Genomic DNA, 72,089 nt, shown 5'->3' with positions numbered 1-72,089 from the left:
ACCGCAAAGCAACACAACTAACTAGTTCAACCAACAAGAGACACCCCACAATCTGCAGTAAGATGAACGCGTGAAGGGCAAGAAAATAATGTTGCCAATGTTACTGTACTGTTACCATTAATTGTTCCTGTAGTTGTAGTAATTTTCAGCACATTTTTCTTGCCACGCACAGATGAGTTTAAATTGGCAGATGTTTGAAAGGGAAAATGATTCTCACTTCTCACATTGCAACCTGGATGATTGTTTGTCTAACATTAAAATAAATAAATAATTAATCTTGTTGATACTAAATAATTTGCCAAGTATAAGTGAAAACACTTTGCGACGAGATGACTAAACAGTCAGCAGACAGTTGGTTAATGAGGAGAAAGTAAGTCTTTAATGAACTGACATAAACATAAACAAAGACAGCAGTGGACTCAGTGGAGCCCTAAGTAGTACTGCACTCAAAATTGGTTGTCAAATTAGTTGTTGTTTTTTTGCAAGTAGCAATTAACTTAAACTGTGTTATCCACATTTACGTCAATAAATAGATGCAAATCTCAGCAATCAACTGCGACACATCAACAAATCTTACTCCCATGCCAAAATACTATGCTTTAACCAGAGAGAAGTGTGAAAGGAAAGTAACCAGAGACGGCCATTCCCATGTCATAACAGATTAGTCCACACACAGCCCAACCTCCTCAAACACCCACACACACTCTGCTTCTCTCAGATCTCATTTTTATTCCCTGGTTTCTTATATCCAGTGGATTTGTGCTGTGGGACTTCTTAGCTTTTAAGCAAACATGAAGCCGTGGTAAAACCTGAACCTGACAAACATACCTTAAAATATTCTCTCTTTTTGAACACGAGTAATTTGACCAGGGTAGAGCTGTTTTGGCATGGCTTTTGTTTTCTCCACCAACAAAGAAGACTGTTACATTTTCACCTCTGTATTAAAAGGAAACACATTTGGCTGCAATTGGAGTGCGGCCAGGGCTATTACACTGCGCTCATAAGCTGATGGCAACGTCCCAAATTATATTATCTACACTCTAATGTAAACTCCATTTTAAACACACAAGGTGCTTAGATGAAGATAAGTAAAACACATTTCAGTGGAGAACATAATTAAGTGTGCTGATTGATCACAAGCAACAACTGCAGTTTGAGCCTCAGTAAGTGTTCAGAGGTGAGGAGTTATACCCGGCCTCCTTTCATCATTTTGTACGAGGTAAAAATGTCTTGATGTTCTCCTAAACTTGTTTTTCACAACTTTTAGATTTTTTTGTTGTTGTTGTTGTGGAAAACAAACATTTAAAGAGTGAATACTGAGCTAAGGTTTTTGAGTAAGCACATCCACTAATTCTGAGATGGAATTAAAGGGCCACAGGGCTTGACGCTAACTTTTTTCCCAAGGAGCACGTGTGCTCCTAAGTTGAAAAAGTAAGGAGCACACACAGAACTTTAGGGGCACAATGTAAATTGATCAAATAATGTGTTTTCCATAATAAACGTAATGCAAATAGACATTTACAAGCAAAATTATTTAATGAATTTGTATACAAAATGTACAGAAAGGTAAAATCATCAAGTTTTGAAAAAGTATTGCAATTTTAATTTTGTCTTTAATGTTATTATCTTATATATATTATCTTTGCAATATGACTATCTTATATAATGTTATTACTATCCTAAAACATTCTCCAGGTCCTCTGAAACTCTGCAGGACTTCCACCTTGCCCAGCAGCGGTACCGTGGTGAACGGTCCCTAACTGCGGGGAGAACGGAGCAGGCCTCCCCAGAGGTCCGCCGCTTTTCCCGGTCTGTCTCCTCCACACTTATTTCCATGGGGACTTAACGGCCGGGCTCCACCGGCTGCAAACGTAAGCGTCACGTCAGCGTATTCATTGGGGCTCCACTGACTGCGTATGGAAGCGACACGTAGAGAAGCCCGCGGGATTGTTTACTGCCGAGCCGAGAGGCTGCATGTAGGCTGAAAGAAATGTTAAAACATTTTCCACCTAAGTTATTACATACATTTGAGTTATCTACAAGTTTTCTGTACTGTTTGTTAGGGGTGCACAATAACTATCGGGCCGATAATTATCGGGCCGATAACAGGAATTATTACGTCATTCTGATAAGTCCAATATCATGATGAATAGCCCCGATAACATATATAATTTTTTCAGCACGGCAGTGGCCACGCTCCCACTATGAGACCTGAATGGCCTGCAGTGAATGCTGCGTTCAAGTGATGTCGACATAATCAGAAAAACTCTTTCTGACTGGGAAAATTCAAGAATACCCCCTCATGTCGGAAAACAACTTGTTAACTCAGTTATAATTTTACACAGACTCACACACTCTCTCTCTTTCACACACACACACACACACACACATACACACAGATGCGCACACTCTCTCTCACACTTTGCATGGTATACTGGTACCAACGGTAGACCGTGGCACTAAAACTCCACAGTACATATCAGTGTTTCCGCTAATTTTGTTATTGCCGCCGCCGCTGCTCCTTCAAAACATTTCTGCAAATGCACCACCACTCTGAGACATCTGTGCACTTGCACAGTGCAGCAGCCAGTATAGTGAGGATGCTACCCTCCTATGTAGGGATGCACCGAATATATTCGGCCGAATATTGCAAAAAAACACACATTTGGCATTCTTATTCGGTGGAATAAGTGAAAAGCAAGGCCGAATAATAGCGGCGTGTTTTGATAACGCAATCAAACAGCGTGTGATGACGGACAGAGTAAAATGTCGGCAGTGTGGCGATGAACAGTAACGGCGAATCCTGCCGGTTGTGGGTTGAACGGGGGTCACAGACACGGACAGGAATATGTATTCCTGTCAAATACGGTGGTGCATTATAACGGCTTACCGGCGAAGAAGTCCGGCTCCAGGTGAATAACTTGTTGTCATGACTGTCCAAAAGTACCTGAACGGCTGAGCCATGGCGGCACACAGTATGTGTCGTATCAGAGGAGAAACTTTAGGGACTGTTCGTTACTTATGAAGGGACTTGTCAGGGGAGGAGGGTGGCTGGTTGATTTTTATTTCATTTATTTATTTTATTTTGATCCCCCCTATGTTAATCACTGATTGATGCTGTTTTTGAAGTATGGATAAGTCAAAAAGTAATTTATTCCATTGAAATATGATGTATTGTAGAAAAGTGATTTATCTTTTTATAAATGACAAAAGGCACATCTGCCTCATTTTCGTTGTGGTATAGTGATACTACTCAGAACTGTGATACTTTCACTGGTATCGTACAGTGGGTCCCAATTTTGGTACCGTGACAGCACTATCTCAAACACACACAGACTCTGTGTCTCTGTCTCTGTCTCTCTCTCTCCTAATATGAGATAAAAGAACAACTGAACCCCATTTACCTTAGTGAAAAGGTATTCATTTGAAGGGAACCATAAGCCAAAATTCTTTAAACTTATTTTTTTGTTACTATGGAATGCGCTTTTTCAGTTTGTTTACATAGACAAGTCTAACTTGTTCAGTGCATCATTTTTTTATGTATATATTTATTTATTTTTTTGAACTTCTGGAATGAACTTTTTCAGTTTGTAATCCTGATGCATATATTTGCATCAGTTCAAGGGGCCTTTATTTTTATATCAGTAAATAATGCACCTTATTTAAATTGATGTTCATTTGAGATATCAAATAGTTTTTTTGTTTGATATCTTTTTATCTTTTCGAAAATGTTTGAGATGCTTGCCAATAGTTTTTCATTGGAAAAAATAAATATCTCCTCATTTAAAGAGTCAAAACTGTTTTGGTTTTGTTCATAGTATTGATGTCATGATCTTAGGTATGTATATATGTATATATATGTGTGTGTGTATGTATGTATGTACAGTACAGGCCAAAAGTTTGGACACACCTTCTCATTCAATGCGTTTTCTTTATTTTCATGACTATTTACAATGTAGATTCTCACTTTCCTGGGTCGGTCCTCATGTGTGCCAGTTTCGTTGTAGCGCTTGATGGTTTTTGCGACTCCACTTGGGGACACATTTAAAGTTTTTGCAATTTTCCAGACTGACTGACCTTCATTTCTTAAAGTAATGATGGCCACTCGTTTTTCTTTAGTTAGCTGATTGGTTCTTGCCATAATATGAATTTTAACAGTTGTCCAATAGGGCTGTTGGCTGTGTGTTAACCTGACTTCTGCACAACACAACTGATGGTCCCAACCCCATTGATAAAGCAAGAAATTCCACTAATTAACCCTGATAAGGCACACCTGTGAAGTGGAAACCATTTCAGGTGACTACCTCTTGAAGCTCATGGAGAGAATGCCAAGAGTGTGCAAAGCAGTAATCAGAGCAAAGGGTGGCTATTTTGAAGAAACTAGAATATAAAACATGTTTTCAGTTATTTCACCTTTTTTGTTAAGTACATAACTCCACATGTGTTCATTCATAGTTTTGATGCCTTCAGTGAGAATCTACAATGTAAATAGTCATGAAAATAAAGAAAACGCATTGAATGAGAAGGTGTGTCCAAACTTTTGGCCTGTACTGTATATATATACATATACATATATATACATATATACATATATATATATATACATATATATATATATATGATATAAGATATATATAAAGATTCTGATTTGACAATAAACCATGCCAAATATTACACACTGGCCCTTTAACAGGAAACAGCGGGGTATATGTTTGTTTTTCTTCTTTTGAGCATTGTCACAATAAACCAAGAAATTAATAAAACTGAACTGAATAACTTTTGCCCAGCTTGTTGAAATATGTAGTTGGCTTCATACAAGAGGGTCTGTCTGATGACGACCAACACCAACACCAACAACAAACTTTTTATATAGCATCTATATATCTATATATAGTTACTGAGTGCTTCACATGAAAATAGACACATTAGACATAAAACAGACAAACAAGGCAATTCAATATTAAAGGACATTTTAAACAGTTTAAAACATGGCTTAACTGATTCATAAAATCATAGTTGTAAAACTATAAATCATAAAATCAAGTAAAGTTTTAAATGAGTTGCAGCAGTGTGAAGCGCAAATAGAGAGAGTTTCAGGCCTGAATCAGGAAAGTCAGAGCTAGTCAAAGACTAAAGTGGACAGATATGTTTTTAGCTTTCTTTAAAAAGTTTTTAGTTAGTTAGCTTCCCTGATATCTACAGGTAGTGTGTTCCATAGTTTTGGGGTGTAATTGACAAAGGGTGCATCCACGATCTTCATGTGGCTGTTGTTGTTGGTTTATTGGAGGTTCTCAGCAACATCCACGATCTTCATGTGGCTGTTGCTGGGAACCTCCAATAAACCAACAGCAGACGATCACAGTGTTCTTGGAGGCAAACAGTTAGCAATGTAGCTCAGTCCCAGCCCATGTAAGGCTTTATATACAGGTTTTGTATAGAAGGAATAGGACCTAGATGTAACAGGACGTCAGTGTAGAGCAGCTCATAATGGCCTGATGTGCTCTCTCCTCTTGGTTCTGGTTGTTCTGGCTGCAGAGTTTTCAATGAGCTGAAGAGCATCGCAGCAATTCTGCAGTTGAGACTTAATGGGATGCACAAATTTAAGACATTCTGTGTAGGGCATCCAGAGTACCACCTCTCTTGAACGCAGAGTATGTCTGTTATGAAGAAATCTCAGGAGCGACAAACAGCTTTGAGCTGGTGGACGAGTGCTGTTATGAGTGCTGCCCATGGTGCTGAACAGGCTGCATGCTCTGGGACTCTGTAGCAGTGTAGCTGTATATTTAGACACCATATACAATGCTAACCAATGAGATATGTTTTGTACTATCTAGTCGGCATGTCACAATACCAGAAATTTAGTACCCTACAATAAAATCTGAGGCCATGGTTCTCTGCTGGAAGTTCCAAAATTCTCTATACCCAATTTGATACCACAATAAAAAAACAACAATTAATTCCTTGAATTTATTACAAACACTTACATTTTATTTTTAATCCGTGATGATCTGCCTCAAATGCAATGCACAAGTCTACATGGGTTCATGAGATTTATGTGGGCGAGAAAACTTTTTTATATATATGTGGCCTACAGTATATTTATGTATTTCTCCTCTATCGCTGTTGTTGTACAGCATTTATAAATGTAACAGCGAAAATACGTGGGGCATGGTCGCCGTGCGACACATCTGTTGCAGCATGCCCATAGCACTAGCGTGTCCATTATAATCAACTGAAGTTGCTACTCTGACCATGGAACTCTATATGCAGCACATCAGATTCAAGCCTTGTATTGAAACTATGTTAACTGCATTGTCCCTATAAATAAAGCTGTTCTTGCCAGCATGGTAGATTCCAACCCTTTGCTGACTGGTTCAATTCAGTAGCAGTCATTATCGCCTATAGGCCTCCAAACCCTCCCTAACAAACTGCATTATCACTTGGCGAAACTCAGCACACACACAGTGAAGCTGGCAGCAACCACACGCTACAGTGACAAAGTCAGTGTAGCAGGTAAAAATCCAACTTTGCCCCACCTACGTGCTGCGTTACTGCCCCATACAATTTGGCTGTTAGATGCAACAGTTGGTCTTCATCGTAAGCTCTCTGTCCCACCTCTTCTCTACTGTGGTTGAGGGGCTAGGTAAAAGGTGTCATTGATGAGTGCAGCGTTTTACTCACAGTTGAACATTTTTAAGCTCACAAAAGAAATTAAATGTTAAACATGCAGCACTCAATACAGAATAGATGTTTAGCGCCTCGTCACACTGCTGGCATTCACAGCATTGTGTAATTATGCAGCGCTCCTATCGTAAAGAATTACCAAGATACACTGGCCTCTTTTCAATGAGGTGAGGAGGAGCTGTTGCTGTAGTTGCGCCTGTTGCCGTCTTCCACGTGTTGTTCTTTTATGCTGGTAGGTGTTCCTCCTCTTCCTTTGATAACAGACTAGAACACTTGTAGGTGTATATCTTGCCTCGTCAGGTCTTAGGAATTGCATCCCTGATACCTACAGCACAGGAGAAAACTGAGCTCTGTCACGTTTTCAGAATCTTGGCAGCGACATGGCACCAAGGTATCAATTCTCATGACATCCCTTCTGTCAAGTTACCCTGTGTGATGCCTGTAAACTGTCCTCAGATTGTTTCGTACCAAGTTCCCATCTTAACTCAATTTCTGTTGGTCAGTAATTTAATGTACCTGTTTGTTTTGCCAGGACCTGCTTATATAAAATTAATTCAAGCACACTAATTCTCACATCATCAAAAGAGCAGGTAATAATTTATGCCCAGCACAATCAGTCTGTTGGACAAAATGATGAGATAAATTAATTTATTTCCCTGCCACGCACACGCCCGTATGGAGCTGGCTGCTCTGTGTAACTCCCACTAGTCCAGATGGCCAGTTAACCTTGGCCACACATGTTGGCACATGCACACACAAAGTTTGCACTGCCTACTTTTCACATTATCCATCTCATACGCTGAACAAAAATAACGTGTCCTGCCTTGAACATATTGACAAGCTGTAGGGAGCTGTTAACAGGAAACTCTGCTGCACAGTGAGGTCAGACTACACGTCCACTTACTCTGTCAGGTGAAATTGGTGTCTCCTTATGGATGCAGCAGAATCCTTGTCGAGTGTAATGAAGTGCCACTCCGCTCTGCCTTTTCAGAAACTGTACCAAGACAAAAAAAACAGTCTGACTCTGATGTGTCTCCCTTGTCGCAGGTTCATATTATCGATATTCCTTTCCTTATGGCGATGCTTTGCAAAAACCTCTCATGAATGGTCTCGTGTCTCAGAGGAACTTCCAATTACTGCCATCATTTTACTTTGTTGTATGACCTAATTCTGTCACAAGTATTCCACCGTAGACAGTTGTAGATAGTTATGACAGTAACTTTGAAAGTGGTTGAAAAAGTGTGTGCTTTATCTTGAAGATGACATATAGTGTTTATTTCTGAGAATGGGTGGAAAAAAGATGTTTCAGAAATGTAATTATATAAAATGGTATAATAAAAAAAGAGAAAGCGTATTTATTTAGTTCTCATTTACACTTCATACATTCTGGGAAGACCATAATTACTATCCAGTGCTGAGAACCCAGTACAGCTGTCAGCAGCTAAGAACAATTACAGATAGATTGCTGTCTGAGGTGGTTTGAGAGGCTTTCTAGTCTAATGTCTCTCCAGCCTTTACTTCCCACTGTTAACATCCATAAGTGGTGAATGGAAGAAGCCATGCTCAGGGCCGTGCCCTTGTAATAATGGTGAGTGATAATGACACTGAAATTATGTAAAGGCTAGATAAATAAATAATTTCAGTGTGGCAGGAGAGTGTTTCCAGTGGTTTCAGTGCTTATTGGTTACACAGACAGTAAGGTGCTGTTATATGTGGCTTTTATCTCACTTCCTGAGCAGTGAATGAGTGCCTTTGGGCTGAACAGATCTTTTGCCTCGCTTGAAGTCGATCCATGTGAGTCATCTAAGTGTTTGTTAGTAGATGGTTGGTTGTTAGCCAGCTAGCCAAACTTTTTATTGCACAAGTTATCCAGAAACATCAGGCAGCTAATGACTGCCGCCTCTTTTGACATCTTGGCAAACAGTTTTCGGTGCATTACCTCCACTGTGTTGACTGAAGTGTGTTTCGCCCCACTTAGATTTGCATCTAGCATGAATAGATGCAAATTTGATTTCTTATCTGGCTAATGGAGACACATGTGGCACGGTGTAGATGAATATGTATAAAGATTTTATCTGGATTTAAGACAAATTAAGCGACAGGAGATCTAATTGATCAAAAAGTGAGATTTTGAGTGTTTGGCCTGCAGTTTTTAAGGCCCTCTATGACTAAATTGATTTCAAATTGTTGACAGCTCATAATAACCCCCAGATGTAGCTCCCATCTCACCTGTCAAAGAGAAAATGTAAAGACCTTGGGCGTGTGTCTTTCTCCTGCTTCATTATTTACTGGTGAAGTGTCTTTTAGTTTTTACCCCTTTGGTTGTTTCTCGGCTTTGTTATTAATCTTGCTCTCCTACAAGCTATAGTGAAAATATTCCAAATTTTTCTTTTATGTAATTGTTGCCCCTCTTATTGCCAGAATACGTTGCAGACAGATTGGTTTCACATCCCCAAAACTGTACATCAAGTTGGTCCAAATTAATTGAAATAGTCCAATCTGCCAGAGTATATGTTGGCATTTCTGCAAACCGCAGATATGCTACATTTGTTCATTTTATATGTATTATATCAAGAATTCTAAAGTGACATTGTTCTGATTACATGTATATGAGCTGACTTGTCATCAGGAGGTAAAGGGAATGGTGGATAAACGCAGGCGAGATGGCTGCCAAACTGCAGACCACTGTTTGAAACCAACAGACAACAAAGCCGGGTGTTTTTTAGGGAGATATTGCGGCATTTCCAGCCATCACTGTGGCACCCAAACCGGGCATGATCTTTTCCAAACCATAACCAGGTGGTTTTATGCCTAAACAGAACCACACGTTAACAGTAGCATCGTTAAAACATAAAGAAACCTACAGTTTTTAGCATATCAGCTTCTCTAAACTGAGATAGTTCTGATTACATGTATATGAGCTGACTTTGTCGTCAGGAGGTGGAGATGATGGCCTGTAGTGTGAAACCGATGGAGAAACTGATGGTGAGACAGCTGTCACACTGCAGACCACTGTTCAAGACCATCAGACAACAATACTGGGTGTTTTTTTCGTGAGACATTGGGGCATTTCCAGCTGTGATTGTGGCACCCACACCGGGCATTGTAAGCCACAACATGGTCTCTTCCTAGACATAATCAAGTGGTTTTATGCTAAAATAGAACCACACGTTAACCACAGCATTGTTGAAACTTAAAGAAATGTATAGTTTCATCTTATCTACTGCAAATAATCAATGTTGTCACCATGCATATCTGCACACCACAGATATCTGTGGTGTGCAGATATGCCAGAATCGATGTCAACATTGATTCTGGCAATTGAGTTGATTCAAAATGTTATGACTCAAATTTTAAACCAGAGCATTTCTTAATCAAACTTGGAATATTAAACAGACAGAACTGACATTTCTTTTTCTTTTTCTTTTTTTTTTTAATAGAAGAATGTTTTGTTGGTTTTGTCTTTAACAACAGTTTGCTGTGTGTCCTCACCAAGCTGTGCCTCAGCGCCGGTTTGTGTATATTTCTGCTGCCAGTAAGTTGCTTATTATTGATAAAGAATGAACACGCCTCATTCATCCATATCAGCCTCTTTTTCTAGAGCTTCTCTACGCTGGTTTCATTACAGAATCGATTTTAAAGTTTCAGTGATTACTTGGCTCAGCAATGTTTGGCTGCTTACTGCTTGTCTCTTTACGAGCCCAGAGTGCAGCTGTAATTCTATAAAGTGTGGCCCCGCAAGTTTCTCTTGCTTGAAATTGAGGTATGAATAAAATTCTATCCTTTAAACACTCTCACAAACCATTTACTGTACTGGACAGTCTAGTAGCTGTCGTGTTTCCAGTGCACCTGCAACGGAGTGTGGTAGTGGAATAAAACCCTCATCAATCATAGTAGATGGCCAGTTATGCTGTCAGCCTATCAGAGGTAAAGAAAATGGGCTGCATTGTAAACATAGAGTTTTAAACTAGTGTACCACAGTCATACAGAGAAAACGCCATCATAGAGGACAAAGTGAGGGATTTTTCTCTTGTTTCAAGAAGGCAAAAAGCATCCTAACATAAAATAGTTTTGCTGCCGTATCTTGCTGTTGTCAATAATGTTCCCTCTGCTTTCATGCTTTCTTGCTTTTATGAGTGTTACAGTTATTGCTATCTTTATTGCTCTATCCATCTGAGCATAAAACCCAGATGCAACAGGTCCTGGCGAGCTCTCTGGAGCATGTCAGAAAGCTTATTTTCAGAAAGTTGTCTCGCTGATACGAGAAAAAAAAACCCTATTTGGTCACTTTTTCATCTTGAAACTGTTGGCAAGCACAGAAACCTGCAACATTCATGATATACTGTACGAAGGGAAAAGAGCATAAATGTTAAAGACAACAAAACTGCAGGATTGTTGGTTAGTGTTTGTCAACACGCTCGTCAGCGAAAGTGAATGTAAAAGCCAAGGCCAGATTCACTCGTTTGGCATTTCGCCTTGCTATGTTTGCATTTTTTTTCTTTGGCCCTGTGTCTCTTGGATTCCTGCTGCTTATGGTTTAGTCATTTCCTTTTTATAATGCCTCGACCTCACCTGAGCACTGTGGGGATACAAGCTCGTAAATATCTCAAAAACACAATATAAGAAGAGAAGAAGAAAATAGAGGCAGTGGGGAGAGTCTCTGTAGAAAAATACACTGCCACATACTTCTTTAGGGTCATAAGAGATGATTGAGAGGGATCACTACTGCATGAGTCTATATATTGGATTTTAGGAAAATCCAGGATAGTGTCGGCTATCTGTAAGGAATGCCTTGCTGTTATTTTAACCATATCTCCATATTGCAGAGATAAAGATAAATACACAGTGCTGTAAGCCAGCGCTCTTTTTCATGGTATAACTTGATCCAGAAAACCCCAGCTATGATGCAGTGTTATGCTGAAATGAATGCTTCATCCACAAAATAATAAATTTGTGTATCAGGTACTCATCCTGTGTGACACCCCTGTTCATGAAGAAAACTTTGCTTTTCTCACAGGCCTCCACTGTGAATGAAGAATTCAAAAACAGAGAAAACTCTTGATGAATCTGAGTAAAAGGGGGCCTGTATTTAAAAACAGCAAAACCATATCAAACGTCTCTTTACAAACTCTCACCGGACTTGTGCATTATAGTCTAATCCAAGTCTAACACAAATGGCGCACCTGAGCATAGACTGTGTAAAAATAATGGACCTAGCCACCGCAACATCACGCAATGATTTATGGACGGCATCATGGATTTTTGGAGCCAGAATGACCATGTCTGAACGAGAGATTGTAGCTGTGGAGGAGCGAAGGGTAGATCTGACTCATAGACTGTTGCGATGCCTCACAGTATCGCAGTCTTGTCACTCAAAACACACCTGGCTTTAATTATGTATAACTGTAAGCCTTTATGGCGGCACAGTTGTGCAGTGGTTAGCATTGTCCCCTCACAGCAAGAGGGTTCCTCTTATTGACTTATTGAGCTGTTTGAACACCAGGGTGGGGGAGCCCATCTTTGCAGAGTTTGCATGTTCTCCTTGTGTCAGTGTGGGCTTGCCCTTGGGACTTCGGCTTCCTCCCATGATTCAAAGACATATTGGCGAGGTTAATTTGTGACTCTAAACTGGCCATAGGTGTGAATGGTTGTCTGTCTCTATGTGTCAGCCCTGTGATAGTCTGGCGACCTGTCGAGGGTGTACTCCGCCTCTTGCCCAGTGTCAGCTGGGATAGGCTTTAGCCCCCCTGTGACCCCTAACAGTATTAGTGGGTGCAGAAAATGAATTCAAGCCTCAACAACATTTAAATGGGTGAGTTATATTAAAATTTACCCCCTGTACGGTTGTCAAGAAGCTATTGAGACCAAAACTGTTTTTGTGCCAGGCTGTAAACACTATGTTTCTGCCGTTTAGCTGGGTATTGTAACAAAGGTTTCTATGGGATTTGATTCACTTTTGGAGTCAGCCTCAAGTGGCCATTAGATGAACTGCAGGTTTTGGCGCTTCTGCATTGGCTTCTGGGTTACAGCTTGGTTCATATACATGTGCTTACCAAGGTGAGTTATTCGTATGTGGTCCCCTTTTACACCAATTCATCAAGATTTGTCTCACTTTTTGGATTTTTAGTTTACCATAAAGGGCATGCAAGACAAGCAAAGTTTTCTTTACCAATTTAGCTAACACAGAATAAGTATTGGCATACGAATGATAGGTAAAGTTTTCCTTAAAGCAGATTCATAACATTTAACGCTGCCACTAGGGGCAAGAGTCAGAGATGGGCTCTGTGTATCCAAAGCCTCATTTCATCCACATAGCTTTGTTAGCCTAATGAAAATACAGAGACATACAATATATAAAGCTATGACCTTTTTCGTTCAGAAAAGTGTGAGCTTGGTTAGCTAATGTTACACAGCCCTTCAGAAAGTATCGCTTCATGTTGCTCCTGTTTTAAATAGCAGTTGGCAGTCATTACAGACCCATGCTTAAATTCTTACACTCTTTTCTTGGAGTCAGTTTCACAGCAATCTTTACCATTTTACCAGTGCAATGAATGTATCAGTTTCATGTCTGGTGCTCTGAGTACTCAGAAGTCACCACAGGCCACTTCTCTTTGAAACATCACCGACATAAGCTCTGTAAATCTGTCATGCATTGTCACATTATGTCACGTTTATTTCATGTAATGAAAACCAGCTATTTTACAAACCTGTCCACAAGCAAACACACTCTTCTGTGAAGTCCTTGTGATGTTGATCGGGCTGACAGTTACTCCTTTAAAACAAAACCAGGCGTCTTTATGCCTCCAAGCTCTCAGTGTAATGTTGTGTCCCCAATGTCGAGCTGACAGTTGAATGATATGTTTCTGTTTGGAGCATCTGTTGTCACTACAGCCAAACATTTAATAGCACTCCGCTAACACAACTTAGGACCTGTCACAGCTAACACACTTACGTGCTTACTATTCAGAAATGTTGTGTATCCCAGATAACACTCCATAAAAATTTGTTCCCCTCCAGTACTTCTTGTGACCTATGGGTACACATTAGCCTCAGCTACACATGTAGACTTATTGTGCACCATAATCGTAAATCCTGCTAACATAGTAATATTAGCATTAAGCTCAAATGACAGCTGAGGCTCACAATATGAGTCAGGTGTGACAAGAGAATACCATGGTCTATGAACTCACTTTGGCATGTCATTTGGGTTTACAGTGCACAAATACATATCCCTGGCAATTTGGAGTGTATGCTTTAACATTACCACCAGGTGTAAATGCACTATATGACATTTTATGACCACAGGCAAGTACCAGTATTAAAAGACTGCAGTGAGATAAGTATTTAAGAGGTATTCAGTGAAGTGTGCTTCACTGTGAGCCTCCTAAGTAAAGCACCGAGCTCCGTGGACATTACTTTGCTTCCAGCACAGAGGATCACCTCTCTTAGAGATGAAAAATGTGTGTTCACATTCATTTTTATAGCAGATTAGCATAAAATAAGCACCCCGTGATATAAAATGTTATTTATTTTAATAGAATTTCCATCTGCCCATCCCTTTTTAAACAAGTATTTTAAGAGTTAATGAACACATTATCTTCAGAGCAGACCTTGACTGTGAAATTAATTAGACAACATAAAATCCTTATGAGGCATAAAACTCCATTTTACGCATAAATATTGGGTATTGCTCAGCTGAAAGCTGGAAAATGGGTTACTTAAGGCAACAAATTAATAATGTCAGCGTTTTCAAGATGCACCGGTGACAATATATGTCGGGACTTGGACAGAGTGCTCGCACTTATTGAGCTGCCAAATGGGTAAACAAATTAACTTTGTTTCACTTGATGATAAATTGTTTATCTGATGATTTTTCAAGGGTGCTCTTATTCACTCTGACAAGCTGTAACACTCGTGGTTTAGCCCAATCAAAAACTTGGATATTTTAATCTGCTCTTTAGATTGTAATATGTTCAAAACTCGCAGCCATTAAAAGCATTACTATTGTGCCATATAGCATAATGTACAAGGAAAGAATAAAATACAGAAAAAATATGTATAGCTGAACATGTTAATACATTTAATGACAAACCTCCTTTGTTGGCAGAAAGGAGCACATACTGTAGGACTGGCTTATTTTTCTTTTATTCAGTGTGTTAACATGCACACTTCTAATTTGACCAAGGGGATACTGCAGTTGTTTTATCTGACAGACGGTAAAAACATCCAATCGACAAAATTGCTTGTTTGTGACATGTAACAGCGATACAGGCTACTGATTTATTTTTTTGGACATGTTTTTTTCCAGGCAGCAGTGCCGAAGTGTGTGGAGAAAACATCAAACACAATTTAATGATGTTCGAGTCCTCTGCTCACTGACACGCAAAGGGTGGTGAGGTACACTGACTCATCTGTGTCTAATCCGCCAACTGACTCTTAATACTGAAATTTCAATTTCAGAGAATTGGGCTCCCAAAATGTTTTTTAAAACATGACATTTTCTTATAATGTTACAACTCTCTCTCTTAACATTATAACCTTGTTCTGAAAACTACTGCTGCAGCCTTGTAATACTGTTATTTTCCTTTTTCAAATCATCACGTTTAAAAGTTTATCTTCGTAATTCCATGACTTCTTTCTTGAAAGTACATCTTTATCCTCTCAAAATGCAACTATATTTTCTGTCTTTTTTCTTCTATTTATCTAAAAATACCACAAACACTCATGTCTTTCTTGTCAATTGCTTGTGATGGGGCAATATCAAACAAAGAAAATGCTTTCAAGTTAGCATTTCAAGCAACAGAACTTGGGTCCTAATAATGGGTTTTTGTGCTTTGTACATCCATCAAAGCAAACGACAGCAACAAGATCCTAACAAGATCTTTCTTTTATTTTGTGCTGATAGAAAGATTATACCTGTAGACTAATCTCCACATCCTTCTTAAATGTTAGCCATCTATCATGTAAACTTTTATTTATGGAAATCCATCCATGTGCTTCATTCAAACTGTTACCTCAATTTTGTTACACACAGTAATCGGGTGGTTGAGTGCATGTTAACATACTGATTTGAGTATTGCCAATACAAATTTACAGAAATTTGAATATTTTAAATTCAACATTTGCTTTTAAAGATTCAGTCCCTGAAGTAAAAAAAACAAACAAAAAAGTCGAGGGTATAGTGTCAAGATGCGTTTGCTGCTGTGCAATTTCTATCGCTCATAAACTGAGTACATATTTGAAGCAAAGATAGTATGCATCCCGACTGCAGTTTGTAAGCTTACATGGCCTCCATTCGAGGTTCACATGATTTTCATGTTGAATTGTATGGGTGCCTCGGTCGGACTGGCCTCCTCTTGTTCCTCTTTACGTGGCACATATTCAACCTCTATACTCGACTTAGTATTGTCTTTCCCTCGACTCCAGAGGAATAATATCACAAGACAGAAGAGGACAACTCCGAGGAAAGAGATAAATCCCATGGTGGTTGCAATGATAAGTGTCTTTACATCAAATGGAAATGGAACTGTGGCCCGAGTCACATTAGCACCTTCATCGCTGGGCTGGTTGGAAATGAAGGCAAATGTCTTGTTTGGTTGGTGGGGCCAATTGGGGGAGTAGCTATGCACAAAAAGGTGAGCAGCTTTGGTGTCATTGCCCGCTGCATTGCTTGCAATGCACAAGTAAGTGCCGTTGTCTTGGATTTGGGCGTAACGTACCTCCAGTGTGCCATCATGAGACACAGAAAGTCTTGACCCAGCGGTTTTGGTCGTGATGTATTCCTTCTTGGGGGATAGCCACATTATCACAGGGGCCGGATCACCCTCAGCATGGCAAGCGAAATGAACCGTAGTTCCTTCATCTACATGGCTTTCTTGAACCTTATAATCCGTGATCTTTGATTTCTGGCAGATGAAATAGTCAGAAGGAAGGATGTCTGGGAAGTCCTTGAACTCTTTTCCTTGGACTACCTCAGGCGAAGCACACATGGGCTGTTGTCTGTTAAAGTTGAGCCTCCACCTCCGACGGAAGACCCACAGCAAGCGGCAGTCGCAGGCCAATGGGTTGTCATATAAAGCCAGAGTCTCCAGGTTTCCCACTGAGTGAAAGACAGACTCCTCCAGGGTGTTCAAGCTATTGCTGGATACATTGAGGACACGGAGGTGGTTGAGTCCTCGGAAAGAGTAGGGCTCAATGGCAGTTAATCTCCCACCAGCCAAATGAAAAGCCTGGAGCTTCTGTAGATTGAACAGTTGGTTCCCTTCCACTGTATGAATAGGATTAAAAGACAGATTCAAAAACCGCAGATATCTTAGGTGACTGATGGCTTGGTAGGGGATGACAGTAAGATTACAGTTTGTGACGGACAATGATGTGAGGTTGAGTCCAAATAAGCATTTTGGCGTCATGGTATCCAGGGCAGGCATTTGAGAAATCTCCAGCACTCTGAGCCGATACAGCCTCTTAAAGGAGTAATCCCTTATGACAGTGACATTGAGATAGCGTAATCGAAGTGACAACAGGTTATGCAGATGGCTAAGGGCATCAGTGGGCACTGAGGCCAGATTGCATCCCTCAATGTTGAGGCTTTCAAGGTTGCTGAGGCCATGAAATGATCGGGGTGAGATGAATACTAGGTCATTGTCGCCAACCTCCAGAGCCCTCAGGTTGTACAGCTCCTGGAACATGTAGTCAAGCAGAATGACAATTTTGTTCTCACTAATATCCAGCTGGGTGAGGTTGGTCAGGCCTGTGAACACCCCCAGCTGAATGAGCTTCAGCTGGTTGTTGCGCAAACCTAGAGTTCGAAGATTCATAAGGTTGCCAAAGGCCCCAGGCTCGATGGATGAAATTGTGTTTTCGTTAAGTTGCAGCTCCTCCAGCTGAGGGTAATTAATGAACTCCTCAGGCCCAAGAGTTTTCAGACGGTTCTTGCTTAGGTCTAGCAGCCTTGTTTCAGTAGGTATGCCCTCGGGAAGAGCTGCAAGTCTCCGTCGATGGCACACAACTGAACGCTCCTGACCGTTGCAGTCGCATCGGGAGGGGCAACCGGTGGTGGAGCCAGAGAGGACGGTGCCCAGCATGAGGATCAGGATGGGCTGCCAGCATGCCACCAAGTAGCTGTGCCCTCCTGCCTCCCCAGACACCATCCTACTGCTTACCTGTGTAGACAAGGAAAAAGAGGAGTTGGTAAGGAGGAGTGGTGGTACACAAAGGGCTTTGACAATTTTGAACAATTTCATGTCACGCTCTCAACAGATAGAAAAAGAAAAGTTTTGAAAATTAAAGCTAAAGCCCTGTTTGCAGGGGACTAGTAAAACCAGGGGACCTCAGGTGATTTAGACATCACAACGCATCTTTAGACATCACATCTGTGTTTTATGGGCTGCATTCGCACAGGAAAAGTGAAATCTGTATTTTACCCATTCTTGAGAATTGAAAAGAAAACCCCAAAATTATAACTAACCAACACACTAATTTCATTTCTGGGGTGAAATGTTACTTTTAAAGGAACTGTATGCAAGAAAGGTTTTGACCAGTTTTCATTTTTTTAAGTTCTGAACTTGCTCTGTGCCAGAAATCACCCTTGCCCCAGTCAAGAATTCACAACTTCAATTGAAAAATCAGTTAAAGGCCTTTAAAATCTAAAACTAACAGTACACATTGACAACATTAGTGTAAAAAAATCTGCTATAGCCATCTTTGCTTTAAAGGAGCTATATGTAAGAAATCTAAAGCAAATAGTCGTAAAATCATCCTAATATGTCACAGAGACTAAGGAATAATGTTCATATAACATACTGATCTCACCGACAACAATAGTACAGCCAGAATATTTGCATCTAAGAAATTTTTTTGTGGTCCGCAAATCATGTTTATGTTTTGAATTTGTGTTTTGGCCTGTTGCGCCACCCACTGCCGTCTACCAGTCACGCAGTCAGTAGAGTCTCAGCATCAATTACAGTTACGACTGAGCTACAGCAGCACGGCAAGCAGCATTAGCAGTGTCCCAGCATGAGTAGCTGGCTTCTCCTCAGCTGTATCCCGGCAGCAGCGTTAGCAGCAGAGAAGCCGGACTTGCTCGAACAGTCCGCTGGAAAACCGAAGATCAACGACGCAGCGATGCAGCCCTGCCATGGCAGCCGCCCGTGGGCAAACAAATCAGTCTCCAGCGTGCCACTGTCCAGCAACCTCGAATCTGTAGGGGAGGGGGGGGCGGACACGACTCGGGGCAGTATTTTGAATTTGAGTGCAGTAACCCTTTTGGCCACATTCTTACATACAGTGCCTTTAAATTTATTTAAACGTTTTTGTGAAAATGTTGCCCCTTTAAGGATGTGTCCCAGTTTTTTTGTCAACTCCAATCAGATTTCTACGAAAAACATAATCTTATTGGGCATAAAACGTGGAAGCTATATCCCAAGGACTCCTGTCCCACTCCCTGGTTTCCAGAAAGGCAGGAATACTGCTCAGGTACTGGTAAGCTTTCTACTTTTTGATAAATCCATTGAATAGTAATTGCTCTCAGGTGTGTCTCAATCATAACATGTCAATGCCATAGCCCTCCTAAATTGAAACTAAATAAGAATATTAGAAGATAACTTTTTGTCAACTCCCTAAGACTGCAAATCAGTCAGATCTTACTACCTTAGATTAAAAATTGAAACCACAAGTAAGTAAGGTTATATCCCAGTTCTCAAGAATGAGTGATTTACTGACATTATCCCCTGGACATGATGCACACAGTCATTTACAACTCCATTTCACACAACACAAACACTACAGTGCACCTCCAGTGGTGATGTACAGTGTTAACTGCCTTTTTCTTTTACATGTTAGTGAAACAAACAGAGCCTATCCTGCCACACATTATCTTATGTCATTTATCACAGATTTTGCTTTTCTGGGTTTGAGCTTTCTCTTTCAGTGAACGGGTCTCCATTCCGTGCAGTGACATGAGCCTTCTACGCCCAAAATGCTGTCAAAACATTCATTCATATTTGCCAACACAGCCTCCACAATTCTCAACCTGGAAAGAGGCAGAAAAGAAGCGCAGAGAAATCAGACCACCTAAAAACGTCATAAAATCACAGAGATGCCAATTCGCAAAGGACTAATATTTACAAAGGCCTTTTTTTTTTTTGGCAAATTGTGGTAGTCAAATTGCAGTGAAATTTTTATGTGACAATTCACGGAAATGGCAGATTTGCACAGGATTACAAAAAGTTGCTAGAGGTCCTCAGGTATTACTAGTCCCGTGTGAATAGGCCTCATGTCATTAGTTTTTAAGAGAAAGAAAATGCACCAAATCAGGATTCCATTCAGCCAGATATCATGTTTTGAGATGAATGAATGCTTGAATAACTATCATGTGTCATAATTCCAACTGACGACATAAAATGAAACAGCTTTCAGGAAGCAAAAGCTCTGTCTTTTGACTAATAAGGTTTTCATTTTCAGACAGATCCAGCTGGATATGGCTGTCAAAATGTATAAGAATAACAATAACACATTTTATTTTCAGTGTTTAGTAATTGTTTCCTTAAAATACTTTCCTTAGATATCATAAAAAGATCTGAAATATCCTAGAAATGCTTTCATGTTTCATAACATACCAAAACAGTTTAATGAACTATTGTTTTGCAATTCACAATTTCCATGACAATACACCATTTTCTAAAACTAATGAGTCCTCCCAAGTCTCAAGCCCATTTTGGCTCCTTTCTTAACAGTATGAGCTGAATACATTTCTTACATCATGAAACCCTTTGAAAAACCTATTTTCAGAACTTTTGCAAAGTCAGTGGAAATCACAATTGCGCTTTTATCTGCACACCTTTACAAAGATATAAGCCCCCTTCCCTCTTTCCTTGCATAAAATTCCATTATTGTGACTTTCCTCACAAGTAATGAAATCAGCCAATCAATAGAGGGGCTTGGTCACACAGTATAACCACCCTGCTGCGCTTTTGACTTCTGAGCATGCTGAAAAACAATTACTGCCAATATCAGTGACACGTTGCCTCCGCTAGCACAAATGGTTTTTAATTAGCAGCCAAAAAATTCCATGGTATATCTTCAAATGGCTCCCTGAAATATTTGCAAACTTAACACATCCCATGCCACTGCTGAGCTGTTGACCTTGCAGTGATATAAAACAGAGATTGCTGCCAAGCGGTGATAAATGGAGAGAGGGAGATTGTCAGAGGACTTTAAACCCCTATTTGATTTTGACTCAGGGGAACTTTAACTTGCTAAAACCTTCAAGCTCTACTTCTCACATCAATCATGCGATTTAAGTTGCAGCTATGTCTGTGGGACACACTCTTAAAAGAGCCTCATGCAAAGTAAGAGAAATTACACTGTGATTTGTTTTTCTTTTGGCATTTTATCTGAGCCGAAAAGAATCTGAAAAGTTAAGCCAAAAATTAGAGTAATGTGATAGCCAAGTATTAAACATCGATCAGCCAAAACGTCAGACCACTGACGGGTGAAGTGAATAACATTGATCATCTCGTTACAGTGCAGTTTTCTGCTGGGAAACCTTGGATTTTAAGATTTATGTGGATGCCACCTAACACCCAACACCCACCCAAACACTGTTAAAGTCCAAGTAACCCCTATTGTGGCAACAGCAGTCCCCCATGGCAGTGCCCCCCACTAGCAAGACAATGCGCCATGCCACACTGCAAAAAACTGCTCAGGAATGGCCAGAGGAATGTGACAAAGAGCCCAAGATGTCAACCTAGCCTCCAATTTCCCTAGATCCAAATCTGATTGAGCATCTGTGGGAGGTGCCAGTACCCCATAGGACCATAAGTCCAGTCCACAGTGGGGCCTCTACCCTGTCAAGGCACGGACACAGGACCTCTAGTGGCGTCCTGTGGTGTCTGGCACCAGGGCGTTGGCAATGGATCTGTTGAGTCCTGTGGGTTGTGAGGTGGGGTTCTGCCACCTCCCATGGGTGCTCGACAGTATTGGGATCTGGGGAATTTGGAGCTCAGGTTGATACCTTGAGCTCTTTATCACATTCCTTGGGCCTTTACGGAGTAGTTTTTGCAGTGTGGCATGGCCCATTAGGGAGTGCTGTTGCCATGAGGAGGGGTGTTTGGGTGGGTGCTGCACGATAAGTGGCATCCACATGAATGCTAGGACCCGAGGTTTCCAAGCTGAGCATCGCATTGTAACAAGATTATCAATCTTCTTCACTCCATCTGTCAGTAGTTTTAATGTTGTGGCTGATTGGTATAGATTGCTTTACATTAGGGAAATTAAATGTTTGAATTTATTTAACATAAATCAGTGATGTGAAGAAATGTTTCTTTTATTTTTCAAATAGGAAATTCCATTATGGGAGTATAATACAGTCTACGTCCGAATATTCATCATGTTGTCATACGTGGGAGCTGAATAGGCACTGTGTGTTCTGTCTGTAGCTCATTCACCAGAGGAGTGTTTTTGTAAGAGCACTTCAAATGGTCGGTGTAGTGCTTTTTAGAACCTCTCTGCCTGTCTACCACGCTGTCATGGTGTTAAAAAAATATTAAGTTTGATCGTGAAGATTAGACTCATTCTACTTTTATTGCACCAACACAAATTAAACATCACTCTCAGTGAATTAAAGTCATGGGACTGAAGCAGCCTGGATTGTGGTCTGAGTAGCTGCAATGGAACAGTAATTGCAGCTTCCGTTTTCGCTTCCTCCAGAACTGTTAATTTCTGCTGCACATGTCAGACACATCGGGCATCAGTCCAGTGTGTATAGAGCATTGTGAAAAGCAGACTGTCAGAATGAAAGCTTAAGTGTCGATCGGTGGCGCCTTTGTGACCCTCCCACTCTGTTCCATCTTCCACTAATTACGTGAAAACTACAAATGGATAGCATGTAGCCTCATCCAGTGGGATGGTGAAATGTTTTCTACAACAGACAAGCACGCGTTTTACTTTGATCCTCTGTGACAGATGCTAAACCTTCGAGTAAAATGAAACCCTACTAAGATAGTCGATGGAGAAAACGGCTGACATGTTTATCTGTTTGACACAGAATGAGATTTTTGTCTTGTCAAGTCAGGCATATGAATGAAGATGAGGCTCACTGATGTCCTTGCTAATCGAAAACAAGCAAATGCAAATGCAGTGGTGATTTTCTTACCAGAGTATCATGCATGATTTATGATTCAGAGTGTAGTAAGGGCAGGGGTACTATCTGTGTAGTCTGGCCTTACAGCTCAGATCTGCTCGCTGTATGACCATTTTGTTTTGACCTTGAGCTTAAAAGAAAGAGACTTTGGCAAATAACCTCTCATTTACTGTCTTTACATACACTGCTTTTACTCTTTACATGTTCAGAGCGGGGTTTAAAGTCGTCTTTCCAAGGTAAAAAAAATTGAATTTTAGTCCTTGATCCATCACTCAACATATTTTCTGTCCCCACCCTGATTCTTACTATTTCTCTTTTTGATGGTATTGTGCAGGGGAGGAAGATGACTGGACAAGCCTTTTCTCTCCTGCCCCTCTATGACTGCTTGCATTTTCTCTGCGGACCTCTCACCCTGTCATAGTCCTCTTTCAAAAGCATGTCTCGGCTTACCATTAGTCTCTTGTTGCCTTGAATCTCTGCATCTCTTCTCTTGTGGTGCCATGTGGTTTGATACAGGGCAAACTGAAGAGAGGTGTGCACTGCTAATGGGTCACTGAGTTTCTGCAAGGAGCATGCAGACAAATGAGCTTTACGCATCGGTGCATGAATGCCCTTGGGTTGTTTTTAGTTATTGTTAAGTACGGTTGTTGTGCAGCATAATGTTTGAAGGACTGTTGGGATATTTACATTAAAAAGGGAACTGAGCCATTTAATGATAAAGATTATTAAACTTTTAAAATATACAGGAGACAAAAAACATAAGTAGGTCATGAAAAATGACTTCAACTCTGAAACACATCATAGGTGCAAATACAAAGCTTTGACATTAGTTGCAAACCAATTAGCATTATTTTTCCGTTGCCTGTACTCTGTATTTGTCTATTATTTCCCTGTTGGATAGTTTCAACTTGTGACCGCTGTCATGAATCATCAGTGCTGCTTGAGTTCTGAGAGTGTTTCCCTTGATAGAGTAAATAATTCAGCTTTCAGTTTGGGCACAGATGATTTGTCTTTTTTCTTTTCATAGCTGACAAATGCTGAAAATCAATCATATGACCAAGTCTTGTTTCAGCGATTGTAAATGTGATTAAATTACGTCAGAGTTAAAGTCCTTTTTCATAAAGGTCCTACATTTCCTTGTCACAACCCTGTACACGTGAGCATTGAATTTTTGGGAAAGAAGCTGTGATGTCTTTGTGGACAAAGTTATCAGTTTATAGGAAGGCTGTCTTGAGTACCAGTTCTGGGGCTTTGAAGCTTAGTTTTGGAATGGTAGATGAGAGGACATTATTTAAGAAGGTTCAGTCATTGCATCTACAATAATGTGACAGTTAGCCACTTTGCCAAGCTGGTTGTAGATATGTGATACGCCAGTGTCCTTTGGCATCATTGGTATATCTGGCACTCCACTTGTTAAGGGTCATCTTTGTAGATTTTTGAAACTATTCCAGATGCTTGTGAGTCTGTAAGCTGTTCACGGGTGGTCAAACTGTAGGAGTCACAAAACTAGGCTGAGAATATTTATGAATTATTGTTAATGTATAATTAGTTATGTTACTGTTCCTGACTTATTGGGCTATTTGGGATTTTTGGGGTTGTGGTAGAAAAACGATGCATTCAAATAATATTGTTATGTTTTAAGTGTTGTCTTTTTTCTGGTTTAATGGCCTTGACGCACCAAGCTGACGGCTGGCTGTATGTCAATGTCGGGGGTCCATGTCATTGATCCGACAGCCCATTGATTCGACATCCCATTAGTCTGACTGTCTGCGGTGCTGAACGGCTCGCGGCAGGCGTATGGTGCGCCGCGACCGGCTCTGGGTCAGCTGGGAAAGGCTTGAGGCGGAGCAGGCTCATGGCTTATGTGTTTGTCACTTTCTTTTTCATTTTACCACACCATGATCTTTTCCTGACCCTAACCAAGTGGTTTTTGTGCCTAAACCTAACCAGACCTTAACCACAGGGCATCATGATGATTTCGGAACGGACTTCAGAACAATGGGTTTAATATGGTCGGAACAATGGGATGTCGGACCAATGGGCAGTTCCCAATGTCGGGCCGTCTGTGAGTGTCAGTAACACTAGGTTTTGTGGTGTATCCTGCACCTCTGGCGCTGTCAGACTTTGTCGGCTATATTTGAGCGGCTTCAGCTTGTTGAATTGGTGTCCGATAAGGCAGAGCACGCAGTGAATGAAACCACTGTGTTTAGCATTTCAGCTCAGTGCACACGAAGAGAAATGGAAGTGAGGAAAGGAAACAAATGGCTAATGTCAAGAGTGCGAAACAGACCTGTTTTATTAGGTTAGATCCATTTATTAGTCTTTGAGCTATTTAGCAGACACGGATCATAATTGTTGGTGATATTGTTCACTAGCACACGATAAATTTTTGTTCTGTAAACATCCGGTTGTTTTGTTAATGTGCTAATTGGCTAACTTGCGTCTTAAATCTGCTGTGTCGGTCTTCCAATTTCCCTTTTTGAATGATGAATAAACTACTGCCACCTGCTGCTATGGAGAATTGTCTCCTCTCAGGCAGGTTCAGAACATATGCTAGTTGGCTGTTGGCTGTAGTATTTCTGGTGTGTTCAAGTTCAACTTTTTGATCGAGACGGGCAACGTGAGGCGACACAATAGTCCACCTCCATTGCCACTTGTTTTTTGTTGTCAGTTTAGCTGTTCTATTATTTGGCTTTACCTACGTGGCCATTTTAACCACATTACTGATAATTATTCATCAAAACTCTTGCTAAAATATTTTGTGAAAGCACCAATAGGCAACCCTACAATATAGTGTCAATCAATATCACAGTCAATATCAAGGTGTTTGGTAAATTTACTATCATATTTGATTTTCTCCGTATCGCCCAGCCCTAGTTTACAGTATGTATTAAAATTACAGTCTTCTTAAGACAGTCAAACATATGCAATCCATAATTTATCTTGTACATCTTGGATATGTCTCAGTCAGTGATGCTTTTCTGAATTTCCCCCCGGGGATCAATTTCTTCTCAATTAAGACTTATCTTATGTTTTATTTCTGTTAATGACAGCTGCTGATAAATGATTGCAATCTCTGGACGACTTCTAGCTTCAGTTTTCTTCATTACAGTCATGAGCAGTGTGCTCATTAGCATCTCTCTTAAACATAGCTTGATGTTGAGTGGCAAACATTTCTCCAACAACTTTCATTATGCCGTGACTGTTTAGAGAAAAGCAAGGATGAAACGGAAAAGGGAGCTACAAAGTAACAAGTAAATATGTATAGGATTTAAGAGATGGAGATTGCTTTCACTGGTGTGTTTGTGTTCGGCTGACAAACTTTAAAGCAAACATTTAAAAGTCAAATAGCAAACAAACAAGAAAACATTTTGGGCTGCAGAGAAGTGACAATGTTTGTGGGAGATCACAGTGGACAAGTCTCTAGAGTCTCACTCTTTCATGAGACTGCACTGCAATATTTAATATCTAAACAGCAAACATTTTCTGTGTTTTTAGTGCCGACTGCACAAAAGGTTTCATCATATATCATTTAATTTACTTTGTAAATTAAAATTAGTTGTTTAAATCTATTCTTGAATTCATCGCATTATAATTGGCACGAAGATATTTAAATTAAAGCTAAATCTCTAGCGTGCGCAGATCTAGGCATGCAACTGCTTAACATGCCAACAGTAATGCTACAACAGATATGCATTGACCTGCAATAATGATTATATTACATTTAATACTTGCAGGGTAAACCTGGACTCTTAAGAACTGTATTGCCTGCTAATCTACATCCTCTAGAGGATTGAGCAGTCAGATATAAGGAATCCCATGAAAACAAACCCTCCATGGAAGCCTAAGATAAAACTAACAACCCCTGTAAACCTAAAAAGACACTGCATGGCCTGATGCTCCACCATGCCAGGATCAAATGCTTAGAGAAAGACAAAATGGTTCAGTGCATGCATGGGAACTACTCCTGTTGAGATGCAGAAACACACCTGCATGGGGTCAGCAAACTCCCGATCTTTCTTTTCTTGACAGCAGTATCCTCTAGCTCGCTGGGCTCTCAGCCACAAAGGCATACACATTTTGCCTCAGAAGTTACTGCACAGAACATACCCACACCCATACTTATCATGGAAGGAGATGGTGTCAAGAGAGATTAGAGGAGTCCGGATAATTATAGTGATCACTGTGGAGGACACGGAAATGCACAGAAGCCTCTTTGTGAAGGACTGGTTCATGCAGAAATGAAAATGTTAGACGGTATTTAATTGCCTGCGTCAGTTTGTATGTCTTCATAACAGACAATGAATTCTCATGCTGTGGTTCTCTGAAAGCCTACTTCAAAACAAACCTACTAAAAAAGCCTCATGCCCCATAATCCAGCATAATAAGTGTTCAGAAGCCAAACAATTGCACTGAATCCAAAAGATTTACACCAGTATTCAAAGCATTTTTTCATTAAAACTAGTTTCCTGCAGTGTTTTTGCATAATGATTTTTCGGGCTGTTTGAGAAGCAGTTCACGGACGCTTAAGAGGTGGGGAGGTGTGCGCCTGCAGAGCTCTGTGTGACTGTGGAAACAATTATGACCACAGAATCATAATATTGTATGTAACGTTGTGTTGGCACAAAAGAATGTAGGGAGAGGAGCTGAGGATTTACAATGATTTACCTCAAAATCTTTTTGCATTCTCCAAACAATTGCACGATCATAAAAACATGAGAATTAGCCAGACAGTTAGTGCTGGTTTTGGAGAATCGTAAGGTGATCTAGAGCAGAGGTCCGCGAGTAGAGAAACAAACCAAACATAAAGTCTAAAGGGTGTTTATCCAACAATTTCAGGCACATACTGAACCTTTGGCATTCATGCTGGATAGCTTTCAGTTTGACAGCTGACGCTGTAGATTAATGGTCTTGAGGATGCCAGCGGACATGGAGTAGTTGATCATAGAAGCCTGTTCACCACCTCAACATTACTGTGGTTAATGGAACTGAAAAGAACAGTCTCCATTAGGCTGTCTATTTGACTCTGCCTGGTTCAAAGTACCTCTACTGCACTCTGACCAACACAGCATTCATCCAGTTGTCACGAGTCATGGCTGGTATGTTGTGAAAGGTGGTCAAGCAGGTTGGCTGCTTTTATTGTAATGTAATACTTATTTAATCCCAGATGTCAGTATTAAAGTGCACTCAGAAGACCTCCACCAGGCGACTGCATCCTGGCTGCAGCATGGCTGCTGAAGCTAAGCCTGGCCACTCCAGACAATGCTTGTGGTGCAGCTACGATGGAAATTGTCCCTCCTGATTTATTCATGTTGTATGGTGGAGTTTGTATGGAATTAATCTGCAGATGCTCGGTTCCGAGACCAAGCTTTTATGGATGGGGCTTGGGCACTATATCAATATTATATTGACAGTGTGATATGAGATTAGATATAATCTTAGATTTCTAATATACTAATAGTGTTGTCTTTTCCTGGTTTTAAAGGCAGCATTACAGTAAATTTTCATTCATTTTCTGAACTTAACAGACTGTTCTAGCTGGTCTATTGTTTGTCTACTTTATTATATCCACATTACTAATGATCTCTGTAAAAGCACCAATTGTCAACCCCACAATATTGTCGCAATATCTATATTGAGGTACTTGGTCAAAGATATCATGATATTTGATTTCCTCGATATTGCCAAGCCCTGTCAGTTTTTTGACCACGACAAAAGTTAAGAATGTGGCCTGCTCAGACTAGTTAAGCCTTGTTGTTTCTAACTGAGCCAATTTGATAATGCATTTTGTGCTTAGCTTTTGCTGCGTCATCTCATTGAGGACTTGTCATCCCTACTGGCTGGTTAAGAGAAGTGAGGAGTCAGCAGTCAGTGGCATGTAAAACAGTCATTAAACATGTCTTTCAACAAATTTGAATTGCTGTAACCTTGAGAATTCCTTGAGAATAAAATCATAAATAAACACACAAAATATAAGGCTGATTGTTCCAGTAGTTTGTGAAATTAGCTGTGGACAGACAGATACACAAACACAACGCGCAAACACAACCAAATGTATGATCCCCTTCAAGCTAACACCCAGCAGTGATAAGAAAAACCCAAACTATTTGTGCCATCACGTGAAAGGCTGTTTTTCATTTATAACTACACATAAAAGGGGGTATTTTCTCTGTGTGGTATTTCTCGCATAATAAAGCAGTAACTAAAGCGAGCTTTTAACAGTGAGTGCTGCAACCCATTTCACTGCTCACCTTGCTGCATACGTGGTTTTGGAAATGAATTGTTCATGCTCTGCTCCTGTCAGGGCATACCCCCTCAGGTTAAGATTACAGACTGTGTATGCACCTCCAACAGGACGGGTGCTATGTTCAAAGGCACCCCAAGGGTGCTGGCCAATAGCAAGTCTGTAAGAATTGCATCTTTCTCACATGTTCATCCTCTACACTACTGATCTGGAAATAACAAGCTTGGAGATCAGAAGGTGTCTGTCATCTCCTGTGTAGTCAGCGGACGAGACTAATCATCTTTGATCCTCCCATCTTTGTCAGTGCACCTAAAATAATTATATGGATCCTTTTTAATATGTCGCACAGTCACCTTATCATGACCTGATGAGCGGCAGTTCATCATTGGCTGCAATAACATTTCTCATGATAAGTGCCCAGGTCAACTCGCTCCAGTATTTTAAATTATCAGTTGTTTTTCACAGAAGACATTTTGACATATCACAGCAGGAAAAGCACATGGTTAAAAATAATGATGGCTGAAATCCATTTAGGTGCTTTGGTTTTAGGGTCCTACTATTGTGCATCCATTGTTTATGAGATTAGTAACAACAGCTTTTCCTATGACAACAAATCAAAAAGTGTGCTGTGAAAAAGACCCCTTATTATTCCCTAGAATTACAACATGAGATAAAAGAAGTGATGTGGCTCACCGCAGAAACAAGCACAAAGAGACACCCAGTACCACAGTGCTAGACAAAAACCCCAAAACACTGCAAAAAAAAACCAAGACAAAAAAAAAAAAAAAAATCACATCACTCCAGCAACAAGAAAGGCAACACAAGACTTGGTAGTCTTTGTTGCATTGCTCATAGGTGCAGCAAAGACAACTTCGGTTCCACATGCCACAACAAAAGTAAAACTTGTCACACAGTTCTTTCCCAGTACATCATACGTGCGTCATCGTGGTGTGATGTGTTTTTAGTTTTTATGGACGTGCCTTTATGCTCTGATTGGTCCGCATTCTCAAAGTTTAGAAATTATCAGTGTGCCACAATCACACATAAACAGGTCACAGGACCCTCTGCCATGAATGCAGACAAAGACTCTTAATCCATAAATTTTAAAATGTCTAATCCTTACGATCTTTGTCTTTTGAGAACAATCAATAAAGTACGTTAGCATGGAAACGAGCAACTGGAGCGCTATCAAAACCTTTTGTTTCAAGAGAAAAAAATTCATTAAAAACAATCTCACTCAGCAAACAAAGTTGGTGTTTGGAGTCGAGGGCTCGAGGCATGTAAAAACAAACAAAGGGGAAATCCTAAGCACTCCGAGTTGAGCTGACACCTACGTATCACGCCCTGAAGACGACTCCTGCTGAAACGTGGGTGTCAGCCGTACTTGAATAAAAGCTTTTTACTACACGCAGAACTCTGACTGCGTCTGAGCTCTCTGTCTTTATTGTTTGTTGAATGTATGTCAACGTAACAATAAGCATCTGTCTTGACAGAGATCATTTTTAGAGCTGTTGACCCGGAGTTTTAGGTGACATGTTTCTGCCGATCTAAAAATAATGATCACAACATCACTCGTAGGGAAATGGCTCATCCCGACTGGCTGAGGATTGACCTATGTTCATCAGAAAACTCCAGCTGTGTTCATAGATGTATTGTTACAATGTGTAACCATTATTATTGGATTTCAGTGGTTGGATTATGTTAAATATTAAATATAGGTTCATCATGAGATTAAGATCACTTATTTTGTATTTGGTAATTGAAAATATGCTTGATTAAACTTAAATGATATTCCTTAAAAGGGTCGGATCAGGATGGGGCTGATATTGAGAGTCAGGATTTGCATGACTCCACTCGAGGGGTGGATTTAGAAGCATAGGGATCTATTTATGATTCAAGGTTCAGTCAGTTTGTAGGATTTAGGGGGATATATTGGCAGAAATGGAATATGAAATAATAAGTATGTTTTCTTTAGTGTAGAATCAGCTGAAAATAAGAATTTTTGTGTTTTGTAACCTTAGAATGAGGTGTTTATGTCTACGTAGGGAGCGGGTCCTCATTTAAGAAGTCCGCCATGTTGCACCGCTCTTGCTCTTGCTCTTGCTCTAGCTCTAGATAGAGACGAGAAACTGCTTTAATCAGTTTGTTTTGGAGAGGAAGAGACCTCTGCAGATAATTTGGCTCCTGGTGAAAACCTCCTGAACTTCTGTATTTCAACTTATTAGAGAAAATAGCTGAGCCCACTCAAAGGTGCTGGGCTAGTGGCCCATCTGTGACGAGCTGAACAGCATTAGGAGAAACTCTGTTTTTTTCTGCGATGAGAAAGAGACCTTTGAAAGTAGTTTGGCTGCCGTAAAAAACTCCTGAGCAATGAACACTGAAGGAATCCTAACTGGGACTTAATGCTCGACGCATGGGAGAAGTTTTAGCTGGTTGCAATCTCCAATTCTCACCCCTGAATGCCACTACACACTGCTGCTTTAAGGTGTATCAACAAAACAGACCATAAACCAAAAATTCAAAGTGTTGTGAGACTGGACTTCCATAATGTCCTGTTATTTTATGTTTCAAAATTGAAGCTGCATTAAAGTAATTTTAAGGCAGAGATCCAAAAAGTAGACTTAAAAGTAAACCCATAGCCTTTAAGTACTGTGACGTTATTGTGACTAATGCGCTGGACTCTGCACTTATATTCTTCAGGGCGGTTTGCTCGGCCTTGTGAGAAATGTTCCAGTTATCACTGTTACTTGAGCCCTTTTGTGTGGTCTTTCAAGTCCTGATAAAAATCTCTCTTTAGGTTCCTCGACGTTCGACCGTCTTTACCAGGCACTCGACTCTACACAAGATACTGGCTCCTACTCTACTATTTCACACTGGGCAGGTAGTGTACAATCAGTGTGTGGGAGCTTTTGAGCGAGAAGCTTTTGAGCTGGGAGCAGCTGCCCACGGTTTTATATGGGGGGTCAGTGAGAGCCAGAGGGACTCAACCAGACGGGCTGGTGAACCAAAACAATTAACTGGAAGAGCCTGAAACCTGCACAGAGCTGCAGACTGGGCTGTTCACTCTCTGAGATCAGCAGTACTAATAACCCGTTTACAGTCATTTGATTTAGTGTTGATATGGAAAATATTGCTTAATGGAGTTTTAATTTGCCAACCAAAGACGTTTTTATTCTACATTATGTTACATTATTTATTATATCAAGATCTAATTAAAGACGCTGAGATATTTTCATCCTGTTGGACTCATCAACAAGATCAGTCAGATTCACGATGAGGGATGTTAAAGCAGCTAAATGATCCTGATCTCTCATTAAAATGGAGGAAAAACAGGGCCTCGAATGAACCTTGCAGTGTTTTTAACCTGTTATCCACTATTACCATGCAGATCTGTTTCTTGGTTCAACTAAGTCTAACAGTAATACTACAAAAGAGGCTCCTTTCTTCATTAACACCCATTCGTCCTGAAAGTCAAGTAGGATAAGCTGGAAATTACACAAACCTTTATCCCCGACTCATCATCAGGGAATATAAGATGTTTTGGACTGGAATTGAAAAGAAAGGGCTAAATGCCACGCTAAAGGCAATTTTACCTCAGACAAGCCTCTTACGGCGCCTCGTGAAGAGCACAATAGGAGATTTTGAGAGATTTTCGTACCAGATCACTCAGGCAATAATCACCGGCCACGTTACACATATGACGTTAGAGTGCCTCTGCTTTTTCTAGCTGATGCAAAGAAACTTAGACAATTGATCCGAGTTGTGTGCTCGGATTGCTTTCTTTGAGTTCTTTGTCTTGGTTTCTTTTGCATCAGCCTTGGTGTTGTTAGAGAAATGTGGTATAAAGATTTCCAGAGACTTAATTGCTTACTGCCCCGGTCCTTACAGTTTTGAGAATGCAGACATGCAGAGCAATAATCCATCATGTCCTTTCTTTCAAGTGAAAGAAACCAGACCACCGGTGTCAGTTATATTATAAATACCCGCCAGACAAAAGGAAGGGATGACAGATGAGCGGGAAGAGACAGTCCTTCCAAGATTTCCACTGTGATGTATCACATTGTAGGCTCTGCTATCCAAGAGCTTGAATCCAGTCAGGAGCACGAGCATGAGGCAACCTCAGTCCTCCATCCTACCAGCCCCTGACTGTCTCATATTTAGCATAAAGCTGTTATTATTAAATTTAAATGAGGAAGGCTGCTGCAGAGCCGCAGGACTGTGACCTTCTGAATACATTTGTAGAACGCAAATTTGAGTATCCTGTGACAGATCTGCCTCCGTCTGTCACCGCGCCATCCAGCCGACACTGTATAAACACGTGGTCTGGCAGTCTTCACCACAATCACTCTCACCATTTCCTCCTCAAGGTGGCTGATGTTACCCATAATGTGGCAACATCTGGATTCCAGATGGATCTTGTTTCAAGAGAATGCTTTAATAGTAACACCCTAGATGTTTTGTGGCCACTTCGTACATTGCTCCTTTCTGGGGCATCGCAAATGAACTGTTATGTGCAGGAGTGCCCTAATTTTAGCTGTAAATAAAATGGGCTATAATTAGAAGCCAAAATATTACATGGGAAAAATCAACCATAACAGAGCCCACAAAAGCCTCTGATGGAGGTTGCCTTAATCATTCTGTATCAATCACAACGTTTACACGCACAAAATAATGTGGTTTTGGCCCTTATTCCATAAAAGACAATATTCCTACTAATCTGTTTACATGGCAAATGAAAATGAATATTCCACTGATATTACCATTTACACGCAGCCCTGTATACTCAGATTAATGTGCCCTTATGTCATCTATTGTGTCAGTGTGGAAAAGTGAAATGTCTTTGCATCAAACCTGGATTTTTCTACCGCTGGCAGACATGTTAGATCGTGCAAACACAGCCTTCCTCCCTCAGTTGCTTCAGCCACCTTCTTGAAAAGGTTGGCGTTGTGACATTTGTGCAGATCCAAAAGCTTCTTTCATTTAAAAGTTGCTGTGTTTCTTCCTCCGACCAGAAATGTGGGCTTTTCTTTTGGGCATGCATCTCTACAATCTATCCGTGACAATGCACAGAGCTGACCATAAACACACAAGAGGCCATGTGTTGCAAACTACAGTAAAAAAAAACAATTTAGAGGCATAGTCTGAATCTGTTACAATTTAGAAAAAGTCCTAATTTGGAATATCTAATATATGCTGTTTACATGACCTTCGTCAAATTCAGAATATTTGTCATATCTGGAATAATAGTGTAATATTAGCGTGCTTGTAAACATAGCTATTGTTACTCACATATAGCCTACTGTATGTAGTTAACTCTGCTTTCATTTGAACATCCTTATTTATGCCTCCCACAGATATTGCTGACTGTAACTTCCTCCAACATGTGATTTGTCAGTTTGACTATTATTCCATTTGAACTGGGAAGGAAACTTAAATCCATCTGTAAACACATTACTGTGGCTTTGATGATCCCCATTTGATCCTACTGTGAGAAAATTGGCTATTGTTCAGTGTTATGTAGACCGCTACGACACAGAATATTAAGCATATGACAGCGATGAACAAAGGCCTTTGAGAAAAACACAAACATGAACAGCAGCACTGCTTTCATTGTGCCTAGCTGTTGTAGGCTTGATAGTTTTTATTGCATGTGTGCACGTTTTCTAAATAATTTTGCTAGTATTAATAATTGTATTAATAGGGCTGGTAAAATGATTGCACAAAGTTTTGCCTGTAATAAATAATATATGAGCTCCCGCAGAGAACCTGTTAAGCTTTATTTTCCTGAGATGTCTGAGTGAAGTGAGTTCGTACTCCTGTGTGCTTATTATTTTTCAAGTATACACCATTTCTAAGCAGCCTATAGGTAAAAACCTCTCTTGTTCCTACAGGCCCCACAAGGTTTCTTTGTTTCAGTGTTTGTAGATGATTCAAATATATTATGGACTGCTGTTGGCCACTGAGCATCCTTGGAGGACAGTGGAAGTTATATGCCTCATACAAGTAAACAATAAGCATTTGAACTAAGACCACCCCAAAGTGTCTTGTCAGTCATATGCAGCTGTCGTGTAAATTGAAAATGAGTAAACACACGATAGGTTGGTTTCTTGACAGGTTCTCAGGGATCACATGGATCATCTATAAATGCTCAAAATAGTTAGTACCATGCAAAACGATTTCACACTGTGCTCTGTTGTGGAAAACATCAAAAGCAACTTTCTCTGTTGATGAAATTGCATGTGAAAGGATTCACTCATAGCGATGACCCCACGGAGAATGATGAACTCTGCAGTTCCCCTCCGTGTGTTGTAGTGACTCTTCGCTCACTGTTTTGGTTTAGTCTCATCAGCCTGGTTTCCAGCCTCAGCAGGCAGCTGTTTTCAGTAAAAATAGCTCTGATAGACCCACTGAACACTACCTGCCCAGCACCACATGGCACAGAGGCAAAGTTTGTGACTACAGAAAGACATTCAGGACTTGAAGAGCAAAGCTGAGCTAAAAAGAGTTAATGTTTATCAGGAGGATAATCTCCATATGCAGATATCTGCATATATATGCAGAATCTGTCGGCAGTGGGACAGGGTTTTGGTATTGAATGCATTCTGGTTTCTGTTTGTAGTCAATTATTGGTCAATGTAGTGTTGCTTAATCATGTTTGAGCAGGCTTATATTGCATGCAGGTAGACAGTAGAGGTGGGGATAAAGAAGGACACAGCATATTATCGCGATATTTATTATATTTATCGCAATATTGTATCGATACATGGATGCCGAGTATTGATATTTTTATTATGTAAATTGTTAACATTGCAAATACAAATTAAACTGTTTGTAGCCTATTGGAACAATACAGTCAATTTTTTAGACTACTAGATGCATGTTGCAATAAAAATGATTGAAGTGAGATGAACAAACTTTTCTTAATAGATAAAAACACATGTTGACCAATTTTTTCCTTAATTTGCAGTTTACAAAAGGTAATTAATTGCAATATATCGCGATAAATGTTATCACAATACTCAAAATAATTTTGTATCATTGTCTAAGTATCATGATAATATATCGTGGGACCTCTGGTGATTCCCACCCTTGGCAAACAGTCTCTGTGAAGACTGACAGAGGCGGACAAACTGGCTGAAAATCAGTTCAGTGGAAATTCAGTTGAACCCATCGGCTATTGTCTGTAGACAGCTTGGCTTTTTATTAGCTTTTAAAAATGTATCTGCTTTTATATGCAGATATCTGTTTGTAGACATTAGTGCACAGTCAATTCCAACTCCATTCTCAGGTCCATGGTTCCCAAGGTCATGGCCAACCTGGAAAAGTCATGGAATTTCACAATCTTCCGTTGATAACCTTCCATGTAATGTGACATAACGCCAAATTTATTTTCTGTAGCTGTTGACGTAACATTGTTCTAATATGTGTCGATGTGTGACAACATTTTTCTTAATTATCGGATACGTTTCTTTAAATTCATCCCATGTTCCCTCTCGCTTTTCATGTGTGCCGGCTAACTGAAACTATGTTTCAATAGTTTGAATCTGACATGTTTAAAAAAAAAACCTGTCAAATGGGGCAAGACCTTTTTTTATTTTATGGAAAAGTTTTGAAATTTGTTCCATGAAAATTTGTGGGAACCCTGTGGATCTCAAGTTGCCGGACTGTAAATAAAGACATGGAGGAGGAAGGCCTGGATATCCGTTGGCTACCGGAACCCCCAGAAATATTGCCTGTGGCCCTCAGAAGCTAAATCATCATCAGACCGATAGTCGATGGGTTCTGAGATTGCTGGGAGGATGAAAACACGACTCCAATTCTTATGTTGCTCCGTATCTGCTGAATGTGTAAACATGTAATATTTGCAAATTTGTCACCTCTTTATATGGTCATAATATGTCAGAGTTGTGTTTGCTTATTTAGATCCCCATTAGCCACTGTAACTTTGTGCTTGTGGACAAGAAAGGGAAGGACAGAAAAATCACTTGATGCAGGTTAAGTGTTGTGGTAATGCAAAAATACTTTGATACAGTGTATATTTGCATTATTTTACCAAATCAATGTTGATTAAATTGCGATGCATAATAATACTAAGTGGGGTACTTATGCCAATGAGACAAAGTGATACCGACAGCATGTATACTGTTGAGAAGCAGTATGCTCAGCAACAGTGAGTTTGTTTTAATCACTTATTCCTTCACCAGATGTAATCAGAAATTCCAGTCATAAAAATGCCTCGCTCATTTCAGTCCGTTGGAATTGATTTGAGTGCTCTGGAGCGGCAGACGTGCACACACAGTGACACGCATTAATAACTACCGGAGGAAGAAAAAAAAAAAGATTCCAATCAGGTGTCATAACCTGATTACAGGGCCTCAATTAAGAGCTGCGTCTGGCTCATAAAGCCTTGACGTGAAGAGCAGACCCTTCACTCAGAGACTGTCAGGGGTCTGTGGCTTGCAGAGGTTGTTACTGCACTGTTAAAAACAGAGTCCCCTCATCGATGTCTGCCTGCTGGAGCGTTGCAGCCATGATTATAAAGATGCAAATGTAACAGGCAATAGAAATTAAACAAGGGGAGATCGTTTATTTGGCCTGCATAAAAAATCATAGGGCATCATTCCCCCCTCACCTACCCTCCTCATCACTACCACTACCACTGCCACCCATCCATCTAACCTGTGGCAAATCAAGCACCTGCATAGGATCTCTCAGACCCACTGGAAACAGCCAAGAGCAAAAAGGCTCCTGAGAATGAATAAGTGTGAGTTGAGATGAGTTTACTGGCATTTGAAGGAACATGAATGTTAATGAGGGCAGATTAGGAAGCAGCGACAACCACCCTGGCAAAAACACTCAGGGAGAAACACAAAACAGGCACTCTGCTGCTCTGCCTCACACCTTCAGCTGTGATATAAAGAGGCAGGACATAGGTACATTCACCCATACACACACACACAATATTTACTAATAACTGTATTTAAAAGATACACTATGAAAAATACCCAAGCTTTTTCCTGTAACATTCAGATGATGCATGCACACGTACTGTACACTGTATGTGTGTGATCCCTACACAGTACAACCCCAGATTGCATAGCACACAGCAAAATGAAACCCATCTGGATGACAAAGCACAAATAAGATCTGGAGCCCTCCTCAGTGAATAATGCTCCCTCTCTCCGTCCCTTCCATTTGCCTACGATACACAATTTTATTCCTGACATTAATTTGCTCCCTGGCGATCCCCTGGCCCCACCACTGCACCATAATAAATCTGATCCAATGCCTCAGCGCTCAAAGCCCACCATAGAGACAGAGTACTTACCAGGACTGTCATGCAGAGAATTCTAATTCAGGCAGCTCCATGTTGCCAAGGAAATTCAAAATGCCTCCGAAAGCATGGAGACAGGGATGCAGGATTCAAGACAGGCTAGATTCAAATGGGAAAGAGGGATATATGCAGCGTCGAGAATCCCTTGTCTGAGGGGCATTTGAGAAATGCCTTCGTCCTCTCCAGATGCGCTAAATCCGGCAGCACTGATAGGCTGACATGTAAACACACAGGCGGCTCTGCTGGCTCACACGCGCTCACATACATGCTGCACCTAGTAGAGACAGAGAGGGACGAGGGAGGGGCAGCTGATGAGAGAGGTGGAAGGAGGAGCTGCAGTGTACTGGGAGAATGAGAGGCACAGAGCACAGGCAGAGAGGGGAGTTGAAAGAAATGGAGAGAAATGTTCCCTGATTGCACTGGCAGCGTCCTCCTCTGCTTCTTTGTTTACCTGTACTTCTCCTGTTTATGGAGAGATTGGAATGATGTGGTTAACAGGAATACAGGCTGCTGTTTGAGAGAGGGAAAACAATTAGAGTGGTGTGTGTGTGGTGACAGAAGAAAGGAGGTTAGAGAGGGAGAACGTGCAAATAAAGCAGGGGAATGAAGACGAGCAAAAAAAAAAAGTGACGAGGGGTTATGAAGGGGAGGAGGGAGTGATGAAACTACAGGGATATAGAGCTAATGAAATTTCTGCAGTATGCAAACCTCAAGCAACTCAAGACTGTGGTGGAGAGGGCTGGTTGAGTACTTTGTGTTTTAAACATTTCTTTGCCAGAGTTGAGGATTAACGCCACCCATAGTGCAACGTGAGGTAATCATCGCACAAACTCACCTTTGCTGTGAGGAGCAGGGGCCTGGGGTAAGAAGCAGAGGCTTAACGGTGCTAATGGGTATACGGGGCTGGCACACACATGCTGGCAATGCCAAGGAAGCTCCACAGTCAGGGAGTGTTTATGGGAGATTAGGGGGCTGAGGATTTAGTGGAGTGGTGGTGGACATGAAGGGCTCCTGGCCACAGAATGAACTGTGTGACAAATGTTGTAAAGGCTTAGAAAAAGACATCACTGTTTCATTTTATACATTTCACTATTTTATTTTTAAATCAAAGAGGTTTGTTTAATTTCTTTAACCCTTTAAAAACCGGCCCCCCGTGGACGGCCGCAGGAGATTGTTGTTTGCGTGACATGATCGTGTTTATACAGATCTAAAACAACAACCATAATAACTGGAGCATTCATTCTTTTTGTAGCAGAAAGCTAAAGCTTGTGTCTTTCCTGTCATGGCGTCATGGGCTTATTTTACCTTACCTTACATGCCATGCAAACATGGTATTTTGCTACAGTTACATGGGTATTTTGCCATAATGGCTGCAGGAGGTTGTTGTTTGCATAATCCTGGATATATATCAGTCTGAAATAAAAAAAACATACATGCTGGAGCCTTTATTCTTTTTGCAAGAGAAAGCAAAGGCTTCTGTCTTCCCCATCATCAAGTCATTACCTTATGTCACTTTACCTTACTGCGGTACAAACGCAGTATTTTGTCATAATTATGCTGGATATTTCACACAATGGCTGTGGGAGATGGTTGTTTATACAGACTCAAATTAACAACCATAGAAGCTGGAGCGTTTATTCTTTTTGAAGCAGAAAGCTAAGGCTTCCTCTTCTCCGTCATCACATCATGACTTTATCCTACTTTACCTTATGTGCCGTGCAGATGTGATATTTTTGCAGTAATAACGCTGGTATTGTACTGTAATGGCCATGGGGGTTGTTATTTGCATCAGCCTAGATATATATCAATGTGAAATTAAAATCACAGCAGTTAGAGCATTCTTTCTTTTCTCAGCAGAAAGCAAAGGCTTCTGTCTTACCTGTCATCAAGTCATTACCCTGTTACCTCACCTAACTGCGGTGCAATGGCAGTATTTTGCTGGTATTATGCTGGAATTTCCCCTGGAATTTCCCTGTAATGGCCCTGGGAGATTGTTGTTGCATAATCCTGGATATATAGTGATCTGAAATAAAAACCATTATAGCTGGAGCATTTATTCTTTTGTAGCAGAAAGCTAGGGCTTCTGTCTTTCCAATCATGAAGTCATTACCTTATGTTACCTTATCTTACATTGCAAACAGTACTTCGCCATAATTATGCTGGAATATCCACAGGAATTTCCCCTTAATGGCTGTGGAAGATCGTTGTATGCATAACCATGTGTATATTTATCTAGAATAAAAACCATAAAATCTGGAACATTCAAAAATGAGGATGTCTCAAAAACTTAATAATGTACATTGTTCAAATAACTTATGGACTGTTAGGAAATACTGTCTTTATCTTTCTGCATTTAAAAATATTGTGGATCATTCGTTTTTGTATTTTTATTATGTCATATCTGATTAAAGACATGTCCAGTATTTGTATTATTTCTTTTAATGACACAGTTTCAATATTTTTATCAGTTATTATGGTTGATTGACCTCCACGACCTTTAAGCTTTTAGGTTGCACAGATTTCAGGGATATAAAGCATTTGAAGATACTTCCGAGAAATGACATCATGTCATCATATAAGCAAAATTACCAATGTAGGCACTGGAAGACTGTTTTATTTATTTAGTTCAAAGTGTTGATTTATCTTTTTTTTTTTTTTTTTTTTTTTTAATCAAGTTATGACACCCTCTAAGAGAAAGCTCACCCTGTTGTTGTTCTAAATCTGTTAGACAAATAGCAGTACACAGAGCTGAAGACAGCCAATGGCGGCACATCTCTGCCGTACAATAAAACACACAGAGGGAGAAAAGAATTATTCAGCAGTTGGAAAAGGGGAGGCACTCCACACCAATACAACATAAAAGATATTTATGGCTCATTTCCCCAACTAGAAGCTAATCTTAAAGAGATGAGTTATGCCTCTTGTAAGAAATAAAACTAGATGAAATGTGAGTGAGTGAAATTTGAATGGATGACGCCAAGGATAAGAACCAGCCGACATGGAGCAGGGCGAATTCATCTCATTTTTTTTAACATTTTGAACGGTACTGCTCCCACTATGGCCACTTAGAAAAGATTGGACGGCTGATTCATGACATCTTCATTTACATTCAGCAGTGCTATGAATTTCCCTATTTCTATGTTGAGCCCTTAGAAACCATGTGACTCACAACCGACTGGAGACAATCAGAAAAATGATTAACATGTTTGTATTGTGACGTTACAGAATTAAAACCCAATTAAGTAGATATTTAATGATATTAAAAATGAAAGCACTTTTTTCCCATAAAAAAAAAATCTCCACATATGCAGTGAATTCCACTATTGCAACGCAATACTAGGAAGCATTTTTTTTTAGAGTAGCAAAAAACTAGCACAGAGCTAAAAGTAACTTTCCTGAGGTGAGCCTGCCTAGCCTGGATCAAGTAAGTTGGCAGCCCATTAAAAGCGTCTCATGCCAAAAATGTTGCTGTTGCTTCCCACTATCCTGCATGTGCATTAGTGTCTGTCTGTGGCTCTGCTCGGCAGACTGCTCGCCCACATCAATAAATCCAAAATAATACCTTCATGCAGCAGTTAATGGCCTATAAATTATATATTACACCTAATGTTTCAAGTTTTTGATTACCGGCCATTGGCTAAGCCCTGCCCTCCTTAGTTACTGTTGTTGTTAGGGCTGTGCTGAATGTCATTTTATTTACATTCAAAGCCTCTATCGAAATTTTGGTGAAGTTCCAAATGTCTGTCGTCATATTTTATGACCTTGTCAAATAAATAAATAATAGAACAAAATCCTCAATTTGAATGAAATGACCTCATTAAATGAGTTTTTGTATGAAAGTAATGTTCTTTAATAGCTAAATATAATTTATGGGGCTGTCTGATTGCTGCTATACCACCCAAATTCTAGTGTTATTTCGGGCTGCAGTAGCTCAGTCTGTAGGGACTTGGCTTGGAAGCTGGAGGGTAGACAGTCCAAGTCCAGCGTGGACCAGGTAACGAGTGAGGACTGGTAGTTGGCAAGGTTCCAGTTCACCTTCTGGGTGCTGCCGAGGTGCCCTTGAGCAAGGAACTGAACTCCTTACTGCTCAGGGCCGCAGCTATCCATCACTCTGACATCTCTCCACTGTTAGGAAAATAACAGCAGAATGTAACAATGAATTTCCCAAAGAGGACAACAAAATACAATTGTTGTTATAATTGTTGTTTTGTTATTTTTGAGGCTTTTAGGATGAGGACTAAATGATTTGTTTGATAAGCATGACAGGATCTCTGGTAATGAGTTTGGCCAGGTTTGCAGCAGAGCAGATTCACACCTGTGCTGTTTAGTTTTGGAAAGGCTGAAAAATCGACACCACCTTCCAAACTCTTTACATGCAGAGTTTTGCTCTCGCTGCAGGCTAGGTTTGGGCAATATGATAGTATATACTGTGCAGTGGTAGAAATTTGTCCACTGGTAGAGATTCCGTTTCTGTCACTGGAGGTATTTGGGGCAGGCTGTGTAGCAAATCAGGGCTGGAGTCATGTGTGATCTTGAGATTCTTGCGTGATCTTCTGATCACGGTAACAGGATTTTAGCAGACATGGAGGAGGAGAGCATTGTTGCAAATACAGAAACCTATAACACTTAGGAATGATTGTTCTCAGAAACCCGAAAGCTTCCATTTTGAAAGAATTTTATTTTACTGTTTAGGTCTTTTGTTTTTAACTAGTGTTGTCTTGTGTGAGGCAGTTGTTTTTTTGATTGATTGTTTTGTTTGTGCGCAGGTTCCATGTTTACAAACTAGTATTAGTTGTGTTGAACCCTTGAATGTTTTTTATACATTGTCTTTCAAGTGCACAATATCACAGATAACTTGTTTTTATACATATATAACTGGAGGTGATCATTCGTAAGCCCTATCAATGTGGGTTTTTTGTCTAGTAGGTCTGTACCAGAATATCTTGTGACCTGCGTTAGATGACCCTCACATGAGCTCTTGAATTGCACACCTGTTTCCAATGCATTTTACACGCGTATAAAGACTCTCTAGTCAAAACATGTTGGTAATCAGTGTATTAATTAAGGATTTTTAACTACAGTCAGAGTGCCTCAGATGCCTCAGGTGGACTTTTACACTAAGTGAGCCGGCCGACCATCGTAATTGATCTTTAAAAGAATAAATAATCAGATGTGCTGAAGTACGGTATGGCTATTTTAAACCATTTCTTAATTGAATTTACAGAACAAATACTGCATTTTGTTGTTAGCCTGTGTATCATGATAGAGCATTATGGCCATATCACCCACTCCTACTGCAGGCCAGAGGAGGAGTTTAGTTACCAACTGGTTCAAAGATTCGCTTCTGAATCTGTTTGATGATCAGCATTTTCCTGTCACACTGTTACAACTCCTGCTTTTGTCCAGTTCTGTGTATGACAGAATGTCTTTCTTGAGTCAAGGGTCTCTGTTGACCCGCATTGCAGATTTCGGCCACGATACCAAAATCTTGCTCTCTGCCCTGTCTCTGAGGGCTCCGGGCCAGCTGATGAGCTGCTGCTTTTTAGCCCCACATACTTATTCACAAACTGAACATGGAGACTGTGTAGGAACATGAAACTGCTGTGAAAGCTTGTAAACATCTGTGCCTGAGCTTTTAAGGTGCTCTGGGGTTTGTGCCCGGGCGTGTTAAATTGTTGACTTAACTTTAAAAACCTGCGACAACAAAGTGATACAATGTGTTTTTGTAAATAATGGATTCGCTGAAAAAAATTCATGTTTGTATACAAATTCTTTTCAGCAGTGTACATTTCAGCATACAATATACATACTGTATGTCAGGGTAAATTCCTGGGAATACACTCCCAAACTACTCTGATCAAAAATTTAAACACAGCACCTTTGTTTTTGCTCCCATTTTTCACAGGTGACAGTTAAAGCTCTTAGAGATTTTTTTATGTACTGAGGTTGGATGTACTGCCAAATTAATGGCAGTGACATTAGAGATGTGTTATAGTAGTGAAATGAACATTCAGTTCACAGGCAGCAGCTCTGGCAGATGTTCCTGCAGTCAGCATGCCAATGGCACGCTCCCTCAAAACTTGTGACATCTGTGGCATTGTGTTGTGTGATCAAACTGCACATTTCAGAGTGGCCTTTTATTATGACCATCCCAAGGCACACCTGTGTAGCTGTTTAATCAGTGTCTTGATGCCAGCACCTGTCATGTTGATGGATTATTTTAGCAAACGAGAAGTGCTCATTAACACAGATTTTAACAAGTTTGCAACCAAAATTTATGAAAAATAAATCTATTAAGTGCAAGAAAAAAGTCTTAGATCTTTAAATGAAACCTATAAAAAATGGGAGCAAAAATACATGTTCTGTTTTCATTTTTGTTCAGTACATAACCCTTTACCCAGGAAATATAATAATATGAAAATGGAAAAAAGTGTAGTGACGTTCTAGGAAGGGTTGCAGTTGTGTGAGATTTTCACAGTTTGATAGCTGTTTCAGAAAATGTTGCGGTTTCACGTTATCACAGTATTACAGAGTTTAATTTTTTATCAGTCAGAGTGACCCTTAAAGGAATGACAATGGAAAGGTTGAACAAACATTTTATTATTGTAATTGAATCTTGAGACTAGGGCTGGACGATATGACCAAAATCTCATCTCACAATATAGGTAATTTCATATCCCGATAACGATACGTATCACGACATAGCACATTTTAATCCAGTGAATAAAAAGTTTCTCTTTGTCAGTGCTGTGGGGCTGAGCCAGCGCAGCAGAGACAGACAGCGGTGGAGTTATATAAACTTGTTTTGTAACTATAAGTGCCGTAAAAGCTTTGCGAATTAAAAAGCCAAGAAGAGTAATTTATCAATGTGATCCCAAATGACCAGAATTATTGCTGTAAAAAGTGTAATTTGTGTCACAACAATATAAACAATAGAGCGAAGAGAAGGTTGAAGGTAGACTGTTGCATGTACTGTTTCTTTCAGTTACTAATAACTTACTTGGAACGCTGCTTTGTCACTTCTTGACCCGCCTGAACCTGTGACGTTTACTGGTGAGCTTAACCGAACCTGCCCCACGTGGGTCCTGTTGGTTGGGGCTTGACCTGCGCATCGCTAGTTGATTAACATAAATGACATTACTTAACTATAATAATTATTAATGCCAAAATACACTGAAGTGGTTATGCCTTGAGCCCATAGGTTTATGCTTATTTCTCCTTGTTACACTAAGTGTTGCTTGAACTATGACCTGTGTGTTATGGGAAATAAGCCAACAGATGTAAGTTTAAGATATAAAAAGGTTGGTTGGGTTAGTCGAAATAGTCTCTGGACAGCTGAGAGAAACAATACAAAAGGTGTTGCAACTTCCCCCAGTCTCCTCAAAGTATATGTTAATGACACTATGAATAACAGTCCAAGTATTAGAATATAGCACCTCTCAAAACACAGTTGCAATAAAGTGTTGTACAATAAAACTAAACACATTTAAAACACAAAGAGAATAAAACAAATAACATGTCATAAAATGTCATCTAAGTAAAAGATAGAAATAAGCAAGGCCAAAACTAAAATCAAGATAATTATGGGAAATAAAATCAATAAGATATCAATTAAATAGGCAGCTCAGATAAAGTCTGGATATGGTTTCTGATAGAAGTACATTTTTAGGAGAGACTGAAAGGAAGCCAGTGACCCAGACAGCCTCATATCCTCGGGCACTGTGTCCTCAGCTCTTAAGAGAGAGTGAGCTGATTACATTTTAAGGGTTTTAACATTTTTATTTTTTTTTACCTCCTATGTGCTTTATTGACTTGAGTGTGTTTGGAATTCCCAGTTTAGTGTGCTTCTGCTCTCAGGACAGAAAATGTCTCATTTTTGGTTAAAATAAATATCCCAACTATAAAACATGTATGTACAATACCTGCTGTTACTGTAGAGATGCTGCTCTCTCCAGTCATCTAATGCAGTGTCACATGTTTTTTTTTTCTACATACGATCACTTAATCACTGCACTCACAAAATGGATATGATAATGCTTTTAATTTGGTAGTGGTACTCTGTTATTGTGGGCATGAACTCTTGCCAGTACATTACAAATTCATGATCGGTTAAGTGCTGAAATCTCTGGCGCTAGACGCTGTGAAGTTACAACCTGGAAGGCTCCTTTAACCTCTCAGCCACCTCTTCCAAAACAAGCAGCCGAACAACTTAGTAGCTTAAAGACACACTCCCTGATTTATTTATTTTGCCTCCCAGTTCACTGTTGAGTCCATTTTTACCTCTTAGCATCTATAATGGCTGTTAATATATTTTCCATGGAGAAAGAGGGGTTTTTTTTGTGCTCTTTATCATTCCCTGCTGATGTGATTTATAATGTTCAAGCAATCGCTGCAAATAGGTCAATGTGACATAATTTATTCTGCATCTATCCAGATATCTACAGAAGAGAAGCTAACACGACACAGCATTACAGTTAAAAAAAGATGTCCGGGGACACGGCCACTGACTGCTTGGTTGCTGTTAAAGTGTTTGAGGGTAGGGTTTTCCATTAAGCCTGATCAGCGAGGATTTAACACCAAACTGTGTTGTGTATGTGTTTTCAGACCTGCTCCAGCTGGTATTAAGTGTCTCTCAGGCAACTGCTAACATGTGGTGGGCTTTTCCAAAAATACACACAGCAGCTTCGCCCTAAGTCTGTCTCTGCAGGAAAAACTGCCACAGCCCGACGAGGACCCAAGTCGTTCAGAGAGCGCGAGTGGTCAGCTGTAAACAGGCTTTCCTCCGCTTGCACTCAGCACTACACGTGGAAGCCTGAAGGGCCTAAAGAGTTGTTTTGTCTCATTTATGTCATACTCAATCATGGTGATGAGGAGGAGGAAGCACACACGTTAAAAGTTGAGCTTTGGGAAACAAGAAGTTAAATGTAGGGGTCTTAGAAAACAAGAGGAGATTGTGTGTTCATAGCTCTTATTTTTTTCTTTGTTTGAATACAGAGAAATAAAATCCAAATTAATATGCAAAATGCATCTGTAGAAAGATAAAAACAAAAATACACTTAGGGCACTTCATGAGGTTTATTTACCTCTAATATTGACTGAAAGAACTGAAACATCAAAGACTCTTTCACGAGCTTAATGAGAGCAAGTCTGAGTTTGTCATATCTGGCCTCTCTGACTCCATCATTACCACCATTAAATAGCTCGTCAAGCCATTTGCCAAAAAAATCTGGGTTAATGTTTGACGCAGTCCCAGCTTTGATAAGCATAATGAACTCAGTAGTTAGTTCTTACTTCCTCCAGTTGAGGACGGCACCTAAAATCTTTAACCTACAGTATAGATAGCATTATTCATGACTTAATTTCCTGCTGCCTTGGCTACTGTATCTCCCTTTATTGGCCATTAACTGCTCTTTACTGCTGTCCCATCTGCACCTAATTGTGGAAAATGCTGCTGCAAAAGTTCTTCCTGGCACCAAAAAAGACCATCTCTCTCCTGTGCTGGGCTCTCCAGTGCATCAAAAAATTGATTTTTAGGATCTCGCTGTTTTTAAGGCACTCAACGGGGCCCTGTATATCTCAGAACTCTTAACCTGTCAAATCTTCAACTCTTTTAGGTGTCTTAAAGCTGCCGGTTGTGTCTCGGTGTGGCTGTGGTGTTTGGCTGTGTTTGGGTTTATATCAAAAAGCAAAACTTTACTGTGACTGAATCTAAAACTCCTGAAGGTACTGGACTAAAATGTAAATGCACAGGTGTGATGGCAGGTCTGTATTTAAAGGCCATTTGATGATAAACTGCTCTGATCAGCATTTGTATATTAACAGTGGTGTTGCTCATAGTGATAAACCCACAGAAAACCATCACCTCACACCCTCGGCTCTACAGAGTGTTTTGTCGCCTCTCAGCTCATTGTTTTGGTTTGGTTTTTATTCACTCTTACAGCTCTCTTTAACTCCTAGAGTGCCTGATGTTTTCCTCAAGACTTCTTGGAGACCAAAACAGAACTAAAAGGAGTGTGATTATTTATCTCATTTTTATATTAGTGGCTGGATTTATGTAGGACTTCTATCCAAAGTGCTCCACAACGTGCAACCCAATTATCAGAAGAAAATATTGGCATTATACATTTCCGCAAATGAATACTTTACATTCACTCATTTCATACGTATCATATCAACGTTTCTAAAGTGATGTAAAATATGAGCTGACAATGGGAGGGGGAGGGGACGGTGGGTGGCGTGGCACCTGGGCAAGGTGCCTGCTTTTCCTGCCTGAATAGTGAGCATGAAAAGCGCTTGTTTTTTGTAGAGACATCGCTGCTTTACCTGCTGGGATTATTTCCCCCAGACTGTGTATTTTTAAGCCAAAACATGATGTTTTTCTAACCATAACCAAGTGGTGTTTGTGCCTAAAGCTAACTGCAGGTAAATTAGGGGTGGGAATCATTACACTCTGTGTGCCTCCAGAGTTGCCCTAGATGCAAACTGGACTTGAGTAAGTGTTTGTCATTAATCTTTTTAAAGAGGATCCTGTACATAAAATCATTAGCGTTGCTTCTTAGCGCAGCCAGCTAACATTAGATATGAACTGTTAATGACCGATGATTAATGGGACATTATATATTCTCACAATATTTGAGTCACGATACAATATTATTTCAGTTTCATTCATTTTGCGACATGTAAGTTGGGATAACATATTGAGAGATATTGCAGTTTATTAACTTCTTTTCAACAGCAAATTCTGTCCCCAAAGGGAAACTAATACAGTAGTTTTCAGACTGTTGATTTCACTTCAGTCATTTTCTTTTCAGTAAAGTGGATCTAACAGACTGAAAAAGGAGCTGATTTTTATTATTCTTGAAGGAAACCAAAAGCTTAACTTGTATTTGCAGTAGTATTCATTTATATTAAAAAAAAAACAACAACAATATGTGGCATCTGTGTACTGACTTGATATTGCTACTGAAAATATTGTGATACTGTAACTGAGCCAGACCCAAACCTGACAGTCAGGTTTTTGTGTTGTGTTGTTGTGTTGCTGTTAGGTCAGCTGTGGCTCAGAGGCAGAGCGGGTGGCGCACTAATGAAATGATCAGCAATTTGATCCCTGGATCCTCCAGTCTGCATGTCGAAGTATCCCTGGGTAAGATACTGATCGCCAATTTGCTACTGATGGCTGTTCTATTGGAGTGTGTGTGCGCATGTAAATGGTTACTCAGGAGCAGGTGGCACCATGAATGGTAGCCTCGGCTACCAGTGTGTGAATGTGTGTGTGAATGGGTGAATGTGTGATGTAGTGTAAAAGCGCTTTGGGTGGTCGGAAGACAAGAAGAGCACCAGACAAGTGCAGTCCATTTACCATTTGTCATAAAAATACCAAACCCCAGCAATGAGCAAGAAGTAGCGTGACACAGACAGTACGTCCATCTTTTTTTAAGTTAATATTGTATTTTCACTAAGAAGAACTTAAAGCATTATGTCAAGTAGGCAGAACCCAAATATGACTTGTAAATATTTGTCTGAACCCAAAGGGGCCCAGCTCGGGTCCCATCAGGTCCGGGTTTGGTATCCACATCACATACGTGCACACACAGTAATGGAAACAAACTACCACACAAGGGACTGGGAATCAGACCACCACAATACAAGGCAGAGGCCCAAAACAAACATGGCGTACAAAAGCAAACCACACACTGATCGACCGTGTGTTTGTAGTTATCAGGCAGCTTAGACTCCGGTTATTACACACTCTCATCACACACACAACAGAAGATGTTTTTGTAGAACTGTGGTTGATTTGTTCTCCAGTACACAGTTGATGTTGTGGCACTGGTGTTGCACAGTAATCTAACAGCTGATGGCGTCGACACAGGTTGACAGGAGTCATAAAGTTACATTTTGAAACAGGGACAGGCAGACTGGCTAATTAGTGAAAATCTAATGCAGGAGGTGTACTTGGGAACAGACTGTCTTGCAAAGACAATCACTCACATGTACCAACACTTCAGAGCTGTAATGTAGGTGAAGAGTTGCGGTGTAAGCCAGGGATGGGTGAAGTGTGTAACATGTTCATCACAGGAGTCGTACACACCAGCCTAAAGGTAGGACGAACACAAATTCAACTTGCTTACGAGAGCCAGTGCAGTTTGTTTTGTTGTGGTTGATTATCAGTGTCAGAGCACAGATAAAAAGCTCAAGGACAGCCCTCACAGGACCTGAGTATTCTGGGTAAAGCAAATGTTAAACAGCGGTAGATAATGGTGCTCAATTATTTAGTTTTTGACAGATGGTGACTAAGAATGTGTGAAGAATGGCAAGGATGCAGCTGGATAAAAAGACAGCGTATGATTGGCAGCCAGATATGGATGGAGTAATGAGGCTAATGTTTTTCAGTGTTTAATCAACTATTTCTCAAGACACAGAAAGCACTGAAAGTGTATCACTGTATGGAGCATGGATGGACTGGATGGATAAGATCAAAATGGTATTTATGTTTCAATTAAATCTTCACGCTCTGTCATCCTTTTAGAAGCGGCAGGACATTTTCAAAGAGTCCTGACAGTTTGTCCGCTCAGATGGATACATTCAGACGAACTGTGAATTTTAGATTTGATGAGAGTTGTCACAAAGGCGGTGGCAGTAAATCTTTTATTAGCTGACACCTTTGTTCTGGGCACACAGTAAGGATGACTGACATGATGTTATTTGGTCCTAATAAATTGCTGCATGGAAGTTACCATAGTATCGGTGTAGAGCGTTTAGTGTACAGTAGTGTAGGGCGATATTGAAATTCCCCTACTGATGATATGTTTTTAGGAAAAACAATGATATACAATATTATTATCAATAGAGACCAAAAACAAAGCTTAAGCGAGAGTCGCACCGATATAAATAGATATGGACTAGAGAAGCATATGTTCGAATCCCTTGAGGGGCCACAAAGTGTAGAGGCTGTAAGCGCTGTTTTGCGCAAGGGCATTCTGAGATCAATAAATAAGATCAATCAAGGGGAATAAATATACAGTAACATGTTTATCAACATTAATGAATGGAATGATGATAATACAGATATAGGCCTCCATTTTGTTGCATAAACAAACCAACTTGCAGCAAGTTGCGAACTCACCAAGGTGAGGTTTTGCAGTGATGACTAAACAAGCAGTGGCGTACTGTTTGTTACTTTTTAAGATATTACCACAGCTATTATCTTGGTGTTTCTTTTGTTTTCACATCTAATTCAGTCGATTAAGGGTTTATTTTGACCAAACTAGAGTTGGTGGTTGTTGGTAGGGGGGTAAATCGCCAGTTTCGTCACGATATTATATCAATTCGATATTAAATCAATTTGGACAATGATGCGATATTTGCTGATATTACAAAGTCTGCCATGATACGATTTCAATTTGATGTGAGAGATATGAGATGATATCGTATGCAGAAGTTAGCAGAGTGAGATGCCCGGCCAGGCAGGTAATGTTGTGTTTTATTTCATAATGAGTGTACATATGGCATGTGGTTCGTCTGGTGACACATATTTTCTCTGAAATCTAGAATGTTTCCACTCTGCTGATTTATTCCAGAGTAAATAGCATTAACCTTGTTGCCTTTTTCTTGGCTGCTTGTCATCTGCCTGCTGCTGTTCGACAGTGACACAGAAAGTCAAAATAAAGACGTGACTTAGAGATGGTAATATGGATTGATGTTTTCACTTTGCATCAGTGATACTAGATTATTAATCATAGAATTGATATATCGAACAGTGGACTAACTAACCAGATGACTAATAAGACTCACAACGACAGTTGTAGTAAGATTGGTTTTGTCTCTGTCATGTAGAATGAAGTGTGTTTTACGATGAGTTAACAAGGTAATGATGCTAACGTTTGTCTTAGTTTGGTGAACGAGAGAAACTTGGATTGGTGTCTGGTTGTATTTGTCTGATTATAAAGGAAAAAAGGTGTCATAATAGGCCGAAACAGAGCTCCCAAGTGTGACACACATCACAGCCCCTTTGACAGCTTCCCCAACTAACTACAGTCATTATTTTTCTTTTGTACTCATCAAATGATTGCGGCAAACAGTTCAGTGTCCTCTCTGTTCATTCTTTTGTAGAGGTGACACAGATAAAGCAAGAGTAAAAGAGGAAGAGAGAGGCTGAATATAGTACAAAATTCATAACAGGCATTGCATAATTGAATATTGTTTTGTTATCATGGCCAACAAATTTAATTTTGAACAATAATCTCGTCACATTGTCCAATCCTAGTAAATAGCATCCAAATACAAATGTAAATTTTCACCTAGAAATTATTTCCTATTAATTCCCCATGTTACATACCTCTATCATAATAGAATATAGTGTGAATCACTGAACAGAAGAGCCACAGTTTAATTTGTCCTAATGACATGTATCGTGTATCTTCCTGAAGTTGGAGCTAATGTCCATGAACGAACTGTAAAACCATATCCAAAAGATCTTGTCTTTTTTCATATAAGGAAATTCACTTCAACACTGTGTTGGTTTTAAATTTTTAATATTCTAGGTATTTATTTCATATGTTAATATCTATTGCTCTATTGTGATCAATCAAAACTTTAGAATATAAATGTCAACTGAATTGTTGCATAAATGGCCAAAAAGTGACTTTTGGAACAAAATAAAATGTAGAGGGAATATTTGGTGACAGGGCATATAATTACTTTTCAAGTGACTTAACTGTCAGAGACAAATTTCCAATGTCAGAATAAAATTATGAGAGTTTAACCTCAGTTTGTGCACTCAGCCGTGATCTTGATTGCTTTGTGTAAAGTAGACATAACTCATTCCAACTCTCATAAGTCAGTCTTCTTCTTGTTTTGACGTTCTGACAAAATCAGACATTTTTAATATTATATTAAGTTTTTAGTCTTGGCTGGAGGAGAAACTTTTAGAGTTGTGAAGTGAACAGAAGTCCGAATTTAATTTGCGGTGTACCTGATCAACCAACCAGCACTTATTATAGTGAGAAATCTTAATTTCTCAAAACAGTTTGCCTGTTACTCTCACCGGCTCCTCCCACTTAAACGGCACAACTAACAAACGGAGACTGGCAGCAACTTTAAGCAACAAAATCCAAAATGTAGAGTTGTACGCAAATACAGTTTGTCTTTATAGATTGTTTTGATGCTGAATTGACAAGAATACAGTCGACATGTGACACCTTTTATCTCATGTTTTATCTCAAGTTATGTGTTTTTGCCGACGTGAAGAATTGTTAAAGGGAGATTTGCATAAATTTTTCCATCAGGAAAACATTGGAAAATTACCTCAAAGGGAAATCTAGAGGAAGTCTTGCAAACAGTGACCCTGCAAGATCCCCAGCCCTCTTTTTTTATGACTTACTGTAAAGTTTATTGAATTTCAAACCACCTCAAAAGAAAATAATAATAATAATAATAATAATAATAATAATAATTCAATAAAAAAAAACAAAATAAATAAAATAGGTAAGGATTGACTCCAGCCATACCACTGTTAAATGTCCACTCACAGTTCATGAAAGATGAGTATCAAAGTAATGCCCATGTTAAGGTGTCCATATAAATATTTCCTCCAGCTGTGCCATCGCCACATCCACCCTCCTGCAATTATTACAGTGCCAACAAGAGCTGTACACACTGTCAACACCACCTTTCAAGTTTACAACTTCACATGACATTTTGTAACAAACATATCAGTATATGCACACTGTGTATTTTATGAGCCTGGTGCTTAGCAAAATCATCTCCCCAGCCTTTCAAAAAACTTTTAAAAAAAATGACATTGTATTTAGATGTGAGAGGGTGTCAGACATTAGTCTTTCAAAGTATTTTCAAAGTTTTTTCCTCTTCTATTGTTTTATATCATGTGGTACTGAATGCATGAGTTGTTCTTGTTGCCCAAAATTGATAAAAGAGCACCACCATGTGGATCAGAGCAGTTATGACAACTGTAGTGTGCACACCTCTGTGTTTCTGTATTTATTTCTGTATCTTTGCTTTTTTCTCCACATTTTCTTCAGCATTTTCATGCTTTTGTTTTTGTGAATAAATCAATTTATCTGCAGCTGCTGGCCACGGGCCTGAAGCCAAACAGAACCAGAATGAGAGCCATTACATCTAAAACAAAATATCTTATTGTCTACAACTCATTACAGCTTAACTCGCAGTATTATTATTATTAGTAATTTTTTGCATTTATCTTGCATTATGGACTGGACACTCATAGGAGCAGCAGTGTTGTCCTCGTTATCGTTTGAGACAATCATACCAGCTGCACAGCCGGACACACAAACAAGTCCACATCGCTTCTAATATTATCCAACGCAGCTGAAAATGTTTTGCAGGGACACGTGCGGTTCTATTCAGTGAATAAGGCTCAGGAAAAACAGACCTCTTCTTCCTCTGTCTTCCTGCTGACTGCTGGATGCATGTCAAAGAACAGCCTATGTGTGCGCTACTTGAGCGTGACATATCTGCTGAAGACGTGTTTTTTTTTGTTTTTTTCATTTCATTTTCTGCTGCAGTGAGGCAACATGAAGAAGAAAGAGAACACCTGTCCCCAAAATTACAGAGAATGCCAGTGAGCACAGGACTGATTGTGTTCAAACTGTGTATAATTGTGTAAGCTGTGAACCATGTCCACCTTCCATGCTTGGCAGTCATGCACCATTTCCTGTGACCTCGCTCTACATGAGAGAATCTAAACTGATTCTGTGTATTTTAAATCGTCTAACTCCCCAGTTTAATTATATTTCTGAATGTATTATGTGTTGGGCTCATTGTGCTCAGATTTATGCCATATTTAATTTGCCGGAGTCCAACCTCAGTCCACCCAGGTTCCTACATTGAAATGCATGATTTCTGCAGACACACAGTGAGTTGGCTGGTGCTTTGTGAAGGTTTGCGCTGCATGAAGCACAAGCTGAAAAAAAGAGAACATCCTTTTTATAACTTTTCTTTGCTGGAAAAAGACACAAACAAGCAAGAGGGAATATTATCACTTAGCATTAAAATGATCATCTTCTTTATGTCACTGAAAGTCACTGAAACAGTACGGGCATTGTAAATCTGGGTCTAGTTGCAGGTGGCATAGTCAGAGAATTGAGCAGGAAATCATAGGATGCCACATTAATAATAACACCTTTTCTGTTCAAGTATGTAACAAAATATATTTATAATATTGTTTAATTTGTAAAGAAATTAACAAATACATATACTGTAGCCTATAGAAAATACAACATTTAAATGTAAAATGATGGCAAAAAAGGGACAAGACTAAAAAAGCTAAAATATATGTACAGGTGTGACTGTATATACGTAAGGGATAATGTATAATGAGCTGGAGTTATTTTCCCAGTATTCACCGGCTCATTATACTTTATCCCGCTTATTACACGGCTAATTATCAGTTAAATAAATAATGTTGTTTGCCTCCGTGAAGTGCATTAAAACCGACCAGATTTGACAACTTTTGGTGACAGTTTTGTACTCACCCAGGCTTAGTGGACTGAACCGGGGCATAAAACTCAGTTTCTTGTGCCATTTTTCACTTGATTTTTTTTCTTTCCTTCTCCATTTCTTTTTCCTTCAGCGGCATCCCATTCCTCAAAATCCTTGTAGCTACTCTCCAAATAAGTTAAAAGAAATGTTAAAATCAGCCACTTCTGTTTGTTTTTTCCCTCGGAAGTTGTTTGACAGCTGCAGTGTTGCAGTGCAGCGTCCCTAGCAACGCTGGGCTACATAGTGCTGAATGTCGCAACTGACCAATCAGAATACAACATTTAATAGAGCCGTGCAATAAACATTTATAATATACAGGAATACTGCAAGTAGGACTGCAACTTACGATTATTTTCATTGTTGATTAAAATGATAGTTCAGGTTTTTGGACATGAAGTTGTGTGAAACGCTGACCATCTGTAGCTCTGATATGACGGTGTCACTACTCTCAACGAGCTCACTGGAGAAAAAGTAGTTCTGAAGATGTACGGGGGACACGTAACCAAAAGGTTTTAAGCTACAAAAAAGTATGCATGTGTTTTGTTAGACTGTTTCAATAATTTTAAAACATCCCCGCATTACGTCAGACCTTGCTATCAATTGGGACTATTTTCTGGCCAGTATCACTCCACCGTGCAGGCCCGCAAGACAGCACGGCAACAGAAATCAGTAAGACAGTTCATCACCACGGCGTGCAGGTGCGCAGGATAGTTACATCTGTAACAGGAAACTGATGGAATTGGGAGCCGGCGATGTTTTTATTCCCAGAGCTGTTCGCACCATTTTGGTATTCCTCTGTTTACCTACAGCAGCTGATGAGGGTGTGTCATAAGCCTGAGCTGGTGTTTGCGCTGTAGTAGTAGGTATATATAGGGCTAGTACATCTTTTTCCTCACTAATAATAGCCTTCTGGTTCTCTGTTGGAAACAGCCGATGTAGTTTTCGTTAGTCGTTGCTATCCTGCGCACCTGCACGGCGTGGTGATGAACTGTCTCATTGATTTCTCAGAGCAGGAGGCTCGTTGAGAGTAGTGACACCGTCACATCAGAGCTACAGATGGTCAGCGTTTCACACAACTTCATGTCCAAAAACCTGAACTATCACTTTAATCTGTCTATTACTTTCTTGATTGATTGATTAGTTTTTTGGTCTATAAAGTGACAGAAAATGGTGAAAAATGTTGCTCTGTGTTTCCCAAAGCCCAAGATGATTTTCTCCTCTGTCTTGTTTTGTTCACCTCCCAAAGATATTCAGTTTACTGTCACAGAGGAGTAAAAAAAAAAACAGAAAATATTCATATTTAAGATAGAATCACAGCATTTTGGCTTTTTTATTTAAAATAAATTGATTACCAATTAATCCATCAGTTGTTTGGTCTATGAAATGACAGAAAATGGTACAAAATGTCAATCAGTGTCTCAAATGTCTTGTTGTATTCATGACCCAAAGATATTCAGTTTACTGTCACAGAGGAGTAAAGAAACCAGAAAATATTCATATTGAAGGAGGATTTCAGAGAACTTTGACCTTTTTTTAATGTTTTCTTTTGTTAATTACAAATGAATCTATCAGTTGTTTGGTCTATAAAATGTTAGGAAATGGCGGAAAATGTCGATCAGTGTTGCCTGAAGCCCAAGATAATGTTCTCATATGACTTCTTTTGTCCACAACCCAAAGATATTCAGTTTGCTGTGACAGAGGAGTAAAGAAACTAGAAAATATTCACATTTATGAAGATAGAATCAAAGCATTTTGACTTTTTCTTTCTTGATGCACCACTCCACCCAGCTTGGTCCTGGGAAGGTGCTGGAAACACTAACACAATAAGTCGATTCGCTTTAGTATGAAGCACTGCATAGATGTAAGTGCACGGAAATCTTTTCTACCAGTTTGCGCTTTTTCTTTCTTTAAAAAACAAAAACTAATTACTCAATTATCAGATTATTCGATGGTTATTTTAATAGTTGACAACTGATCGATTAATTGAATAATTTTTGCATCTCTAACTACAAGTTAAGTCTTTAGCAGACTCCATTTCATAGAAGTATTTGCTCAAACACACAAAATAATAACTAATAACTGTGTTCCTTAGTACCATGTCACGGCAGTGCGTGCAAAATGTAACCTTATAATCAAATGTAATGTGAATTTGTCTTAAGTTACTATAATAAATACTGAAGAGAGAATGGACAAAATATCATCGGACACCTAAAGCCTTAGAAAGTCCCTTTAGGTCCACTGTGAGCCAAGTTTAAACTGTTTAATACAGCACTTATTAACATTTTCTGGCCTCTGAGAATATTTGAACTCCTAATGTTCTTAAAATAGATGGTATTGATGGCATATATGTGTATTTAAAACCTCCTCCCTGTCTGCATATGAAAACGTATTAAGAGCCTCTGGTGCAGTGGGACATTTTGCTGCACTGCACTCTGCTTTACCCTACTTCTCTTTGCTCCAGAACTTCCCACCAAGTTTTAGATCCTGTGATCAGGGAGCAGCTTCCTGGTGCTCGTCAAACCACTGCTGATTTTGCATAACGGTTTCTACAGGGACTTTATCATCTTTGAATAAGGGAATAATGTGAGGGAACAGAGGTTGCACCATACGGCGATTATGGCCCTTTAAAATTGCTCTTAATTCTCTGGTTATTATATGACGATTCAGAGTAATCAGTAGTGTAATGATTCCAGTTAGTCTCCTTGACTGTGTGATTATAGGCTGAATAGGAAACAATTATAGATCAATGTGTTGAAATCAAATTAATAGTTTTAAAACAAACATAAACTGAGAGGGCATGGCAGAAAGTGACAGATAATAAAATTGAAAACAGCTTTAATGTTTCCATTTTAAGAGAGAGGAGCCGTTTTGCACATTGCATGTTGTTAAGATTATTTAAGGCAGTCATAGTAGCCTAAAGTCTGAACGTGATTAGACGTCGTCATGTTATGTTGAGTATGTAATTGTTGAGTATGTAATTGCTGTGTTTGTTTGACCTGTTCACCACCCTGACCACCTCGTAAGCAGACAACAGCCTGCAGCTCATACTGTAAGTCACATGATCCCTGGCTCACTTTTACATGGGTTATATACAAATTATAGTGCATTATTCATCATAGGACAGGGCTTCTGCAGGTCCTTAGAGTGTCTTAAAATGTCTTAAATTCAACGTTACAACAATAAGGCCTTAAACAGTCTTAAATTTGCGAGGTCTTAACTGCTACAAACATTTATCTAATTTCATTTATCCATTTCTATTTTTTCTCCTATTATGTAAAAGTCCACATTTCTAATGTTACAGATCTTTAAAAAACAACAATAGTCATTTTATTTCATACTTACATTTACCTGTTGGCAAAATGTAGATCGACTTAACTCACTCAAATAACCGTATTCCTATGTAACACACACCTATATACTGCTTACCTGCAATGCGTAAATAAGTCAAAGATGACTCGTCCAAAAATCTACTCACCCATATGCCAAGGGAGGCTCAGGTGAAGTTTCAGAGTCCTCACAACACTTGTGGAGATCCAAGGGGAGAGGGGGTTCACTACGGATAACTACGGACGAGCAGTATGGAGATATTTTGTGGTTTCAGTTATGTGTTTTTGGATGTTTGAATCTGGGGCGCCGTCAGCCTCCATTAGGTGGAGTTGTGATGCTACCCACTCTCCCCTTGGATATCCGCAAGGGATGTGAGGACTCTAAAACTTCACCTGAGCCTCCCTCGGCATATGGGTGAGTAGATAATGGCTGAATTTTCATTTTTGGGTGCACTATCCCTTTAAAAGGCATGTCAATCAGGAGAGACTCGTTTTTGTAGTGAAAAAAATATTAATGTGCACATAAGAATGAAAAAATTAAAATAGGCTTTGGTGATTAGTCCCCATCAAGATGGTATGATATAAGGAGGGTTATGAATCCATTGTCGAATAGGAAACTCCTCTGGGGTCTGGACGCTGGTGGTGGTACAGGAGGTGGTGAAGATGTGGAAAAGAGAATGGTGATGATGTGGATGAGTTGAGGAATGTGCCTTTGTTGAGCTCGTCCTGGACTCTAGATACGATGTCTGGAGGTCAGCAGGGTGGAGGAGGGCACAACAGTTCTGCCTAGAATGACAGCTGACAGCAGCAGAAGAGAAAGCAGAGAGCAGATTTAAAATTTTGTAGTAGCATCCTGATCGGCTGAAAGTGATTGTGGTGAAGTTTGATTGGGTAACTAGAGGAGTGGACACCCATAGTCAGCTGATTAAAGGGAGCAGTGGGAGTGGGAGGGAGAGAATTGTGAATGGATTAACACAAAGAAAGTCTTCCTGGTTGAACTTAGGCTGAGCTCCATTAAATGTAACTGTGTGATACCTGTAGACATCCTGTAGGACTAAGTACAAACAGTGAATGAGAACAGCCTGACATAGTATACAGCAGCGTTATCACACACCGTGTTATCTACAGAAAGTATAAAGACATCGGTGCGGAACATATATCTGTGGTATCGTGATATGAGACTATTAGATTTGGATATCTAATACTGAAGTCTCGTCTTTTCCTGGTTTTAAATAAATAACAGTAAAATTAGGAAAGGACATGATGTCAGTGACAGTGTTCGAGGTGCCAGACTTTGGTGTCGGCTCTATTAGAGTCAGAGGGGCGAGCAGGACAAGACTCACTACAACCCATCCTATCTTCGTTTCACCTTTGACCTTAAATTCTTCCACCAAATAAAAAACACACTCTATGTGATGTTAATTGATGCTTTTAATCCAGATGTGCATGTTTTTCTTGTTATTGGTCTCCAGACACAGCACAGATCTGTCTCAAGCCTGAGTTTGGTCCAAGATAGCAAACACACCATTATGATACATAAACAAACAGGCCAGGTGCTGCCCTATAATCACTGATTAGACTGCAGTTATAACCAGATCAGGTTTTAATGGCTCTAATTATTATGCTGGCTGGACTTAATGATATGGTCTGTCAGTTAGGTAAATGTCTGCCAAGCTATAGGACTTCACCGTATGCTGAAGTGCCTTGCAGTTTGCCTCAGTGATACACATTCACACTAATGTTAGTAATCTGACATTAATTAGTTAGCACACATAGAAGTCATGACAGAGATTAAGCCTGAGAGACTATAACATTTGGTATTACTCACCAGCATTGCAGCTCTCTGTTTCTTTACACCCTCAAGAGGATTTTTTCTTACTAATGTTTATGGGTCAAATTAGAGTAGGGTGACTCAACAGAGACATTACTGGCTTGCATCAGCTAAACACAGTGCAAATGCAAGTACCAGTGAGTTGATAAAGGATCAGATTCATGATAATTTGTCAAGTAGTGCCACCCCCTGACAATGATAGAAACATTATCTAAAGTTAACCCTCCTGAATATTATTAAACGTGCAATATGTAATTTTCTGCCGCTAGGGGTCTCCAACCAAAACAATAACAGAAGATGGAGTTGGATGACGTCACGGAGTAGCGTGGGATCATGGGAGTTGTAGTCATATAACAGATACAGATCTGACGTTCCTCACTCCATGAATTTACCGGCATCAGCTCAGCATTATAGAAACCTATCGTTAGATGTTGTGGTTAGCCAGCCTCCGCTCCACACCGCTCTGCAGCGGAGGCCGCTGGCCGGAGCACTGGTGCCCCGGCGGGCAGCAGTGCTTGCAGTATACTGGTGGAAATGATTAATATTTCGATAACATCAGCCAGATGTTTGCTTACCTGTCTAGTAGAACACACGCGAGGTCGGCGTTGAATTGTAGTCTTAGATTTTCACAAAGCTCTCTCCATCTCGGAAAGGCCACACCAATTATTTATCCTGGATTTAGCTCTCTTCTTATCCCAAATTCTTCTGGGATCGCTTGGTTGACCCGTACGTTTCCGTTTTACCGGCTTGTTTACCGGGACAGCTTCGGTGTCAGAAGGTGCAGCAACCGTCAATGCATAATCATGATCCATGACGAGTTAGCTTAGCCTAGCAACAGTAACGTTCATTCTCTGACATCTCATCCGGTCTGCTTCTTCTTCTTCTTCTCCTTCATTTAATAGCTATGGTAACTAGAGTTACGCCGCCATTGCAACCTAATGACACGGTCCGTAACTTTTATTAATATTTCATATTTATCTGGGTTTGAAAAATTTTTGGAAACATTTCTGATAATCAAAGTACACAACTAAACAAAATATACAATATTGTTTTAGTCGTTTTTGGACATTTTTATGTGGAAAAACTACATATTATACCTTTAAATACCAATAACAGTTTGAGGTTTGGTTAGCTGTTGATAACCAAATACATGTACTTGCTAACAGCAGGTAGCGTTAGCTGCCTTGGATCCAACAGGGGCTTGAGATGCAGCTGAAACGTTTTTTTCCGCAGTGTTTACATTTGATTTCTTTCTGTACGGTGTCGTCTCCACAAAAACCAAAAATTCGTCCACAGGACAGACATGGCATTTCTCTTTGGTACAAGATGCTCAAGCTGCTCAGTTGTCTGGGTGTTTGAGTTCTACTCCATGTTGCTTCCAGGTCGCAGACTGTATGGGGTTGAGTCATGTGACTACACACACAGTAGCGCGTTTTTAAGGGGACACTACTTGGACACAAACAGTTCGGAAAGAATTTTTGAAATAAATTACTGACATGGGCAAGATTATGTTGGTTAGAGGTTCTGAATATCTGTTTTGATTAATTTTCGATTAATTGCCCAGCTCTTCATGACAGTATGAACCAAATTTAAGACAACTCATCTAATAGTTGTTAGAGACGTTTTACTCAACACCACAAATGTACCTTAAGGTGACGCTAGTATTAGAGTCATGGCATTGCTAAAGTAAGCAGTCTTCATCCTCTGACACCAGTACTGTCTCCAAAACTTCCTGGCAATCCATCATATAGTTGTTGAGATATTTTAGCCTGGACCAAAGTGGACCGATGCCACTTATTCAGCTAAAAAGTTAAATAAATAGTAACGGAAAGCACAGTAGGTTGGTGACTACTTGCAGAGAATAATAGCATGGTACGCAGTTATGCATCATTTGGTGTCCACATTTTCCTAGTCTCTCATGTTCAATCTGTTCAGTCTTACGCCAGCTAGATTTAACAAAATATGATAATTACTGGGTTGGTTATCATATTGATACCCATCTGCTGCACACTCAGTAGTGAGATATTTGAATTGCATGTCTTGTTCAAAACATTTCTGCATTGGGAAATTCAGAACTTGTGAGAAAAGAAAAAACTGTCCAGACCCTACTGGACCCATAGTGGGTGATATAAAAAAATGTTTTGTAGATTCTTTTTATATTAGAGCTCCATGACTACAGTCTCAGCTGGGGTTGTTGACTAATTACATGATAAACCTCTTCCTCTGCAACGACTGTTTAAAATGCTGAATTGAGTCGCTGTGGGAAAAGGCACCTCACACACACTTCACAAAGTACTGGCTGGTATCCTAGTGACGGCTGAACGGAGATTTAACAAAGTTGAGTGTTTTGATGAAGTGGGCAGGACTGCTGACTTCCTCTTTTCTGTCTGCTTAGTTGGAACAAAGAGCTTTTGTAATGCCTCATCACTCTTAAAGAGCCCGCTAAAGTAAAGCTCACACACCACCATCAGTATCTGACGCAGGCTGAATTACACGACAGCTGCTTCGGGCTACTTGCCCCAAGTGTTTCTCTCCCCACATCAGCAAATGGGGCTGTGACTGCTCCAGAGAGCTGTGGTAGGGACCTGCCTCCCTTCGGAGCAGTACAGTTATGTGGGATCCTGGAGGGCTCAGCCCAAATTTACTTGGACCTGTCACAGCCACGCAGCGGCAGGTTGTCAGGACAGCCAGAGCTATGCTGGAGTGTCCTCCACAGCTCTTTAATAGGGAATTCAAGTTTCTTCCCTCTGGCACGACACCTAGTAGAACAGAGTGAGAAACTAGTTTCCTATGCTATGAATATGCTTAGCTCTTCTTAATGTCTTTTACACAAAATAATCAAGAATTTGTTGTCAACAGTGTTTATTAATGAGTTGTTCTGCCATAGTCGTGTCTTGGTGTGTTTTGTTTATATTTATGTATGAACCATAGGTGCAAAGAGAATTTATCTATTTGACACAAGTTGAATTGAATGCAAATGATTGAATTGTGTCGCTGCAACATACAGCTATTTGCATCTGTTGTGTCATTCAGCTCAACACGCATTATGTAGTCACAATGATGTGGAGCATCCTGAGAACACATGACCACACTCTCCATTCATGTGTCCTTACTTGTTAATTAGACTGAAAATTGTTCTCTCTCTGCTGCCAGTGGGGTCACTATTTGTTATCTGAGGTCGAGTTGAAATGACCTGCAGAGGACTGACTTAATCGGTTTCATAATTTTCACTTGTGGACTGCATGTGGATGAGCTAATACATACTATGGATAGAATGTAGGCATAAAGCACAAAGAAGTGGTAGAATAAGTATTCATTAAAAATTACTACAATGCAAATACTAATATACTTTATTCATTTAGCAGGGGTGGCACAGTGGGGCAGTGTGTTACCTCTCTCTAGTTGGGAACACGCTGGCATATTAACATTAATTTTAGCTTGGGTTGTTATTAGCTGGTAACTAGCTTCTAGCGGTCTGGACCACTCTGCAGAAGGAGGGATGGCGAGGCGTTCAGGTGCTGTTCACTAACAATGGCTTTTTTGCAGTCTTCGAAAAAGAAAAAGATGATCCGCACACCAAATAGAGCTCCCATTACTTTATAATTTTATTTTGTCATTCATGACGTTTCAAGCACGCAGGCTCTTCCTCAGACTTGTTAACCCAACTTCTTAATATTTCAGAAACGTCTTCACTTGAGTTTTTTGATCCAGCACCTAATTCAAATTTTCTTTGGGATGTCGCCACCTCTTTATTTTTTGCAGTCTTCACCATAAAACAATAATCATGGCCTTCTCATGAGGTCTAACAGTAGCCCTGAGATTATCTAGACACTTAGTTCTACTGCTGTCATCACTACTTGTTTTATGCGTCTTCACCATGACACACTGAGAGAGCTACTTCCCTCCATACACACTCAGTGAAGTACACCGCACACCCTCACAGGTTACCCACAAGGCCATCGTCCTTGAAGGGGAAAAGGGTGAGCCGGTAACAAGTGGTCAGCATTGTTGCCTCACAGCAAGAGGGTTTCTGGTTTGAACCTGGGGTGGTGGGTTCGAACCCTGGGGTTAGGGGGCCCCTCTGTGCGGAGTTTGCACGTTTACCCTGTGTCAATGTGGGTTTTCCCACAGTCCAAAGACATGCACGTTACAGCTGGGATAGGCTCCAGCCCCCTACAACCCTCAATAGGATAAGCGGTTAGAGAAAATGACTGTATTTAGCACTGCCCAAAACTGCCTTACAAGGGAAATTTTTGATTGAAACATATTTCAGTTACATAAGATCAGACAGATAAAAGCACAGAGAAAGAATAGAGGTGGGGTACACCTTGGACAGGTAGGCATTCTATCACAGGGCTAACACTTGTAGAAAGACAATTCAGGATAGAACATTTTGTTAACGGCAAAATCTTTTTTATGTATCAAAAGAAAAAGTTCTCATTACAGTGAATGGTCCCTTTCTCAGTTATATTGATGTATTAACCTGCAAGCTGCATTTCATTATTGTCACTGGTCCAGGTGGCACTGAGTCTGACTACTTAATATACTCGTTCATCATACTTTATGGGCTTATCATATATTTTTGGATGTAACACCTTAATCTGCAAAGTAACTAGTCCCTACATCATGAAATAAAGATAATGGATGGAATTGAAAGTGACACCAGTTGCATTAAATTAAAATTGCATAAAGCACAGAAAGAATATTGTACCCAAGTACAGTGCCTGGCAACGTTTTACCTTTTGGAAAATATACAAAGAGGATACTGCTTTCATCACAGCGCTGCAGGAAACTACTTCACTATATGGGTGTTTAGAGAAGGTTAGACGATTTACATTCACACATTAGCTGTATCATTTAGTTTCCATCAGCAGCTGCTAGTCATTTAGCGCCCATAACCCCAGGAAATGATACATTATACTGAAAAAAATCTGAAGGGTGTAAATGTAGGGTAATTAAATCTAGGGCTCGGGAATATGTTGATATGATGGTGATATAAAACTAGATATTGTGATAGATTTTGGATATTGTAATATTGTAAGTGTTGTTGTTTCCTGGTCTTAAAGGCTGCGTAACAGTAAAGTGATGTAATTTTGAGAACTCACCAGACTGTTTTTATTGTTCTATTATTTGCTTGTACCCACGTAATGATTTTACCCACATTACTGATGATTATTTATCAACAGTCCCATTGTGAAATTATTTAGTGAAAGCACCAACCCCACAGTATCATCACAACATTGATATCTGGGTATTTGGTCAAAAATATCTAGAGCTGCCCTCGACTAAGAGTTTTCCTAGTCTACAAAAAGTCGTCATTTAGGGTCATTAGTCGACTAGTCGCCTGCATGGTTACGGTATTAATTTGATTATTGAATTATATATATTTTGGGCAGGGCAACACAATGGTTTGAGTTGAAGGTGTGAGAAAGAATAGTATCAGTAACACTGTTAACACTGTGCTACATTACAGAGAAATACAAACCGTACTAATGAACCTTCATTAATATAGGCCTATATTTTATCTACAAGTGCACGTCACACACTGAGCGAGCCGCCTGTTAATGACGCTGTGGGCTAATGGGCATGTAGCTACTTCCATGTTTCAGATGATACGTCATGTTTGTAGTCGACCAATGAAGATGAGTTTACATATCACCTTGGGTTCATCCTTCACCTTCTCAAAATGATCCCACACTTTGGATTTCCTGCCCGACATGTTATTAACTAGCCTGTGGAATAACCGCAGGTACCAGCCCTGGAAATGAACCTGACTCCTGTCTGACTGCTGAGCGTGGACACTTCCCGTGTCTGTCCTTTCAAATTAAATTCCCACATGGTCCAGTCATATAAGTTTTGATTTATTTTGACAAGGCACAGCTCCTAATAGAGTTTGATGTTCATTTGTTTCTTTCTGCAGTCAATGAAATCTTGCCGACTAATGACCTTTCTGGTTGACTAACGTTTGGTCGACTATTAGGGGGCAGCCCTAGAAATATCTTAATATTTATTCTTCTCCATAAACATGAATGTATCCAGAAGGTATCGACTAGGTGCCAGACTGTAAGCAGCAGGCATCCAAGAGAAACAGCACCAAAAATAACACAATATAGTGAGGCGAAATTGCACACTAGAGTGAAATTGGGGTTGGCTTTTACTGACATTTTAGCTGACGAGAGTGTTTACAAACAGTAACCAACAATCCTAGTATACCTTTAATATCACAGATTTAATCATGCTACATTTAAATCTGCTCAGATCTATTTTGTCAGTGTAGCTGAGGTTGTGGAAGCACTTAGTCAGAAGTGAACCCTCTTGGTCTCAGTGGCATTTGTTTCTTTCAGCTTGTCTTTGAGGAAAGCTCCCAGTAGAGTCACTCAGTGTTCCTCCGCGGTGTCATCGGCAACAGAATCTGACAAAAACAATTACAAGTTAAAGTCACTGCAGCATATTAAGTTTGGTTCTGCTGGTTAGAACTGCTCCCATCGGCTGAACCTTTATCTTCCCTCCTAGCTGCGCAGCTGCAGTTTGTCACTCCTTATCATTTTGTCAAGCAGTGCGGCTGGCTCACAGATGCACAGATAAACCTGCATGTTTATGTCCTCCTGGCTCATGCTGCAGCTTGTTGACTGGAAGTCTGAGCTCTGTGTGCAGTTATTCATGTCAGTTCCCCTTTTAATTGTGTGTTGCCTTTTCCTACTGTCGTCCAGACCTCAGCTGATCAGTTTTTGACTCCTCTCTCCCAAAGTCCTTCTTCCTCTTCACTGCTGTATGTAGGAATGGATTTCTAAACCAAATCCCAACAAATTCCCTTGTCAGTGTTTCTTTATGGTGACCATAGCTGACTCGCAGCTTATGATGTGTTTAACAACAGCTGCCAGAGTCCATGAATGTTAGCCACTTACCTTAAAGGTTAAGTGTGTAGGATGTAGGGGGATACAGTCCCAGATATGGAATATAATAATATGTTTTCTCTAGTGTATAATCACCTGATAAGAATTGCTGTTTATATCTACATGTGGAGTAGGTCCTCAGCCATGGATTCAACCATGTTGCACCATCATGTTTCTACAGTAGCCCAGTAGGGGTGTACCATTTTATCTGGTTCATCATAATATAAAATTCATATTGTGATACTGGCAATATTTCAGCTTATTGACATATTGCCGTCATACTGTTACCCATGTCAACAACAAGCATGACTAAAAGAGAAATTATAACCGACTGTGATTCAGTAGTGTGGAATAAACTGTGGTGTCCTGAATATTTTATGAGCAGCCCCGGACTTCTCAGACTCTTTTAGTGACTTACCGCTCAGAGGGAACTCATGCAGCGGCTCCTCTGGCAGCAGCACAGCATCTCTCTCTCTCATCTCTCGCCGTGCACACACGGGAGTCGGTGTCGTCAAGTGATTTTGTCATAAACCTTTGGTAATGTAAACCTATGTGACGCTCCTAGCTCGACATAAAACACAAATGTGAATGTGTGATAGTTGTGGTATCATAACAGCCTGTCACAGCATGATGATTAGAGGAGAAATGGCAGAGCATAAAGGTCCAGGTGGGAAAGAAACTAAATCATTTAGGATTTTACTAAAAGAAGGAAATCACCTGCTGATTTATATATATATAGATCCCAGGGGACATTTCTTTTGTATTTGGGAGCTGTTCATTTTTGTCTTGTTTTTACTGAATATTTGAAGGCAAACTGCAAAAGTATATATCACTCATTTTGTTGCAATTCTATGTTCCTAAATTAATAATACATTTTTTGTACTAATTTGTCTTATTTTCAAGAATATCGTTATATATCGGAGAAGAAGTGACCTCTCTGTTGAAGTTATTTTTGTCCCTTTGCAGCTCCTTTCTCTTTGTGGTGTTTGTGTGTCTCCTTGTGGACATTTTGAGTCTCTTCCTGGTCAGTACGTGTTAATTTGAATGACATTTTGCAAGGAAAGGCCAGGGGGCCCCCTGACACTTTGGGCCCCTGGGCCTGTGCCTGGTCAGCCCATTCAGTAATCCATCCATGAATGCTTCTCTAACTACACCTTTGGGTGAACATTTCTTTTCAAATTTCCAGTAACTCTCCACAGCTTGTCCGTATAATAAAGAAACAAAATGTCATCTAATTTTAATAGCTGTTTGAATATAGTAGTGTAGTAGGATGTGGTATATTATTCCACACAGTTGACATTTTGCACCCCAATCCATGTAATAGCATCAGATGTTTCTTTCTTTCTAAAAATACTTGATACTATAAAGCCCATGTCCCTGCCCTGGTGGTTTATCTGACATAACAGCAGTATGCTGTTAATACTGCTGTCTCTGCAGCATTTTGTTTATCCAGGTCATGCAGCAGCTGTGTAGCAGAAGCAACTATGCGAGGTCTTAAAGATGCCTCACTACCTATTTGTGAGGGTTCAGTAGTTTGAGGATAAAACCAGAGCAACAACAGCTTTTATAAAAGACACACCATGATGCATGTTGGGACATATTTATTTTAGAAAAAGAGTATTTTTTCCACACAGGTTGTAGCTGTACTGCATCTTGTAGTTTTATCATAACACAGTGAGATATTGTTCCTGAGGCTGGTTGCTGCGGTCAGTTGAGACATTACTTGCAATTTAAGGAGCGACCTGAAGATGGAAGTAAAAATCCACCAGTGAGTTTAAAGCGCAGCCCGCCTCTGAGTTATGAGCATTGTTAATCCTTTCACCTCAGACAATTCAGTCTGTATTCTTGTAGTACTTCTCTGTTCCCTCCCCTCTGGAGTAGTGTATTAAGGACACCCACCCATGTAATGGTGGAGCGGTGTGAACACCATAACAAGTGAAAGAACCAGAAGTTGAGTGATTTATTTTCTCTTTTTGGCTCATACAATAGTCCTACCCAGGGGGATACCTCATTTCAGTGCAAAGTAGATGCTCAAATCAATATTATATGCATTCACAAATTCAATCTCACAATTCTCCATCTATGGAACAATTCCAATTTGTATTTTGTAGCATGACGGATGAGTTTCTTAGCGTCTGTCTGTTTTTTACATTTTGAAATTGAAACTGCAAGTTAATGTTATATTATGGAAATTGAAAAGTCGCTATCCACAGGGATTAAACAAAAAATGTTACATATTTTGATAGATACAATATATATTTTAATGACTTTTTGAGGTAAACAGTCACCAAGAATGCACTGGGCTATATATTGTTTGTAAACCTTGTGCCTTAACACTCCCATCACCTCTTATATAGGCTCTTGAAAATTTGTCTTTATGGCAGAACTGACATTACAAGCATTTAGGAACAATGGTCTCCATAAACAGTAATTCACCTCTACAGCCCAATATGTGTCCTGTGGGGTCATCCTGTAAAGGCCGTGAGCCGACTCCAGTGAGAGCGAGAGCCGGTAAAATGGCGAAAATCAGTCCTAGAAATGGTCATTTAATGGTACAAAACCAATCGAATGTGGAACACACAAATGTCCGAACATAAAACCTGGGGGTGACCACATGGCAAAGCTGCTGACGTTACAGAAACTGGAAATCTATGTTTTATAGATCTGCAAATAAATAGATCCTTTGCCCGGAGCTACAGCACATACAGCACAGTAACTATTGAGTTTAAGGCCGTCTCTGTGTTCTTATCAAGGCCAGAAGACACGGAAGAAGTGGGAATTGGATAACTGCCAGATTTTATACCTCCGTGGAACAATGCAACCACATAATGGTTGTTAATGATTCACAATTTTACCCTCTTGTTGGTCTTGACACTGTCGGAGTGCATCTACGCTGCTGACCTAAGACAGTTTAATGCAAACGTGTTGTGAGCTTGTCTCACGCAAGATACATCTGACCTTCAAGGAGGTCGACTCACTGCACGCTGGTCTTGCAAGTGAATGGAAACATTGATACTGATGATAAAGTTAAGATCCATATTATCCACTCTGCTCTCCTATATATTCCTCCCACGCTTCTGAAAACACACGCAGGATAAATATTCTGTTATCAGCCATTCTCCGTCAAAATGATCCTTCCTTCATAACAAAAATATGTATTAGTTCTGTTATCATTAACTTTTGGCCCCACCACTTCCACTCCTCAAAATTAGATGCATGTAATGTTGCTGATGCAGGACTTTGAGGGTATTCTGCCGTGAGTTGCTCTTAGTAAGATTACCAACTAAAGCTCTAAAATGTAAAGTATAATCAGCACTTCATTATACATAATTAACTTAATTAATAATAGCTTTCTTTTAACAATCACATGGGTGAATAATTTGTAGAAATTGTGAGCTGTTTAGCAGTTTTTGCCTCGACTCAGAGGAGGCAGGGTAAGCAGCTCACTGGCTAACAACCCCACAGAATCACAATAAACTGAGGCACAATCCCACACAAATGCTCGTCTCCAGTGGCAGCATCACCATGGTTTAAGGCCAAGGCTCTGCTCCCGGGGTCTTGCTGGAACATTACAATGCTTGGAGTGAACAAAGCCGGGGCTACAATGACTGAGGTTGTCCTTGCTGGTTTGGATTGTGCAGGGTTTTAAAGCGGCCTGTACTGCATTATTACAGTCATACAAATCCTTAGCTGCTCTGCCACTAAACATCGATGTCCTGCACGTCTTGTTGCTAAAAGTGGGTGTCCTGGCATCTTTCTGCAGCTTCGTGTGGGTGGCAGTTTATTGGCTTTAAATGTGGGTGTCCTGGCATCTTGCCTCTGATTGTGGGTGTCCTGCTACTCACTTTGGTTGTTCTACCACTGTAGCCTTCCTGGTTGCATGGCCATGTTTAGCTGTTGTGCAGTTATTAGCACTAATATGATGGAACTGTTGCTTCACAGTCAAAAGACTTATGAGACTGATCAAATATGCACTGGATCGAATTTTAATGATCTATATATGGGATTTTGAACATGAAAACAGCAGCAAATTTGCTATGTAAAGATATAGTGGATTATATAACAGTTAGGTCCGACCATAGACTGTATGGAGGATGCATCTCCTCTCCCTCCTAC

The 72,089-nt window shown here is 40.0% G+C and overlaps 1 protein-coding gene across 1 annotated transcript; it reads right to left on the bottom strand.

Annotated features, from left to right (window-relative positions):
• Window positions 1-14,198: 14,198 nt before the first annotated feature.
• lingo1b (leucine rich repeat and Ig domain containing 1b) lies at window positions 14,199-38,675 on the bottom strand. The gene is made up of 2 exons (XM_049598708.1): window positions 38,398-38,675; window positions 14,199-17,846 (listed from the first exon to the last, which is right to left on the bottom strand). The coding sequence occupies exons 1-2, from the start codon at window positions 38,407-38,409 to the stop codon at window positions 15,987-15,989; spliced, it is 1,872 nt and encodes a 623-aa protein (XP_049454665.1). The 5' UTR covers window positions 38,410-38,675; the 3' UTR covers window positions 14,199-15,986.
• Window positions 38,676-72,089: the final 33,414 nt, after the last annotated feature.

This window comes from Epinephelus fuscoguttatus, linkage group LG2, assembly GCF_011397635.1.
Source record: "Epinephelus fuscoguttatus linkage group LG2, E.fuscoguttatus.final_Chr_v1".
Classification (NCBI taxonomy): domain Eukaryota; kingdom Metazoa; phylum Chordata; class Actinopteri; order Perciformes; family Serranidae; genus Epinephelus; species Epinephelus fuscoguttatus.
The sequence above is the reverse complement of the archived record's forward strand: the minus strand, read 5'-3'. Positions and strand labels throughout refer to the sequence as shown.